Genomic DNA, 72,089 nt, shown 5'->3' on the forward strand with positions numbered 1-72,089 from the left:
GTGGACACATGGGCTACTTTCCCAATTGTATTTGGAGTAGCAGAAATGAAATATAGATTTAAAAAGATGTTAACTAGGGCATACTGGAGGGCAGGGCATGTTAGCAGCAGCAAGGATTAGAAAGACCAAAGCATTAAGCTAGTCAAGGCATATTAAAATTACCTGGTGTGTGTGTGTGTGTGTGTGTGTGTGTGTGTGTGTGTGTGTGTGTGTGTGTGTGTGTTGGGTGGGGCTTCTTCATTCACAATCCAGAGAGCTCCAGGGCTGGTGAAGGAAGAACAGAGGCAGCAGGAACGTGCACAGCATGCTGGGAGCAAATCAGTTTAACAAGCTACTGCTACATATTGGCTGTAGGTCTGAAGCCCTGCTCACCAAGTATTTTTCAGCCGTCTCTAACGTTAATCTTTCCTGTTGTTCCAGGCTTGACTTCCCCTTTATTTTCCTCCATGACAGGTAAAGTTCGTCTTACACTTGAATCTCTCCCACCACCATGGCAGGCCACAGTCAAGTCCTCTTTATTTTTAAGAACTGACTTGATAATATTGTGCCCAAGAAATCAGGAAAGCTTCTATATTTCAATCTCATTACCTTTGATTCCCTCTGAAGTGCTTTAGCGTAGGCCACTTGAGTAAGAGTATCAACCACAAGGATATCTGAGAAATCCCTGCGAGGATCCAGTGGTAAGTGTAGCATAAGCCAGAGCCCTCCAACCACACAAATTACTCATTGCAATAAACATAGTAAAGCTAATTGGTCAAAGGAGTATTCTGGGTGATACACTGTTACACAACTAGCTTCCATAGAAAATTTTTGTGTTTGCTTTTTGTTTTGTTTATTTATTTATTTATTTATTTATTTATTTATTTATTTATTTATGTGTGTGTGTGTGTGTACAGAGCTTATAAGGTGGAAGGGTAGATAAAGAGAAAGGAATAGATATTTGAGGTTGGGGTGCATAATAAGAAATTCACAAAGTAACACTAAAATGGTAAAAAAGAGAACCAACATCTTTAGTGGACTTGTTTGTTTGAGATGTGCTATCATACTGTCAGAAATGTCACCCAACTGTCTAAAAGTTTCATCTTAAACGATTGATTACGCATTGTGATCAGGCAGAGACAGAGAATGAAAACTTGAGGTCAGTGGGCATCAAAACTAAATAAAGAAGTTGTGAATCACATCCTGAAAGGACCTTATATCTGACCTCTAATATCTATTTTTTGTATCCCCTAGAGTCTTACAGCATAAGCCCTGTGCATATGTGCATTTCTTTTTCATCATTCTTCCCCCTCACTTGCCTATTCCCAGCCACCTTTCCTAAGAAGTCTCTACTGTTCCTATTGTTGAGGATATCATTTAATATACAAATACTTAATGTAAATATATTCAAATTACACAGAAAAACTATTCATACCCATTTTTATATAATAATTATACCACATCTGTAACATGGCAACTTGTACAAAAGTTATTTTAAAATTGAATTTCTGAGGTTAAGTGACTAAGAAAAATAATTTCATAAGTAATCCATTAGAATATCAGGTAAGACCTGGAGGTTGATGTCATTATGCAGGCGAAGGCAGATACAGGATAGAACGAGGCCTGTCATTGGGCGAGAAGGAAGGATGGGCTGGTAAAAAGTTTTAAAGACCTGAGCAATGATGAGGTAGCTGAGAAAACAGGGCAGTAGATGTTAAGATTTCTCTTTGTACATTTTACAAGTTGTTATGACTATTCTTAACATTTTGTGTTATATCTTACCAATTGGATCAGAGGATATTATGTGATGTGTTCTTTCATGTGGTGACTTAAATGATTTCAAGAGAGTGTATGGTGGCCAAATGTGGAATTGGGATGTGTATGCCTGGCATGATGGAAGCCAGTGAAGAAAGCTGTAAGTGATGGCTGGGTGGTCTGGCATTCTGCTGCATTAGAATGGCTCTTTGACATTGGGTCAAAAAGTAGATGGGGCAGCACTGAGCCACTGAGATAAACTAACACTAGTTCCAATGGCCCACAGGAGCTAGAACTAGTGAGAGTGCATAGACTACCAGGGTACACGCTGGTACTGGTCTACTGCTTTTTTATTTTTACCACAGCAAAGACCTACTGATAACGAATCATGGGCTCTCTCCCTCAAGGAAACATATGCTGGTTTAGATATTGTATATTTTCCTAATTATACTAATTATGCACATAAGCATATATTTACAGAAGCACATATCATTTGGTTAATATTTTTATGGCAAGCAATAATTATAATAAAGTATAGAAATCATATTTTACAATATATGATTTCTATAGTTAATATTTCATGACAATGGTCTTAAGCCAGCAGAGATTAATTTATTGAATATCTTGGTTATCATCCACAGGACATTGAAGATAATCCATTTGAAAATTAATACTTCTTTGGAAAATAAATTAATATATAATATTACTTGTATATGTATGTGTTTTAAGAGATGAGCATTTGGTATGTGAGAACTAACTAGTTTGTTCTTCTCTAGGAAAGACTAGTTCTCCATCTATAGCTCTTTGCCTAGGGATGAGGTCTCATAAGGTTTAGCCTCATCTCATTAGGATATCTATTGATACAATCCTTGTACAAGTCATGTTTAAGCAAGCATGACTCTTCATGGGTGTACCTTGGATATATCTACAAGACACAAATCTTGAAATCTTTCCTGTGCCTCTGCCAATGATCACTGAGCCTTAAATGCAGGAGATTTTTTTTATTGTAAAGAGAAGATTCCTTGATGAGTGGTCCTTATTAAACTATCTATGGATATCTGGATTAATATTTAGAGTGTAGTCTGGGATTATGCTGGCTTAGTAAAGTTGAAGTTGTAGGTTCTACTTCGAGATCAATGAATCTACTAGCCCCGGGTTGTCCACTAAGTTTAAATTTCCAGGCATAATTTCCCTTTTGTTGATAAGGCCTTAACACAAAGTAAAGAGCTGTTCATTGTTTCCCAGGTATGCGGTCCACACTGCACCCTTAGGTCTATTGTGACATACTGGCTAATGTTGTGGTTCATAAACTTCATAGCTGGGTAAGATTACTGGTTGCTTTCCTTCTTTGGAAGCTTACATGGCATCTTCTGGTACTATGAAAACTGATTTTTGTTAAAAAGGCTTTCATGTAAGTACATGTTGTCTTCAGTAGCAGGAATTTATCTTCTAATTCTATGGAACCAGGACAATTCTATTAACAATTGCCTATACCATCTTAAACTCCCTTGAGAAAGCCTTATCAACATCTCAAGAGAGTGCTTGTAATGTTTGTGTAAGCTTTTTGAAAGATGGAGATTTTAATTGCATAATTTGTCCATTCCTTTCCATAGTCCAAACAGTCTCATATACCTACTTCTCTTGTGCTCAATCCCATGACCTCGTTTGTATAATTGTGTGTGTGTGTGTTTGTGTGTGTGTGTGCATGTGTGTGTGTGTGTGTGTGTGTAAATACAATCCTACAACCTTTTCAATTTGTTTACTCTTACTTGAATTAAGTGATAACAAGGCTCACCACTTGGTATTAGATAACCAATTGGTATGCTCTTCCTTAGGAAAGGCTGTATTCCTACTCTCAGAATTCCTTATTTGACCTTTAAATTTGTGATCATGATTATTTTCACATTACTTTTATGGTGTTTAGTGTATCACTGGGACTACCAGTGATAGCCATATTACTTCATCCTCAAGGCCATCACTGCCCCTTAGTATAGACTACTCATAGCAGTTGTATCTAGAAAAGCTCAGTCTTGCCATTTTAATTGCTAATGTTTCAGTCACCAATCAATATAGACACCACATACATAGGCCATAATATCATATTACCTAAAAATAGTAGGCAATTATAAATAATTATCAAATTATTTGTGAATTGATTTCTAAACACAGAAAATAAATAATTTTGCACAATAAATATTATATTTTTTATATAATATTATTTTATAATAATTATATTTAAGTATTAATAAATGTAAATATTTATAAAGAATAAACTGTGTTTAATTTCTTTGTAGTCATTATTACTCCCTAAATGACAAAATATTTATCTCAATTTCTTACTCTCCATTTAGTATAATTATACTATTGGGACATATAATACTTTTATATTCTAAATACATTGTATGAGTAGATATGTATAATATAGATAGAAAAATAGATATAATGAAAGTAAAACAAAATTTAGCATGCTAATATTTATAATGGATATTTTGAATAATTGCATACTCTGAAATTTTTAAAAAGAAGTGTGAAGGAGGAAGTAGCATTCAAAAGAGAAGAGAAAGAAGCATAGGAGATACAGAAATGAAAACAAAGCAATTGAGAATAATAAGGGTCTATATTTTAAAAAATAAGAATTTGCAAGCCCCAAATTTTCAGCTCTAAGAAATAAAAAACAGCCATTGATTTAAAGACACCATTAATCAGTATAGCTTAATCAATTTCAACACAAATTTCTTCTAAAATTGTGATGTGAAGATCAATTCAAACTATTAAAAAGACAAATGTGGAATTCACAGCAAACAAAGAGGTTCTTGTTTTATAGAAATGAAGTGACTGGAATTAATTGAAATAGCAATCACTTAGGTTTATTGGTGCTAAGTTTGGACTACAGAAGTTTGACTTCTAACTAGTTAACAGCACAACATTTTGGACTTGCAGCTTGAATTTGGATGTGTATAGGTTATAACTATTTTGCCCTTGGTGTATGGAATCTGCTTATGTTCTACTTTCAATATTAATGACATTCATTTGCACATCGATGCACTTCATTGTGCAGTGTAAGTTATTTTCTACAATTAATTTTCTGAACCTCTTTTGAAATATTTTTTTTACTTTGTTCCATTTTATAAATCATTTTAGATATTTTAAAATCTGCATTTTTCTGAAAGATATAAAAAGTAAATAAAAACAATCTTCTAATCTTCAATGGCAGAAATAGGCTACAGAATAAATTTGATTCTCCATATCCAAATTATTTATGATCTAGAGCAGTATATTTCCTCATGTTTTGGTAATCCCTCAACAATAAAACTATTTCTTCCCTACTTCATAAATATAGTTTTGCTACTGTTATGAGTCATAACGTAAGCATGCAATATGTAGGTTTTTCTGATATGTGACCCCGGTGAAAAGGTCATTTGACCCAAAAGAGGTTGCAACCCACAAGTTGGGAACCACCGTTCAACAGCTTTATAGGCTTGTGGTTAACCATTGAAAAATATTAAATATGGTTGTATTCAAAATCAAACTAGATATTGGTATATTGAAGCTGTACATGTGGAAATTAAAGGCTACAATCTTTGTAAATGACTATTAAAAGAAATGGACAATATTTACACTTGATTTTCCACTTCAAAAAACTATACTTGTATCTGTTCCTGCTTTCCTTCAGGTGAAGTTGTAGAACCCAGCCACTCCTGAACCAGCCTGCTTGGATGCTATCATACTCCCTCCTCGATGATAATGGACTGAACATCTAAAACTTTTTATTTCAGTTTGGGACCTAGGATCAGACAGAGACAGGACCCATTCGGTTTCTGCCTGCACCGAGAGCTGAAAGCCAGTCATCAGGAGCACCTACATACCTGAGAGCAGAGGGTAAAACCAACTTTTCTGCTCCAAGCAACTCTCCTGATGGCCTCAAAACACACAAATGTAGAAGACTTCTGGGACAGGACACTTCCGGTTTCTGACTGTGCTGGAGTGGAACCAATCCCACAGCACCCTGCACCCAATTCCCATGGGTGAGATAGCTGGACTCTTTGAAGTGCAGAGAATTCTGAGAGCTCAGGGGAGACATTCACTACTTCTCACATTTCTGGCCCAAAAGTAACCTGCCTAGTGAACTCTGGATTCAAGAATATAAGAGCAGTCAGCAGGAGGAACAAGCTGGTTTTTGCCTATGCCCAGAACTGAATTGAACCTAACCCACAGCTCCTTGCACCCACATTCCATCAGGAAGAGAGTTAGACTCTTAGAAGTGTGGACAATCCTGAGAGCTCAGAGGAGACAACTACTTCTGCCCACATTACTGACACAAGAGGAACACAGGCTAAGGCCCTCTGTCCCTCTGGGCACAGGGACTCAGGAACAGTCAGGAGCAGGACTTTTTGGGTTTCTGCCTAGGCCAGACCTGAAAGCCAGTGACCAGGAGTGCCTACACACCTGAGAGGAGAGTTAAGACCAACTCTTCTGTGCCAAGCAACCTGCCTGGAGGCTTCAGGTCACAAAAACCCAGGAGCAGCTCTCTATTTCAAGGTCTGACTGAAAGAAAACAGGTCTATAGGAGTGCTGATAAACAGGGTTACAGGAAGGTCAAACCTCTGTCAGAGACAGCAAAATAAGCTAACACCAGGGAAAACCTGATGGCAAAAGCCAAGTGCAGAAATGCAAGCAACAGAAACCAAGACTGCTTAGCACCATCAGAGCCCAGTTCTCCCACCAAAGCAAATACTGGATATCCAACACACCAGAAAAGCAAGATTTGAATTTAAAATCACATCTCCTGATGATGATAGAGAACTTTTAAAAGGGCATAAATAATTCCCTTAAAGAAATGCAGGACACTAGAGCAACAAGTAGAAGGCCTTAAAGAAGAAACACAAAAATCTTTTAAAGAATGACAGGAAAACACAACCAAACAGGTGAAGGAATTGAAAAAAAATCCAGGATTTAAATATGGAAATAGAAACAATAAGGAAAGCACAAAAGGAGACATCCCTGGAATTAGAAAACCTGGGAAAGACATCAGGAGTCATAGATGCAAGCATCACCAAGAGAATACAAGAGATAGAAGAAAGAATCTCAGGGGAAGAAGATACCACAGAAAACATCAAAACAACCTTCAAAGAAAATGTAAAATGTAGAAAGTTCCTAACCCAAAAGATGCAAGAAATCCAGGACACAAGAGAAGATCAAACCTAAGGATAATAGGTATAGCAGAAAATGAAGACTCCCAAATAAAGGTCCAGTAAATATATTCAACAAAATTATGGAATAAAACTTCCTTAACCTAAAGAAAGAGATGCCCATAAACATACAAGAAGCCTTCAGAACTCCAAGTAGATTGGACCAGAAAAGAAACTCCTCCCAGCACATAATAGTCAAAACACCAAATGCACAAAACAAAGAAAGAATATTAAAAGCAGTAAGGGAAAAAGGTCAAGTGACATATAAAGGGAGACCTATAAGAATTACACGAGACTTCTCACCAGAGACTCTGAAAACCAAAAGATCCTGGATAGATGTCATACAGACCCTACGAGAACACAAATGCCAGTCCAGGCTGCGATATTCAGCAAAACTCTCAATAAACATAGATTGAGAAACCATGATATTCCATGACAAAACCGAATTTATATATTTTCTTTCTACAAATCCAGCCCTACAAAAGATAATAGAATACTCCAACACAAAGTGGGTAACTACACCCTAGAAAAAGCAAGGAAGTAAGCTCCTTGCAATGAAACCAAAAGAAGACATATACACAAAATAATTCCACTTCTAACAACAAAAATAACAGGAAACAACAATCACTATTCCTTAATATCTTTTATCTCAAAGGACTCAATTCCCCAATAAAAAGATATAGACTAACTGACTGGATACTTAAAGAGGACCCAGCATTTTGCTGTATACAGGAAACACTCTAGTGATAAATACAGACACTACCTCAGAATAAAAGGCTGGAAAACCAGTTTCCAAGCATATTGTCTGAAGAAACAAGCTGGAGTAAACTTTCTAAGATCGAATAAAATCAACTTTTAACCAAAAGTTATCAAAAAAGATAAGGAAGGACACTTTATATTCATGAAAGGAAAATTCTACAAAGATGAACTCTCAATCCTAAATATCTATGTTCCAAATGTTTAGGAACCTACATTCATAAAAGAAACCTTACTAAATCTCAAAGCACACATTTCACCTCACACAATAATAGTAGGAGATTTCAATACCCCACTCTCATCAGTGCACACACAGATCACGGACACAAAAACTAAACAGAGACATAGAAAAACTAACAGAAGCTATGAACCAAATAGACTTAACAGATATCTGTAGAATATTTCATCCTAAAACAAAAGAATTTACTTTCTTCTCAGAACTTCATGGTACCATCTTTGATATTGACCATGCAATAGGTCACAAAACAGGCCTCATCAGTTACAAGAAGATTTAAACAATCCTATACATCCTATTAGATTACCACAGACTAAGCCTGGTCTTCAAAAACAACAATAATGATAGGAAGCCCATATATGCCTGGAAGTTGAACAACGCTCTCTACTCAATGATAACTTGGTCAAGGAAGAAATAAAAAGAAAAGTTAAAGACCTTTTAGAATTTAATGAAAATGAAGGCATAACATACCAAAACTTATGGGACACAATGAGAGAAGTGCCAAGAGGAAAACTCATAGCTCTGAGTGACTCCAATAGGAAACAGGAGAGTATACATTAGCAGTTTGACAACATACCTAAAAGCTCTAGAACAAAAAGAAGCAAATACAACTAAGAGGAGTAGAAGTCAGGAAATAATAATACACAGGGCTGAAATCAACCAAATCAACACAAAGGACTATGCAAAGAATTAACAAAACCAAGAAATGGTTCATTGAGAAAATCAACAAGATAGATGAAACCTTAGATAGATTATTCAGAGGGCAGAGACAGTGTGTCCAAATTAACAAAATCAAAATTGAAAAGGGAGATATAACAACAGAATCTGAAGAAATTCAAAAAAATCATCAGATCCTACTACAAAAACCTGTATTCAACAGGACTGAAAAATATGGATAAATGGGAAATTTTCTAGACAGATACCAGGTAACAAAGTTAAATCAAGATCAGATAAACCATCTAAACAATCGTATATTTCCTAAAGAAATAGAAGCAGTTATTAAAAGTCTCCCAATCAGAAAGACCCCAGGACCAGATGGGTTTAGTACAGAATTCTATCAGACTTTCATAGAAGACCTCATATCAATACTGTCCAAACTATTCCACAAAATAGAAACAGAAGGAGCATTACCCAACTCCCTCTATAAAGTCACAATTATGTTTATGCTTAAACCATACAAACAGCCAGTAAAGAAAGAGAACTTCAGACCATTTTCCGTTATGAATATCAATGCAATAATACTCAATAAAATTTTCACAAACCAAATCCAAGAGCACATCAAAAATGATCCTCCATTATGATCAAGTAGGCCTCATCCCAGGGATGCTGGGATGGTTCGATATATGGAAATACATCAACGTAATCCACTATATACACAAACTCAAAAACAAAAACCACATGATCATTTCATTAAATGCTAAGAAAGCATGTTAAAAAATTCAACACCCCTTCATTATAAAAGTTCTAGAAAGATCAGGAATTCAAGGCCCATACCCAAACATAGTAAAAGCAATATATAGGAAACCAGTAGCCAACATTAAACTAAATGGAGAGATAGTTATAGCATCCCTCCTAAAATCAGAGACTATACAAGGCTGCCCACTCTCTCCTTACTTATTCAATATAGTACTCAAAGTTGTAGCCAAAGCAATCAGACAACAAAAATATGCCAAAGGCATACAAATTGGAAAGTAAGAAGTCAAAATATCACTATTTGCAGATGATATTATAGTATACTTAAATGACCCCAAAAGTTCCACCAGAGAACTACACAGCCTGATAAACAACTTCAGCAAAGTGGCTCGGTATAAATTTAACTCAAACAAATCAGTACCCTTCCTCTACTCAAAGGATAAAAATATTGAAAAAGAAATTAGGGAAATAACATCCTTCACAATAGTCACAAATAACATATGATACCTTGGTGTGGCTCTAACCAAGCAAGTGAAATAACTGTTTGACAAGAACTCCAAGTCTCTGAAGAAAGAAATTGAGGAATATCTCAGAAGATGAAAAGACCCCCAAGCTCATGAATTGGCAAGGTTAATATAGTAGAAATGGCCATTTTACCAAAAGCAAGCTACAGATTTAATGCAATCCCCATCAAAATACCAATCCAATTCTTCAAAGAGTTAGACAGATCAATTTACAAATTCATCTGGAATAACAAAAAACCCAGGGTAGCTAAAACTATCCTCAACAATAAAAGGACTTCAGGGGGAATCACTATCCCTGAACTCAAGCAATATTACAGAGCAATAGTGATAAAAACTGCATGGTATTGGTACAGATGGCAGGTAGATCAGTAGAATAGAACTGAAGACTCAGAAATGAAGCCACACACCTATGGTCACTTGATCTTTGACAAAGGAGCTAAAACCACACAGTGAAAAAGAGATAACATTTTCAACAAATGGTCCTGGTTCAACTAGAAGTCAGCATGTAGAAGACTACAAATTTACCCATTTTTATTGCCCTGTACAAAGCTTAAGTCGAAGTAAATCAAGGACCTCTACATAAAACCAGATACACTCAAGCTAATAGAAGAAAAATCGGGAAAAGTCTCAATCACATGGGCACTGGGGAAATTTTCCTGAACAAAACACCAATGGTGCAAGCTCTAAGATCAACAATTGACAACTGGGACCTCATAAAACTGCAAAGCTTCTGTAAGGAAAAGGACATTGTCATTAGGACAAAAAGTCAACCAACAAATTGAGAAACAATCTTTACCAATCCTACATGTGATAGATCTAGTATCCAAAATATACAAAGAACTCAAGATGTTAGACTCCAGAGAGCCAAATAATCCTATTAAAAATGGGGCATAGAGCTAAACAAAGAATTCTCAGCTGAGGAATATCAAATGGCTGAGAAGTACCTAATGAAATGTACATCCTTAGTCATCAGGGAAATGCAAATCAAAACAACCCTGAGATTCTATCTCACACCCGTCAGAATGGCTAAGTTAGAAAACTCAGGTGTCAACAGATGCTGGCTAGGATGTGGAGAAAGAGGAACATTCCTCCATTGTTGGTGGGATTGCTAGGTGGTACAACCACTCTGAAAATCAGTCTGGAGGTTCCTCAGAAAATTGTACATTCTATTACCTGAGGACACATCTATACCTCTCCTGGACAAATACCCAAAAGATACTCCAATATACAATAAAGACACTGGCTGCACTATGTTCATAGCAGCCTTATTTATAATAGCCACAAGCTGGAAAGAACCCAGATGCCCTTCAACAGAGGAATGGATACAGAAAATTTGGTACCTCTATGCAATGTAGTTCTACTCAGCTATCAAAAACAATGATTTTGTGAAATTTGTAGGCAAATTGATGGGACTAGAGAAAATTAGCCTGACTTAGGTAACTCAATCACAGAAAAGCATACATGGTATGCACTCACTGATAAGTGGATATTACCCCCAAAACTCAAATTACTCAAGATACAATCCACAGACCACATGAAGCTCAAGAAGTAGGATGACCAAAGTGCTAATGCTTCAGTCCGTCTTAATAGGGAGAACAAAAATACTGATAGGAGAGGATATGGAGACAATGTTGGAGAAGAGACTGAAGGAATGGCCATTTAGAACCAGTCCCACATGTGTATACAGTCCATACATGTACAGCCACCAAAACTAAATAATATTGATGAAGCTAAATAGTGCCTGCTGACAGGAGTTTAATATAGCTTACTCTTGAGAAGTACATCCAGAGCATGTCAAATACAGAGTTGAATGCTAGCATCAAACCATTGGACTAAGAATGGGACCCCCATTGGAGGACTTAGAGAAAGGACTGAAGGAACTGAAGGAGCTTGCAACCACATAAGAACAACAATACCAACCAATCAGAGCTCCCAGGGATTAAACCACTACCCAAAGTCTATACATGGACAGACCCATTGTTTCAGCTGCATATGTAGCAGAGGATGGCCTTGTTGGGTACCAATGAATGGAGAAGCCCTTGGTCCTGCCAAGATTGGACTCCCCAGTGTAGGAGAATGTCAGGGGGGATGAGGTAAGGGGTGGTGGAGGAGGGGAACCACCCTTATAGAAGAAGGTTGGGGGTGGGTAGGATAGAGGGCTTATAGCCAGGAAACCAGGAAAAGGAATAATATTTGAAATATATATATATATAATAAAAAACAAAACAAAAACTATTCTTAGATAAAGCAATATTACATAGTGTGGTGGTTTGACTAGAAATAGGCTCTGTAAGCTTATATATTTGAAATTTTGCTTATTATGGAGTAGCACTACTAGACACAGATTAGGACGTATGGTGTCGTTGGAGTACTGTTGCCTTGTTGGGGTTAGTGTGCCACTAAAGGATGATTTGGTCATTTATATAGTCAGGCCAAGGCCAGAGCCTCCTGCCACCCTTCTTGCTGTGTAGGCATTTGCATGTAGAATTATCCTGCCTTGTGCCACCTTGCTTTCTGTTAAAAAAAATAATAAAGGACTAAACCTAAGAAGCTGCTGTAAGTCAGTTCAAATAAATGTTTTACTTTATAATTGTGATTATAGTCAGCTGTGAATTCTTTGATTAGCTCTGAATCCAATAACTTTTTTGCACCAAAAGTTATCACATGTGATGAGGAAGGACACGTCATATTCATCAAAGGGAAAATCCACCAAGAGAAAGTCTCAATTCTGAACATCTATGCCCAAAATTCAAGGGCACTCACATTCATAAAAGAAACTTTAGTAAAGCTCAAAACACACATTAAACCCCATACAATAATAGTGGGAGACTTCAACACGCCACTCTCACCGACGGACAGGTCATTGAAACAGAAACTAAACAGAGACAAAGTTTATCTAAAAGGGCTTCTGAAGCAAATGGATTCACAAGATATCTACACAATATTTCACCATAAAACATAAGAATATACCTTCTTTTGAACATCACATGGTCCTTTCTTTAAAAGAAGATTGATATAATCCCATGCATCCTATTAGACCATCATGGCCTAAAGCTGGTCTTCAATAACAGCAAAAGCAACAGAAAATGCACACAGAAACTGAACAACTCTCTACTCAATGATAATTTGGTCAGGGATAAAATAAAGATAGAAATTAAAGACTGTCTATAATTTAATGAAAATGTTGACACATCATACCAAACTTATGAGACACAATGAAAGCAGTGCTAAGAAGAAAATTCAGAGCACTAAGTACACTGGTTAAAAAAAAAAGAAACAAACTAGAGAAATCTTACAATAGCAGCTTAACATCACACCTGAGTGTTCTAGAATCAAAAGAAATAAACTCACCAAAGAGGAGTAGACAGCAGGAAATAGTCAAACTCAGGGCTGAAATCAACCAAATAGAAACAAAAAGAACAATACAAAGAATCAGCAAAACCAAAGTTGGTTCTTTGAAAGAATAAGATAGGGGTTGGGGATTTAGCTCAGTGGTAGAGCGCTTGCCTAGCAACTGCAAGGCCCTGGGTTCGGTCCCCAGCTCCGAAAAAAAAAAAAAAAGAAAAAAGAAAAGAAAGAATAAGATAGATAAACCCCTAGCCAAACTAGTTAAATGTCCCAGAGGCAGTATCCAAATTAACAAAATCAGAAAAGAAAAGGGAGACATAATAACAGAAATGGAGGGAATTAGAAAAAAAAAACATCAGATAATACTACAAAAGCCTATAATCATCAAAACTGGAAAATCTAAATGAAATGGATGGTTTTCTTGGCAGATACTACGTACCAAAGCTAAATCAAGAGCATGTAAACTTTCTAAACAGGTTCATATCCCATAAGAAAATAGAAGAAGTTAATAAAAACCTCCCAAGCCAAAAAAAAAAAAAAAAAACAAAAAAAAAAAAAAAAAAAAAAAAAAAACAATCCCAGGGCCAGATGGGTTTAGTTCAGAATTTAGTTTCTACCAGACTTTCAAAGAAGACTTAATACTAATATTACTCCAACTATCCCATAAAATAAAAGCAGAAGTAACAACATCTAATTCATTCTATGAAACCACAATTACACTGATACCTAAACCTTACAAGGACCCTACTAAAAAAGAGAACTTCAGGGGCTGGGGATTTAGCTCAGTGGTAGAGCGCTTACCTAGGAAGCACAAGGCCCTGGGTTCGGTCCCCAGCTCCAAAAAAAAAGAACCCCCCCCAAAAAAAGAGAGAACTTCAGACCAATCTCACTTATGAATATCGATTCAAAAATATTCAATAAAATTCTTGCAAACTTAATCTAAGAACATAGCAAAACCATCCTTCACCATGATCAAGTAAGCTTTATCCCAGGTATACAAGGTTGGTTCAATATATGTCAATCCACCATAAAAACAAACTCAAAGAAAATAATTCACATGATCATGTCCTTAGATGCACAAAAATTATTTGGAAAAATATAAAAACCAACCGCTTCATGTTGAAAGTATTGGAAAGATCAGCAGGTCAAGGCCTATACCTAAACATAATAAAAGCAATTTACTGAAAATCAACAGCCAATATCAAATTAAATGGAGAGATACTTGAAGCAATCCCACTAAAATCAGGGACAAGACAAGGATTCTCACTCTGCTCATATATATTCAGTATAATACTCAAAGTGCTACTTAAAACAATAAGGCCACAAAAAGAGATCAAGGGGATAGAAATTGGCAAAAAAGAAATAAAGGTATCACTATTTGCAGATGACCTAATAGTGTATGTAAGCAATCCCAAAAATTCTCCTAGGGACCTCTCCAGCTGATGATCAACTTCAGCAAAGGGCATGGATATAAAATTAACTCAAATAAATCAGTAGCCTTTCATTATGCAAATGAAAAAGAGGCTGAGAAAGAAATTAGGGAAACAACTCCACTCACAATAACCACAGGTAATATAAAATATCTTGGGGTAACTCTTACCAAACAAGTGAAAGATCTTTATGATAAGAACTTCAAGTCTCTCAAGAAAGAAATCAAAGATCTCAGAAAATGGAGAGATCTCCCAAACTCATGGATTGGCAGAATTAAAATAATAGACATGGCCATCCTACCAATGACAATCTACAAATTCAATGCAATCCTCATCAAAATCCAACACAATTCCCCAAAGACATGGAAAGAGCAATTGTCAAATTCATCTGGAAAGGCAAAAAACCCAGAACAGCAAAAACAATACAATTAACAATATAAGACCTGGGGGAATCACCATCCTTGACCTCATGCTCTACTAATAGTGATAAACACTTCATGATATTGGTACATAGACAGAAGGATTGATCAATGGAAAAGAATTGAAGACCCAGAAGTAAAGCCATATACTTATGAAAACTTCATTTTGACAAAAAAGCCAAAAGTATACAATGGAAAAAAGAAATCATCTTCAATAATTGGTGCTGGTCTAACTGGCTGTCTGTATATAGAAAAATGAAAATAGCCCCATATTTGTCATCATGCACAAAAGTCAATTCAAGTGGATCAATGACCTCAACATAAAATGAGATACACTAAATGTAATAAAAAAGAAAGTGGGAAAGAGCTTTGAACTCATTGGCATAGAGGGAAGTTTCTTAAACAGAACTCCAATGACTCATTCTCTAAGATCAAGAATTGATAAATGGGACCTCATGAAACTTAAAAGCTTTTGTAAGGCAAAGGACAGAGTTAATAAGACAAATCAGCATCCTACAGATTAGGAAAAAAATCTTCACTAACCCCACCTACAATAGAGGGCCAATATCCAAAATAAATAAAGAACTTAAGAAGCTAAACACCAAAAACCCAAACAACCTAATCAAAAAATGGAGTATAGAGCTAAACTGAGAATTCACAACAGAGGAATCTTGAATGGCTGACAATCACCTTAAGAAATGTTCAAAGTCCATAGTGATCAGAGAAATGCAAATCAAAACGACCCTGAGATTCCACTTTACAACAGTCAGAATGGCTTAGATTTAAACCTCAGGTGATAAGACATGTTGGCAAGGATGTGGAGAAAGAGGAACACTGCTCCATTTCTGGTGAGATTGCTAACTGGTACATCCACTCTGGAAATCAATTTGGAGGTTCCTCAGAAAATTGGAAATAGACCCACCTAAAGACCCAGTAATACAATTCTTAGGAATATTCTCACTAATAAGTTGATATTAGCCAGAAAGAAAAACAAATGTACAGAATACCCATGATACTGTCCACAGAAATGAAAAAGGTCAACAGCTGAAAGGCCCAAATAAGGACACTTCAATCCCACTCTGGATAGAGAAGAAAGCAACTACAAGGTGGGGAGGGAGGGACAGGGGAGGGAAAGGAAATGGGGCTGGGGCAAGAGGGGAATGTTATCTGGTATTCAGTGAGGGAAAAGACTGAAGCCCTGAGGGCCAGTAGAAAGAAGGGGAGCAGGTGACCCAGAGAAGAAGGAGGTTGGGAGATCCTTTAGAATGTACCAGACACATAAGAACTGAGAAGCTTTCCAGACTCAAAAGGAGTATTGGGGACCCTAGATGAAATGCCCTACAGTGGGGAGAGGGAACTTGTAGAGCCTACCTCCAGCAGAAAGACAGGACATGAAGTGAAGAGTAGTGTTGCTATCCCACAGTCAAAGCTATGACCCATAATTCTTCCTGTCTCAAAGAAATGTAGGGGTGGAAATGGAAAAGATCCTGAGGAAACGAAGGTCCAGAGACAGGTCCAAAATGGCATCCAGCTCAAGGGGAGGCCCAAAGACCTGACACTGTTACTGAGGCTATGGGGCATTCCTAAAGGGAGCAATCATGACTGCTCTTCAAAGACCCAACAAGCAGCTGAAAGAGTCAGATGAAGACATGTGCACCCAACCAATGAACATAAGCTGCTGTCCCATCTGGTTGAGTTAGGGAAAAGCTGAAGTAAGCTAAGAAGGAGGGCAACCCTGTAGGAGGACCAGCAGTCTCAATTAACCTGTACCCCTGAGATCTCTCACACACTGGATCACCAACCAGGCAACATACATCAGCTGAGATGAGGTTTCCAACATACATACAGCAGAGGACTCTTGGGTCTAGGTTCAGTCAGTGAAGATCCACCTAACCCTCAAGATATTGTAGGCCCCAGGAAATTTAGAGGTCTGGTGGTTGTGTGGATGGGGTAGGGACATCCTTGTGGAGACAGTGGGGTGGAAGGTAAAAGTTATAGGATATAGAACTTTCAGCTGTTTACTGGGGGCAGGGATAAAATCTAGAGTGTAAAAATAAACAAATTAAAAACTTAAAAAGAAGGCAATTTTTTTTTAAAAGATTTCTTTTCTGAGGTAAACCAAATCCAGCATGGTATGTGCTCACCATAAGGTATAGAATACCCATGATGCACCTCCACAGATTCAAACAAGTTAAACAAGAAGGAATGCCCAAGTGAGCATGCTTCAATCCCACTTAGAAGAAGAGACATAATAACCATGGGAGGAAATGTGAAGGATTTGGGTGGGGAGTGGGTAGGAGAAGGCAAATAGGGGGGCAGGATCAGAGGTGGAATAAAACAGGAGAGAGACCCAGAGGGCCAGGAGAATGGACAGAAATATGCAGCTACCAGAGGTAGGGTTTAGGGAAAATCTCTAGGAAGTCCCAGAGGCCTGAGATTGGGGAGGCTCACAGGAATCAATGCAGGTAACCTCAGCTGAAATGCTCAACAATGGTGATATAAAACCTAAAGTTATCACTTCTAGCAGCAAGACAAGATTTTCTATGGAGAGACAGGTACACCAAAGCACCTGCAAAATATTCTAACCAAAATTGCTCCTGCCTAAAAGAAATATCGCAACAAAAATGGTGGAACAGAAACGGAAGGAATGGCTGACCAGTGACCAAATTGGAATCTATCCCATGGGTACACAACAATCCCTGACACTATTACTGTTGCCATGTTGGGATTTCAGACAAGACCCTAGCATACCTGTTCTCTGTGAGGCTCTACCAGCAACTGACTGAAACAGAGAGGGACACCTAAAGCTATGTATGGGACAGATGTCAGGGACTCCCTTGGAAAAATTAGGAGAAGGAGTGAAGGAACTGATAGTGATCACAACCCCTTAGGAAGAAGAACAATATTAGCTAAGATGAACCCCTAGGAACTCCCAGAGACTGAGACATTCACAAAAGAACATACACAGATTGATCAGAGGCACTTAGCACATATACAGTGGAGGGATGACTTGCCTGACATCTCTCAGTGGGAGAGGATGTACCTAATCCTATAGAGACTTGATGCCTCAGAGAGTGAGGATATCTGAGACACCCTCCCAGGTAAGGAAGGTAAGCGAAATGGGGTGGAAGAACTCTGAGGGACTAGTACCTCAAGTAGAGAGGCAGCATTTTGGGATGTAAATAAACACAAACAAACAAACAAACAAACAAACAAACAAACAAATAAATAAATAAATAAATAAATAAAAGTGGTCTTTCTAATTGAACTTTGTTCTAATGAACATAATGAAGGTCCTTATAAAGCAGCTTCACATAGCCCTTGCTCTTCCTCATATCTGCCTGTTAATACATATGGACACAGCTTTCTTCCCCTCTGAATGATGTAACATCAAACATGCAAAGTATTATGTTCTTGGTGTCTTTGGAAGTTAAAAATCTGCCCTAAGAAAACAGGTGAGGGTTCCACTGGGAGTTCTGTGTGCTTCAGGGTGGTCCTTGTGGGAATTCAACATTGTCCCACTTCCCTGTGGAAATCTTCAGAAGCCCAAACACTAACCAGATTGGAGCCCTTTCCAACCAGTCTCATTCTTGTGGAACCACACTTCATCCCGGTCACAGGAACACAGCTGACAATAGACACTCAGAACACAGTCCATAGACTGGGGTATGCCTGAGGCACAACCAGCAGTGTCAGTTAAACTGACCCTCATTGCTTGACACATGACTATCCCCACCTTCCTGAGAAGTCCTGCTGCCATCAGGATCATTCATTCAATATCAAGGAAAATAGATGCCTAAAAGACAGAATAAGAACACAATTAGACCCAGGGCAATATGGCACTATCCCAACCTAGCTGTCCTGCTACAATAAACCCTGAATATACTAGAGAAACAAATTCAGAAGAGGATTTTAAATCCAGTCAAATAAAGATAAGGCGTGCCTTTTAAGAGAACATGAATGAATGCTTTAAGGAAGTACAGAAAAATTTATTCCAACAGGTAGAGGCATTAAAATAAGTAGCAAATAAATACAGGAAAGTTCAGACTGGAGAAGAATAAAAAAACTGTCCAAGACCTGAAAAAGGAAATAGAAGCAATAAAGAAAACACAAACTGATATAATCCTGGAGATGAAAAACCTAGGGAAGAGAACAGGAGTTAAAGAGGTAAGCACCTGCAACAGAATTCAGGAAATGGAAAGGAGACTCTCAGGTATAGAAGATATGATAGAAGAAATCAATGTATTAGTAATTGAAAATCCAAAATCTAAAAGACATAAACCGTCCAGAAAATTTGGGACATTATTAAAAGTTCAAATATAAGAATAATAAGAACAGAAGAAGATTCCCATCTCAAACACCCATAAACCGTCTTTGAAAAAACTGATAAAAGATTTCTGTAACCTAAAGAAAAAGATGCCTATAATGGTGCATGAAGCTTACAGAACACCAAACAGATTGGACCAGAAAATAAACTCCCACCACATACTGAACAGAAAACCAAGTATACAGAACAAGAAAATATTTTTAACGCAGCAAGGGGAAACGCAGAATGACATATAAATTCAGATTTACCAGAATTACACAAAGTTTCTCATCTGCAACTCTAAAAGCTAGAAGGGCCTGGGTAGAGGTCTTGCAGACCCTGAGACCACATGTTAGCCCAGACAATACATAGCAAAACTTCCAATCACCATAGATGAAGAAATCAAAATATTCTATGACAAAAATAAATTTAAACAATACATTTCCACTAATCCATTTCTGTAGAGGATAATAGAAGGAAAACTTCAACCCAACGAGGCTAACTATTCTCAAGAAAACAAGAAATCAATAATGTTACACCATTTAAACCAATAGAAACACACACACACACACACACACACACACACACACACGCACATATACACGTACACACATACGTAATCACCACCAGTCTCAAAATAACAAGAAGTAAAAGATTTTATCATTAATATCTCTTGATGGACTCAGTTGCCCAGTAAAAAGACACAAGAATACAGAATACATGCATAAACAGTATCCATGATTCTGCTGTATACATTAAATATATCTCAGCAATCAAGATAGTCGTTATCTCAGTATAAAGGACTGGAAAACGTTTTCCAAGGAAAGAGACTCAAGAACCAAGCTTGGTTTAGAGTAGCCAATCTAATATCCTATAAGATAGACGTTCAACCTAAAGCAATCAAAAGAAACAGGGAAGGGCACTTCATGCTCATCAAAGAAAAAATTCACCAAGAGAACATCTGAATTCTGATCATCTATGTCCCAGTGCAATAGCACTCACAATCATTAAAAAAATGATTAAAGCTTAAATCTCACATCGAATCCCACACATTAATAGTGGTAGTACTTACCAACCTGCTCTTCCCAATGGACAGGTCATCAAGAGAGAAACTAAACAGAAAAGTAATGAAAGAAAAAGATATTATAATTCAAATGGTCCTAACAGATATCCATGGAACATTTTGCCCAAAACACAAAATAATTTACCTTCTTATCAGCTTCTTATAGAACATAACCTTCTCCAAAACTTACCATATGACTAGTCACAAGACAAATCTCAACAGATACAAGAATACTGAAATAACCACATGCATCTTATCAGATAAAAGCTGGATTTCAACAAGAGAAATGCCAGAAAGCCCACACACTAACTGAAACTAAACAAATCTCTACTCAGTAACCACTGGGTCAGGAAAAAGATAAAGAAAGAAATTAAAAACTTTTTACAATTCATGAAATTGAGGGCACAGCATATGCAAACTTATGTGACACTATGAAAGTCATGCTAAGAGGAAAGTTCATAGAACTAACTGCCGTCATAAAGAAATTGGAGAGATCTTATAGCAATGAATTAAAATTAAATCCAAAGATGGAAGAGGAAGAGGAAGGAGGAGGAGGAGGAGGAGGAGGAGGGGGAGGAAGAGGAGGAGGAGGAAGAGGAGGAGGAAGAGGAAGAGGAAGGAGGAGGAGGAGGAGGAGGAGGAGGGGGAGGAAGAGGAGGAGGAGGAGGAAGAGGAGGAGGAAGAGGAGGAGGAGGAAGAGGAGGAAGAGGAGGAGGAAGAAGAGGAGGAAGAGGAGGAGGAAGAGGAAGAGGAAGGAGGAGGAAGAGGAGGAGGAAGAGGAGGAGGAAGAAGAGGAGGAAGAGGAGGAGGAAGAGGAAGAGGAAGGAGGAGGAAGAGGAGGAGAAGGAGGAGGAGGAAGAGGAGGAGAAGGAGGAGGAGAAAGAGGAGGAGGAAGAGGAGGAGGAGGAGGAAGAGGAGGAGGAAGAGGAGGAGGAAGAGGAGGAGGAAGAGGAGGAGGAAGAGGAGGAGGAAGAGGAGGAGGAAGAGGAGGAGGAAGAGGAGGAGGAAGAAGAGGAAGAGGAGAAGGAAGAGGAGGAGGAGGAAGAGGAGGAGGAGGAAGAGGAGGAGGAGGAGGAAGAAGAAGAAGAAGAAGAAGAAGAAGAAGAAGAAGAAGAAGAAGAAGAAGAAGAAGAAGAAGAAGAAGAAGAAGAAGAAGAAGAAGAAGAAGAAGAAGAAGAAGAAAGCATACCCAGGAGTAGTAGACTATTGATATAATGAAACTCAGTGCTGAAATCCATCAATAAGAATCACAGAGAATAATGCAAACAATCAAGGGACCAAAAGCTAGTTCTTTGGTAAAATCAACAAGACAAACAGCCAAATTAACTAAAAAGCAGAGATACAGTACCCAAATTAACAAAATCGGATGTGAAAAGGAAGTAAATTCAAAAAATTACTAGGTATTACTTCAAAAGATTGTACACCACAAATTTGGATAATCTAAAAGAAATGGATGATTTTCTAGACAGATACCAATTACCAAAGCTAAATCAAGATCAAGAAAATATCTGAATATTTCTATAAACCAGAAGGAAAAAGAATAATTCATTGAAAGTCTCCCAAACAAAAAGCCCCAGGACAAGATGGTTTTAGTGCAGAATTCTATGAGACTTTTGAAGAAGAGCTATTATCAATAGCCCTCAACTATTTCACAAAATAGAAAGAAAAAGAATATTGCAAAGCTCAGTTTATAAAGCTGTGTACACGCTGATAGCTAAACCACACAAAGACTCAATAAAGAAATAATTTGAGACCTATTTCCCTTATGTAGATAGATGCAAAAATACTCAAAATAGTACTTGCTAATCAAATACAAAAACACATCAAAGACATCATCCACCATAATCAAGTAGGCTTCATTCCAAGCATCCTAGTGATGGTTCAATATATAAAAATCCATCAATGTAATTCACCATTTAAACAAACTGAAAAACAAAAATCAGATAATCATCTCACTAGATGGAGAAAAATCATTTGACAAAATCAAACCACCCTTCATGTTAAAAGTCGTGAAGTGATCAGGGAGACAAGGTGCATACCTAAACACAATAAAGGCACTATATGGCCAGCAGATATCCAACATCAAATTAAATGAAAAACAACATAAAGCATTTCCATTGAAACCAGAGATAAAACAAAGCTGTCCATTCCCCCACTATCACTTCAGTACAGTACTTGAATTTCTAACTAGAGCAATAAGACAACAGTTGGATACAAACTGAAAAGGAAGAAATCAAGATATCACTATTTGAAGAAGATATGATAGAATACAAATGTGAACCCAAAAATTCTATCAGAGAACTCTAACATCTGAGACATACCTTCAGCAATGTGGCTGGATAAAACATTAACTCAAAAAAATCAGTAACCCTTCTCTACAGATAAACCATCTGAAAAAGAAATAATGGAGACCGTATTCTTCACAACATCTAAAAATACTATAAAAATATAAATATAAAAAATATTATAAAAAATATTATAAAATACTAATAAAATACTCTAACAAAGCATATGAAAGACCCGTATGATGATATAATTCCAACCTTCTGAAGAAAGAATATGAGTAAGATATCAGAAGGTGGAAAGATCTCCCATGCTCATAGATCAGTAAGATAAACATAGTAAAAATGGCCATCTTACCAAGAGCAATCTACAAATTCAATGCATTAGGTGTCAATTCTTTACATTTCTTCAAAGAATAATTCTCCACTTCATAAGGAAAAACAAACAAATAGACGGACAAAAAAACTGTAAAGCTAAAGCAAAACTGAGCAATACAAGAACTGTAGGTATCACTCTCCCTGACTTCAGGCTACACTACAGAGCAATAACAATATAAGCTGCATCGTACTGGTATATACAAAGACAGGTGGATCAGTGGAATTGAATTCAAGACCCAGACATAAACCCACAGCCTATGAACATTGGAGTTTTGACAGAGTAGCCTTAACCATCCAATGGAAAAAGGAAAGCACCTTTAACAAATGTCGTTGGTCTGACTGGATGTCTTCATATAAAAGAATGCATATTGATTCACATTTATTACCCTACACAAAACTCAGGTCCAAACAGATCAAAGTGTAAAATTAGATACCCTAAAATTAGATTCCCTAAATCTAATAGAACTCAAAGTGGGGGATAGCCTGGATCTTATTGGTACAGGAGACAATTTCCTGAACAGAACACCAATGACTCAGACACCAAGATCAATTGTTAATAAATGAGACATCATCAACTGAAAAGCTTCTGTAAGTCAAAGAACACCATCCTTGGGACAAAACACATGCCTACAGATTGAAAAAAGATCTTGAACTTACTGTGATTCTCCTAAATCAGCCTCTCCAGTGCTAGGAGGACAGGAATACATGCCTAAGTCAGATCCTAATCTACCTTTTAAAAAATAAATTTTAATTTCTCTATAAAAAGTGAGATGCTAAAAAAAGTGAGATGTTTCCAGGAAAAGACTATGTCATAGAATATTTTACAATATGACCAAAACATATCAGAGCAAAATGACCAGAAACAATGTCAATAGTGCCTAAATTCTAAAACCTAACTGTGATCAGGCTAGAGAAATTATGGTACCTTTAATACTGTGTTAGTTCACATTTGAACTAGTATTAAAACCTAATCCCCTGTGTGAACAACCCAATAATATCTGTATCACTTTCTGTGAGTGCCATAGCAAAGAGGCAAAAGATACCATGAGTGTCTCCACACACTTCTTCAGGCTAAACCTTTTAAATCAAGATAATAGTTGATTTTCCTCTTCCTGAAGATTCTTAGGAAGACTCTGTCACAAGTGCGTGACAGTATTGCCAAAGCTTGTCAGAGTATAGCTTCAAGAACACACTGTATTGTTAAGTACTAATAATAAATTGTATCTTATTGATGAAGAAAAGAAAGTTATGGGTTCAAATAAATAAGGAGAGTATAAGCATTGCACTTAAGGCTCATGTTTCTGGCCTGGGATCTCAATCTGCACTGCACTACTATACAACCCACGCCCCTTTGCTTTGATGAAGCATGTCAGCTGCTTATGGTTCTTCATAAGGTGAGTTGACCTGTATCATATGTCTTTGCTTCTGAAAGAACTGGGGTATTAGCGTCCCTGTCTTAGTAGGATTGTAGTATTTTCCCATTGGTTTTAGAAGCAGAATATATCAGTAATAATATATCACATATCCTAAAGAATCTCATATATTAAAAATAATTTATATGTATGTTAACAATCATATATATATATACATACATATACATGCATACATACATACATATTCCAGTACAGTTTCCCATTGGTAATTAAATCAATATAAGTAAGAATATAAATAACTCTAGTCCTACTTATCTGGAGAAATGTCACACATGATTTTTAGGAACAAACATTGACATGCTTCAGGGTGGTGTTTACACCAGTTCTAGTTTTTATATGCTTTAGTCATTCTAGAGAAATGGGCACCTGAGACAAATTTTGTATGAATGCATTACTTACCATTTCTCTGTATTAAGTACCAAGTATAAATCCTTCAAATTTTAATAATGGATACACCATGCAATAGCTTAAAACATAAGGGCAGTTTGTACTGTCCTTTGCCTTAATTTTAATAGCATGGTGCCTCTAAGCTTCAATTTTATACTATTGCAATGTTGTCTCTTTTATTAAATTCTAGGCAATTGTTTAAATGCATTTTAAACTGTCCTCTACACGAGCCATAAGCCTGGCATGAGCTAAAATTTCTGCATGTCTTGGAATATTCTCAGGGCACCCAACCCCGAAGAAAATTGACTCCCCAACAGAAGTTATCAATTTTCAATAGATCATCAGGTAAGGCAGAGACTTCAAAAGCCCCTTGCAATCAATGCAGGGTTTATTACTGGCTTGATTTGTGCATGCAGTCACAGCTGGTGTAAATCATGTGTGTAACCATGTTGTGATGTCTGAAACTACTGTTTCTCTGCAGGTGTGTACTCCCTCTGACTCTTAGAATTTTTCCATACATCCTGTTCCACAATAATCTTTGAGCTCCAGTAAGGGTGGAATGAGTTTTAGGTGTCCAATAGCTGAACATTCCCAGTCTCTTATCCTATCAAATTGCTAAATGAGACTCTATAACAATCTTTGATCTACTGGAAAAATAAAAGCTATTCTGATAAGGAATAAGAGATATCCTAATGTATGGATATAATGATAGCAATTTAGGGGACAGTTTATTGCTGTGTTCATTAGCAGTGTACTCATCAGACATTAAAGTTTTAAAAGTATATAAAGTTGAGAGAGAAAAAAGTAATGAATTAGAGAATAGTTTGAAGGGAATTGAATTTTTATCAAAATAAAAATATGTACTGGAAACAGTGAAGTCAGAAACATAATAAAAATTCCAGAAACAATGACAAAATATATCAATTATAAAATAGGTTACAAACAGACAACAGGAATCATTTCTTTGGTTTATACAAATACTTGTAGCTTTCAAAATGTTATCCAGTATTATGTAAAGAAGGCAAGTTCATCACTCTTTTGTTACAATTTTCCATGAAAAACATATGTTACAAACTATCAGTGTACTTCACTCTTTGACAGAAGGAAACTAACATGTTTAATAAAACCTATCTAAATAAAAGCAAACAATATGATGAAAATTTAAGGTCATCATGAAACAGTTATAAAATTAATGATACAAAATAAGTATAATGATTTTAGTTAAATTATTTTCATGCTTATGGTGGATACAGATTCTTTTAATCTACTACACATTATATATTGGCATTCTCTTGAACCATGTTTGAGGAAACTCAGATTATATGTTCCTGATTTGTTACCAAATCAGGACTTGAAAGAATGCCCTATTGTACAATCTTTCCTCATAATCCCCATAGGGTGTAGCACCAGGTGCAGATAGGTGGAGCATTGGGGCTCATTAATTAGGAATGTTGGCAGAGATCAAAATTATTCTTGTACTAAAGGTGAAGGAAATGGTTTCCATTACAGCATTAATTTTAAACAGCTAAGATAAAATACTTCTTCCTTCCATAATGCAAAGTGACAGTGGTGAGAGCTGTGTGTGGGGACTTCAACAACAGAAAATCATGCAGATAAAAGTAACAGAAATGAAACCCATTTCTAATTCCATCCAGGTTTATGCATGTGACATTTTTGCTTATTTTCCATCTTTAAACTTCAATGGTTGGGATAAAGACTATGTGATTGATGTTTATAATGTCTGTCAGAAGTTCTGTTGACATTGTGATATGAGCATAGGAATCAGAGTTCCTGGCTTGAGTTTTAGTTCTTTTGGTTTTATTTTTTTAATTTCTCTTTTTTATTGGATAATTTTTATCTACATTTCCCCTTCCCAGTTTCCCAGACATAAGCCCCGTATCCCATCTCCCTCCCCTTCTTCTATACGGGTTTTAGTTTTAACAATGATTTGTTAGTATCATTCTGAGCAATGAAAAAAAAAATTCTCACAAACCGTACATGTTCCCATATCCTTAACATCAGTATGACTTGCTTCAATGTTCTCAGTAAATTTTAGGCAGCCATTTTCATTTATAAGGCATTAATCTTTGCTTTTTAGTGGTGTCCATTCTCCCAGTTTTTGAATCTTGAATTCATTTCTGATGGTGAGAGGCTTGTGGCTATAGCTCTGTGTGGTTTCTTTCTTAGTTCACTTTCCCCAGTGCCTCCCTCCTGTTCTCTTTTCCTTCAATTTCTCTTTCCTTCTTGCTTCTTTTGGTGTCATCTTTCACCCTCTCTTGCCATTCTTTCTTCCTTTTTATTCTTCCTTTTCTGCTTCTTTCCATCTATCTTCCCCCAGTCCATTCCTTGTTCCTTATTCATTTATTTCTCTTCTTTCCTTCTTGCCTCCTTCGTGCTTCCATTCTTCTTCCAATTCATCTGTCTTTCCTTCAGAGTCTTCCTCTGCTCTTCCCTGCTGTCTTTTCCCAGTGTCCAAAGTCTTTTAATTTTTTATCAGTATTTCACTGTTTTAATTTTAGCACCTAGAAAACATGTCTATAATCTGTCCTTTAGTAGATATTTGTTATATGGGGTTGCTATCTCACAGACTGAATAATCGCTTTACACTGTGATGATGCTCCATTTTATTTTTTAACAGAAATTAATACAATCAGAGTGAAAGCTTAACATAAAAAGTAATAAGTAGCTGACATTTACTCTGTTGTAATTCTAAATGCTGTGGAGCCTTCTGCCACAGCTTGCATATCTTGTCTTACAGATGTGATCACATCTCATGCTAAAATAACAAAGTAAAAGACCCTTTGTTAGAGATTTTGGTTTATTTATTCCTGGCTAATGTTTATGTGCATTCTTTTGGGATGGATTTATTTACTGTAAATAAAACAAATGAGTTGGATATGCAGTGATATTCAGGTTTCATCATAAAACTATTCAGTTATCTCTATAAACTAATTTTAGAAAGTACATATTTGTCACATTGACCCACTTTGAAAAGCAATAGTTTTTCAAATTGGTTTTGAACAGATTGTTAAATGAAGGTTTACTTTTTCTTTTTTGTTTAAGATTTTATTATTGTTCTATTATTTATTATTCAATGTGTAAGTTAAATTGTTAGCATATCAACATTTATGATAATAAAATAATACTGTTTTAATGTTATCATATGCATATAATAATATTATTCTGATTTAAGACTGTCAAAAGTAATAAAATATTTTTATCGTGAAATAAAATTTTTAGGGGCTCACAATTCTATGCATGGCATTTAGATGTACAGCAAATGAAACCAAAGAGCTGTAGAAAACACCACTCTGTGTTCGCCTGTGTCCAAAAATTGAGTTTGAATTTCTCATTTCAGAAACACTACTAAAATTAACATAAATGATTGTACAGAATATATTTCAACTTAACTATCCTATCTTTATAAAACATATCAGGGAGGCTCAGTGAGTATGAATATAGCCACACCAATGTTTATTATTTATTTCAAATTGAATAAATAAAGCTAGAACATGCAAATAAGTAATGTGAATAAAAGAAGCACATTTTGGCATTTTAGGATAACCTTTACTTTGTCCTTTATTGAAACTAAGCTATAATAGTTTAAATAACGACATGCCAGCTAACTATTAAGTAAAAGGAAACACGTTTTCTGACAGTTATAGAAGTTAGGAAAAAAGAAACTTTAGGCACATTTTCTTTTAATATGAATTACTCAGTGTGTTTTGCCAAATGCAAATTGAACAATCTCTTGGCATGCATATGAAATAATAATTGTTTTCCATAGTAAATACATTAATATTATATAAATCCTAACCATCATTTGATGGAAAGCATTTGCCAGCAGCTTGGTCTGCTTTGTGGCAGAGAATAATATTTTCATTAATATTACATATGATTATATAAACTTCTAAGAAGTCATCTGACTTGGAAAAGCTTTCACAGCAAGTGGGACAATTTTGAATGATGTTTTTGTTCTGGGGCATACTATTGCCTTTAGCAACAAAACTAATCACATTTGTATGGTTGAGCATTATTTTTTTTGTTTTGTTCTGTAAAATATACAATTTCCTGGAGAATTCTACTTTTATATATATAAGGACTTATTTATATTTAACTTGTCATGATGCTATCTCAAACACCCTTTAAAAAGACACAGACACAAGGTGGTACAATAACAAAAGTCTAGTAATTTTATATTTCAGATATTCATCTCACCTCTAATACTCATATTTTAAATTTTGTTGTGATTGCTCATTTAACAATCATTGCTCGAAGTTCTTGTTGTACAGATCTTTCACTTGCTTGGTTACAGTCACAACGAGGTATTTTATATTATTTGTGACTACTATGAACAATGTCATTTTCCTAATTTCTTTCTCAGCTTGTTTATCCTTTGAGTAGAGGAAGGCTACGGTTTTGTTTGAGTTGATTTTATATCCAGTCACTTTGCTGAAGTTGTTTATCAGGTTTAGTAGTTCTCTGGTGGATCTTTGGAGACATATAAGTATACTATCATATCATCAATGATATTATGACATTTTGACTTCTTCCTTTCCAATTTGTATCCCTTTGACTTCTTTTTGTTGTCTGATTAATCTGACTAAGACTTTGAGTGCTATATTGAATAAGGGGGAAGAGAGTAGGCACCCTTGTCTATTCCCTGATTTTAGTCGGATTGGTTCTTATTTCTTTCTATTTATTTTGATGATGGCTACTGGTTTGCTGTATATTGCTTTTACTGTTTAGGTATGGGCCTTGAATTCCTGGTCTCTCCAAAACTTTTAACATGAAAGGGAATTGAATTTTGTCAAATGCTTTCTCAGCATCTAATGATCTAAAGATCATGTGTCTTTTTTTTTCTATGACTTTGTTTATATAGTGATTTACGTTGATGGAGTTCCATATATTGAACCATCCCTGCATCCCTGGGATGATGCTTACTTGACCATGATTGATGATCATTTTGACGTGTTCTTGGATTTGGTTTGCGAGAATTTTATTGAGTATTTTGGCATTGATATTCATAAGGGAAATTGATCTGAAGTTCTATTCTTTGTTGGGTCATAGTTTGCTTTAGGTATAAGCATAACTGTGACTTCATAGAAGGAATTGGGTAGTGCTCCTTCTGCTTCTATTTTGTGGAATAGTTTGGATAGTATTAGTCTTCTATTAAGGTCTGATAGAATTCTCCTCTAAACCCATCTGGTCCTGGGCTTTTTTTGGTTGGGAGACTTTTAATAACTGCTTCTATATCTTTAGGAGTTATAACACTGTTTATGTAGTTTATCTGATCCTGATTTAAATTGGTTCCTGGTATCTGTCTAGAAAATTGTCCATTTTATCCAGATTTTCCTGCTTTGTTGAGCATAGACTTTTGTAGTAGGGTCTGATGATTTTTTGAATTTCCTCAGATTATGTTGTTATGCCCCCCTCATCATTTCTGATTTTGTTACTTTGGATATTATCTCTATGCTCTCTGGCTAGTCTGGCTAAGAGTTTATCTATCTTTTGATTTTCTCGAATTCCAAGCTTCTGGCTTTGTAAATTCTTTGTATATTTTTCTTTCGACTTTGTTGCTTTCATTTCTGAGTTTGATTATTTTCTGCTCTCTATTGTACTTGAGTGAATTTGCTTCTTTTTGTTCTACATCTTATTTAATATGTATGCTCTCTAAAGGATTTTTGGTTTTGGTTTTGGTTTTTTTTTTGGTTTTTTTGTTTGTTTGTTTGTTTGTTTGTTTGGTTTGGTTTGGTTTGGTTTTTTTTTTTTTTTTTTTGCTTTTTTGGGTTTTTTTTTTTTTTTTTGCTTTTGTTTTTCTGAGGCACTCAAAGCTTCAAGTTATCCTCTTTGTACAGCTATCACTGTGTCCCTTAAGTGTGGGTATGTTATGCCTTCATTGTCATTAAATTCTAAAAAGTATTTAATTTCTTTATTTCTTTCTTGACCAAGTTATCATTGAGTAGCGCGTTGTTCAACTTCTATGTGTATGTTGCCTTTCTGTCATTTTTTTTTTCTTTTTTCTAATTGAAGATCATCCTCAGTCCTGGTTATCAAATAGGATGCATGGAATTATTTCAATCTTCTTATATCTGTTGAGGCCCATTTTGTGGCCAATTATATGGTAATTTTTAGGAGGTACCATGAGATTCTGAGAAGAAGGCATATTCTTTTGTTTTAGGATGAAATGTTCTTTAGATATCCGTGAAATCCATTTGGTTCATAACTTCTGTTAGTTTCTCTGTGTCTCTGTTTAGTATCTGTTTTCATGATCTGTCCATTGCTGAGAGTAGGGTGTTGAAGTCTCCAATTAGTATTGTGTGAGGTGCAATGTGTCCTTGAAGCTTTAGTAAGGTTTCTTTTATGAACCTAGGTGCGCTTGTATTTGGAGCATAGATATTCAGGATTGAGAGTTCGTCTTGGTTCATTTTAACTTTGATGGATATGAAATGTCCTTGCTTACCTTTTTTGATATCTTTTGGTTGAAAGACGATTTTATTCGATATTAGAATAGCTACCTCAGCTTGTTTCTTTGGACCATTTTCTTGGAAAGATTTTTTCCTGCCTTTTACTCTGAGGTAGTGTCTGTCTTTGTCACTGATGTGTGTTTCCTGTATGCAGCAAAATGTTGGGTCCTTTTTATGTATCAAATCTGTTAGTCTATGTTTTTTTATTTGGAAATTTTTTGATTCATTTTAAGAGATATTAAGGAATAGTGCTTATTGTTTTCTTCTGTTTTTGTTACTAGAGGTGGGATTATGTTTGTGTAGCTTTCTGCTTTAGTGTTTGTGGCAAGAAGATTACTCTCTGGGTTTTTCCAGGTGTATTTTCCCTCTTTGTGTTGGAGTTTTCCATCCATTATACTTTGTAAGACTGGATTTGTTGAAAGGTATTGTTTAAATTTGGTTTTCTCATGGAATATCTTAGTTTCTCCATCTATATAAATTGAGAATTTTGCTGGACATATTATCATGGGCTCGCATTTGTGTTCTCTTAGGGTCCATTTGTCATATGCCCAGGATCTTCTGGTTTTCATAGACTCTGGTGAGAAGTCTGGTATAATTATGACAGATCTACTTTTTTATTATTATTATTAACTTGAGTATTTCTTATATACATTTTGAGTGTTATTCCCTTTCCCGGTTTCCGGGCAAACGCCCCCCTCCCACCTCCCCTTCCTTATGGGTTTCACCTCCCAACCCTCCCCCCATTGCCACCCTCCCCCCAACAGTCTAGTTCACTGGGGGTTCAGTCTTAGCAGGACCCAGGGCTTCCCCTTCCACTGGTGCTCTTACTAGGATATTCATTGCTACCTATGAGGTCAGAGTTCAGGGTCAGTCCATGTATAGTCTTTAGGTAGTGGCTTAGTCCCTGGAAGATCTGGTTGCTTGTCATTGTTGTATATATGGGGTCTCGAGCCCCTTCAAGCTCTTCCAGTTCTTTCTCTGATTCCTTCAACGGGGGTCCTATTCTCAGTTCACTGGTTTGCTGCTGGCATTCGCCTCTGTATTTGCTGTATTCTGGCTGTGTCTCTCAGGAGCGATCTACATCCGGCTCCTGTCGGTCTGCACTTCTTTGCTTCATCCATCTTGTCTAATTGGGTGGCTGTATATGTATGGGCCACATGTGGGGCAGGCTCTGAATGGGTGTTCCTTCAGTCTCTGTTTTAATCTTTGCCTCTCTCTTCCCTGCCAAGGGTATTCTTGTTCCCATTTTAAAGAAGGAGTGAAGCATTCACATTTTGATCATCCGTCTTGAGTTTCATTTGTTCTAGGTGTCTAGGGTAATTCAAGCATTTGGGCTAATAGCCACTTATCAATGAGTGCATAGCATGTATGTCTTTCTGTGATTGGGTTAGCTAACTCAGGATGATATTTTCCAGTTCAAAAAATTTGCCTACGAATTTCATAAAGTCATTGTTTTTGATAGCTGAGTAATATTCCATTGTGTAGATGTACAACATTTTCTGTGTCCACTCTTCTGTTGAAGGGCATCTGGATTCTTTCCAGTTTCTGGCTATTATAAATAAGGCTGCGATGAACATAGTGGAGCACGTGTCCTTTTTATATGTTGGGGCATCTTTTGGGTATATGCACAAGAGAGGTATAGCTGGATCCTCAGGCAGTTCGAGGTCCAATTTTCTGAGGAACCTCCAGACTGATTTCCAGAATGGTTGTACCAGTCTGCAATGCCACCAACAATGGAGGAGTGTTCCTCTTTCTCCGCATCCTCACCAGCATTTGCTGTCACCTGAGTTTTTGATCTTAGCCATTCTCACTGGTGTGAGGTGAAATCTCAGGGTTGTTTTGATTTGCATTTCCCTTATGACTAAAGATGTTGAACATTTCTTTAGGTGTTTCTCAGCCATTCGGCATTCCTCAGCTGTGAATTCTTTGTTTAGCTCTGAACCCCATTTTTTTTATTAACTTGAGTATTTCTTATATACATTTCAAGTGTTATTCCCTTTCCAGGTTTCCGGGCAAACATCCCCCTCCCACTCCCCTTTCTTATGGGTGTTCCCCTCCCAACCCTCCCCCCATTGCCGCCCTCCCCCCATAGTCTAGTTCACTGGGGGTTCAGTCTTAGCAGGACCCAGGGCTTCCCCCTCCACTGGTGCTCCCACTAGGATATTCATTGCTACCTATGGGGTCAAAGTCCAGGGTCAGTCCATGTATAGTCTTTAGGTAGTGGCTTAGTCCCTGGAAGCTCTGGTTGCTTGACATTGTTATACTTTTGGGGTCTCGAGCCCCTTCAAGCTCTTCCAGTTCTTTCTCTGATTCCTTCAACGGGGGTCCTATTCTCAGTTCACTGGTTTGCTGCTGGCATTCGCCTCTGTATTTGCTGTATTCTGGCTGTGTCTCTCAGGAGCGATCTACATCCGGCTCCTGTCGGTCTGCACTTCTTTGCTTCATCCATCTTGTCTTATTGGGTGGCTGTATATGTATGGGCCACATGTGGGGCAGGCTCTGAATGGGTGTTCCTTCAGTCTCTGTTTTAATCTTTGCCTCTCCCTTCCCTGCCAAGGGTATTCTTTTTCCTCATTTAAAGAAGGAGTGAAGCATTCACATTTTGATCATCCGTCTTGAGTTTCGTTTGTTCTAGGGATCTAGGGTAATTCAAGAATTTGGGCTAATAGCCACTTATCAATGAGTGCATACCATGTATGTCTTTCTGTGATTGGGTTAGCTCACTCAGGATGATATTTTCCAGTTCCAACCATTTGCCTACGAATTTCATAAACTCGTTGTTTTTGATAGCTGAGTAATATTCCATTGTGTAGATGTACCACAATTTCTGTATCCATTCCTCTGTTGAAGGGCATCTGGCTTCTTTCCAGTTTCTGGCTATTATAAATAAGGCTGCGATGAATATAGTGGAGCACGTGTCTCTTTTATATGTTGAGGCATCGTTTGGGTATATGCCCAAGAGAGGTATAGCTGGATCCTCAGGCAGTTCAATGTCCAATTTTCTGAGGAACCTCCAGACTGATTTCCAGAATGGTTTTACCAGTCTGCAATGCCACCAACAATGGAGGAGTGTTCCTCTTTCTCCACATCCTCGCCAGCATCTGCTGTCACCTGAGTTTTTGATCTTAGCCATTCTCACTGGTGTGAGGTGAAATCTCAGGGTTGTTTTGATTTGCATTTCCCTTATGAATAAAGATTTTGAACATTTCTTTAGGTGTTTCTCAGCCATTCGGCATTCCTCAGCTGTGAATTCTTTGTTTAGCTCTGAACCCCATTTTTTAATAGGGTTATTTGTTTCCCTGCGGTCTAACTTCTTGAGTTCTTTGTATATTTTGGATATAAGGCCTCTGTCTGTTGTAGGATTGGTAAAGATCTTTTCCCAATCAGTTGGTTGCCGTTTTGTCCTAACCACAGTGTCCTTTGCCTTACAGAAGCTTTGCAGTTTTATGAGATCCCATTTGTCGATTCTTGATCTTAGAGCATAAGCCATTGGTGTTTTGTTCAGGAAATTTTTTCCAGTGCCCATGTGTCCCAGATGCTTCCCTAGTTTTTCTTCTATTAGTTTGAGTGTATCTGGTTTGATGTGGAGGTCCTTGATCCACTTGGACTTAAGCTTTGTACAGGGTGATAAGGATGGATCGATCTGCATTCTTCTACATGTTGCCCTCCAGTTGAACCAGCACCATTTGCTGAAAATGCTATCTTTTTTCCATTGGATGGTTTTGGCTCCTTTGTCAAAAATCAAGTGACCATAGGTGTGTGGGTTCATTTCTGGGTCTTCAATTCTATTCCATTGGTCTATCTGTCTCTGTACCAATACCATGCAGTTTTTATCACTTTTGCTCTGTAATACTGCTTGAGTTCAGGGATAGTGATTCCCCCTGAAGTCCTTTTATTGTTGAGGATAGTTTTAGCTATCCTGGGTTTTTTGTTATTCCAGATGAATTTGCAAATTGTTCTGTCTAACTCTTTGAAGACTTGGATTGGTATTTTGATGGGGATTGCATTGAATCTGTAGATCGCTTTTGGTAAAATGGCCATTTTTACTATATTAATCCTGCCAATCCATGAGGATGGGAGATCTTTCCATCTTCTGAGGTCTTCTTCAATTTCTTTCTTCAGTGTCTTGAAGTTCTTATTGTACAAATCTTTTACTTGCTTGGTTAAAGTCACACCGAGGTACTTTATATTATTTGGGTCTATTATGAAGGGTGTTGTTTCCTTAATTTCTTTCTCGGCTTGTTTCTCTTTTGTGTAGAGGAAGGCTACTGATTTATTTGAGTTAATTTTATACCCAGCCACTTTGCTGATGTGGTTTATCAGCTTTAGTAGTTCTCTGGTGGAACTTTTGGGATCACTTAAATATACTATCATATCATCTGCAAATAGTGATATTTTGATTTCTTCTTTTCCGATCTGTATCCCCTTGACCTCTTTTTGTTGTCTGATTGCTCTGGCTAGAACTTCAAGAACTATATTGAATAAGTAGGGAGAGAGTGGGCAGCCTTGTCTAGTCCCTGATTTTAGTGGGATTGCTTCAAGTTTCTCTCCATTTAGTTTAATGTTAGCAACTGGTTTGCTGTATATGGCTTTTACTATGTTTAGGTGTGGGCCTTGAGTTCCTATTCTTTCCAGGACTTTTATCATGAAGGGGTGTTGAATTTTGTCAAATGCTTTCTCTCCATCTAATGAAATGATCATGTGGTTTTGTTCTTTCAGTTTGTTTATATAATGGATCACGTTGATGGTTTTCCCTATACTAAACCATCCCTGCATCCCTGGGATGAAGCCTACTTGACCATGGTGGATGATTCTTTTGATGTGCTCTTGGATTTGGTTTGCCAGAATTTTTTTGAGTATTTTTGCGTCGATATTCATAAGGGAAATTGGTCTGAAGTTCTCTTTCTTTGTTGTGTCTTTGTGTGGTTTAGGTATTAGAGTAATTGTGGCTTCATAGAAGGAATTCGGGAGTGCTCCATCTGTTTCAATTTTGTGGAATAGTTTGGATAATATTGGTATGAGGTCTTCTATGAAGGTCTGATAGAATTTTCCACTAAACCCGTCTGGACCTGGACTCTTTTTGGTTGGGAGAAATTTAATGACTGCTGCTATTTCCTTAGGAGTTATGGGGTTGTTTAACTGGTTTATCTGTTCCTGATTTAACTTCGGTACCTGATATCTGTGTAGGAAATTGTCTATTTCCTGCAGATTTTCAAGTTTTGTTGAATATAGGCTTTTAAAGTAAGATCTAATGATTTTTTGAATTTCCTCTGAATCTGTAGTTATGTCTCCCTTTTCATTTCTGATTTTGTTAATTTGGACACACTCTCTGTGTCCTCTCGTTAGTCTGGCTAAGGGTTTATCTATCTTGTTGATTTTCTCAAAGAACCAACTTTTGGTTCTGTTGATTCTTTCTATGGCCCTTTTTGTTTCTACTTGGTTGATTTCAGCTCTGAGTTTGATTATTTCCTGCCTTCTACTCCTTGTGGGTGTATTTGCTTCTTTTTGTTCTAGAGCTTGTAGGTGTGCTGTCAAGCTGCTGACATATGCTCTTTCCTGATTCTTTCTGCAGGCACTCAGTGCTATGAGTTTTCCTCTTAGCACAGCTTGCATTGTGTCCCATAAGTTTGGGTATGTTGTACCTTCATTTTCATTAAATTCTAAAAAGTTTTTAATTTCTTTTTTATTTCTTCCTTGACTAGGTTATCATTGAGTAGAGCATTGTTCAATCTCCACGTATATGTGGGCATTCTTCCCTTATTGTTATTGAAGACCAGTTTTAGGCTGTGGTGGTCCGATAGCACGCAGGGGATTATTTCTATCTTTCTGTACCTGTTGAGGCCCGTTTTTTGACCAATTATATGGTCAGTTTTGGAGAAAGTACCATAAGGAGCTGAGAAGAAGGTATATCCTTTTGCTTTAGGATAGAATGTTCTATAAATATCTGTTAAGTCCATTTGGCTCATGACTTCTCTTAGTCTGTCTACATCTCTGTTTAATTTCTGTTTCCATGATCTGTCCATTGATGAGAGTGGGGTGTTGAAATCTCCTACTATTATTGTGTGAAGTGCAATGTGCGTTTTGAGCTTTAGTAAGGTTTCTTTTACGTATGTAGGTGCCCTTGTATTTGGGGCATAGATATTTAGGATTGAGAGTTCATCTTGGTGGACTTTTCCTTTGATGAATATGAAGTGTCCTTCCTTATCTTTTTTGATGACTTTTAATTGAAAATTGATTTTATTTGATATTAGAATTGCTACTCCAGCTTGCTTCTTCCAACCATTTGCTTGGAAAGTTGTTTTCCAACCTTTCACTCTGAGGTAGTGTCTGTCTTTGTCTCTGAGGTGTGTTTCCTGTAGGCAGCAGAATGCAGGGTCCTCGTTGCGTATCCAGTTTGTCAATCTATGTATTTTTATTGGGGAGTTGAGGCCATTGATGTTGAGAGATATTAAGGAATAGTGATTATTGCTTCCTGTTATATTCATATTTGGATGTGAGGTTATGTTTGTGTGCTTTTCTTCTCTTTGTTTTGTTGCCAAGTCGATTAGTTTCTTGCTTCTTCTAGGGTATAGCTTGCCTCCTTATGTTGGGCTTTACCATTTATTATCCTTTGTAGTGCTGGATTTGTAGAAAGATATTGTGTAAATTTGGTTTTGTCATGGAATCTCTTGGTTTCTCCATCTATGTTAATTGAGAGTTTTGCAGGATACAGTAACCTGGGTTGGCATTTGTGTTCTCTTAGGGTCTGTATGACATCAGTCCAGGATCTTCTGGCCTTCATAGTTTCTGGCGAAAAGTCTGGTGTGATTCTGATAGGTCTGCCTTTATATGTTACTTGACCTTTTTCCCTTACTGCTTTTAATACTCTTTCTTTATTTTGTGTGTTTGGTGTTTTGACTATTATGTGACGGGAGGTGTTTCTTTTCTGGTCCAATCTATTTGGAGTTCTGTAGGCTTCTTGTATGCCTATGGGTATCTCTTTTTTCAGGTTAGGGAAGTTTTCTTCTATGATTTTGTTGAAGATATTTACTGGTCCTTTGAGCTGGGAGTCTTCACTCTCTTATATACCTATTATCCTTAGGTTTGATCTTCTCATTGAGTCCTGGATTTCCTGTATGTTTTGGACCAGTAGCTTTTTCAGCTTTACATTATCTTTGACAGTTGAGTCAATGATTTCTATGGAATCTTCTGCTCCTTAGATTCTCTCTTCCATCTCTTGTATTCTGTTGGTGAAGCTTGTATCTACAGCTCCTTGTCTCTTCTTTTGGTTTTCTATATCCAGGGTTGTTTCCATGTGTTCTTTCTTGATTGCTTCTATTTCCATTTTTAATTCCTTCAACTGTTTGATTGTGTTTTCCTGGAATTCTTTCAGGGATTTTTGTGATTCCTCTCTGTAGGCTTCTACTTGTTTATTAATGTTTTCCTGTATTTCTCTAAGGGAGTTCTTCACGTCTTTCTTGAAGTCTTCCAGCATCATGATCAAATATGTTTTTGAAACTAGATCTTGCTTTTCTGGTGTGTTTGGATATTCCATGTTTGTTTTGATGGGAGAATTGGGCTCAGATGGTGCCATGTAGTCTTGGTTTCTGTTGCTTGGGTTCCTGCGCTTGCCTCTCGCCATCAGATTATCTCTAGTGTTACTTTGTTCTGCTATTTCTGACAGTGGCTAGACTGTCCTATAAGCCTGTGTGTCAGGAGTGCTGTAGACCTGCTTTCCTGTTTTCTTTCAGCCTGTTATGGGGACAGAGTGTTCTGCTTTTGGGCGTGTAGTTTTTCCTCTCTACAGGTCTTCAGCTGTTCCTGTGGGCCTGTGTCTTGAGTTCACCAGGCAGGTCAGTTGCAGCAGAAAAGTTGGTCTTACCTGTGGTCCCGAGGCTTCAGTTTGCTCGCAGGGTGCTGCCCACGAGCTCTCTTCTGCCGCAGCAACCAGGAAAATATGCGTTGCCGTTTCCGGGAGCTTCAGTGCACCATGGTTCCAGATGGCGTTTGGTGTTTTCCACTAAATCAGTAATGTGTGCAGAGTGCAGTCTCTCCATGTTTCCCAGGTGTGTCTGCCTCTCTGAAGGTTTAGCTCTCCCTCCCACGGGATTTGGGTGCAGAGAACTGTTTATCAGGTCTGTTCCTTCAGGTTTCGGAGTTGTCTCAGGTGCAGGGGTCCTGCTGCTCCTGGGCCCTCCCCCACGGGAACCGACTGATCTACTTTTATATCTTACTTGACCTTTTTCTCTCATTGGTTTTTATATACTTTGTTTTGTGCATTTGGTGTTTTGACCATTATGTCATGGGAGGAATTTTTTTTTTCTGTGCCAATCTATTTGGAGTTTTGTGGCTTCATGTATATTTATGGGCATCTCTTTCTTTAGGCCAGGGAAGTTTTCTTCTATAATTTTGTTGAAGTTCTTTACTGCTCCTTCATTTAATTTGGGAATCTTTGCTCTCTTCTATATGTACTATTCTTAGGTTTGATCTTCTCATTGTCGTCTGGATTTCTGGGATGTTTTGGGTTAGGAGCTTTTTGCATTTTATATTTTCTTTGTTGTATCAATGTTTTCTGTGGTATCTTGTACCCACAATATTCTCTTTCTTAGCTTTTGTATTCTGTTAGTGATCCTTGTGTATATAACTCCTGATCTCTTTTCTGTTATTCTATCTCCAAGGTTGTCTCCCTCTGTGATTTATTTATTATTTCTATTTCATTTTTAGATCCTGGATGGATTTGTTCAATGCCTTCACCTTTTTGTTTGTGTTTTCCTGTAAGTCTTTAAAGGATTTTTGTGTTTCCCCTTTAAGAACTTCTACTTTTTACCTGTGTTGCCTTGTATTTCTTTAAGGGAGTTATTTATATTCTTTTTATAGCCCTCTATCATCATCATGGGATATGATTTTAAATCCAAATCTTGCTTTTCCAGTGTGTTGGAATATCCAGTATTTGCTTTAGTTGGATAACTGGGCTCTGATGATTTCAAGCAGTCTTCTTTTTTGTCATTAATGTTCCTATACTTGCTTCACCTCATCTTCTTTATCTTTTCTTTTTTTATCGGAGCTGGGGACCAAACCCAGGGCCTTGCGCTTGCTAGGCATGTGCTCTACCACTGAGCTAAATTCCCAACCCCCCATCTTCTTGTCTCTGATGTTAGCTGGTCTTGCTGTCCCTGACAGTTGCTTGACTCTCCTGTAAGCCTGTGTTTTAGCACTCCTACAGACCAGATTTCACCCGGAGGAATCTGGGTACAGAGAAATTTGTTCCAGGATCAGCTCTGGGCACAGACAGAAATCAGAAGGATCATCTCCCAGATTGCTCACAGATTTCTTTGTCCTGAAGGCTCCAGGTGGGCCCCTCAGAGCAGAAGTGTTAGCCTTCCCTCTGCTCTCAATTGTGTCAGTGCTCCTGGAGACTGGCTTTCAGCTCTGGGTGCAGTCAGAAACAGGAAGGATCCTGTCCCGGACTGCCCCTAGGTTCCTGTGTCCAGAGGGCTTCCAGGTAGATTCCTCTTGGGCCAGAAATATGAGCAGAAGTGGTATTCCTTCGTGAGCTCTCAAAATTGTCTACACTTCTGAGAGTCCAGCTCTTTCCCCAACAGGACTGCTGACAGAAAGCTGTGGGTCTGGGCCAGCTCCAGGCACAGGAGGAAACTGTACTTAAAACTTTTATGCAATGTATTTTGATTATTTTAATATGTTTAATGATCAAATATTTTCCATCTTAAGAATACCTATTCACTCCATGTGTCATCACATATTGATTGAACTATTTGATCTTTCGATTAGTGTTGGATTATTTATATATTTTTTATAAGAATCTTTGCTTGGTCCAGCATAGCCTTTGTAGGGACAGAATGACATGGTTCCTGACCTTACGATAGGACTGGGGTCGAAGGACCTTACTTTGTCAAGTGGATGTAAGGTGTTTTGTATAATAATGTTCATATTTTACATTCCTTCTTAAGGGATGTCCTCTTTCTTAATATTAATGACTCCATGATAATGAAGTGAGCTCAAGTCCATTCTGGGAAGTAAAGGTTTCTCTAATGTCTCGTCAAAATAGTAAATGCCAGGGCCTTCAGGACAATCTTTAAGGCTGTGGAAACAGACTCTAAAAACATGGGTTCAAATATACAGAATTTCTCTAGAACTCCTCTCTGAGTCTAGACTGGTCCTGGGAAAATTTTATTTTGGATAAGTAGCTGGCAATAATTTTCTCCCATTCTGCAAGAACTTTCCTCTCTCCTTACATTGTTTGTTCTTATTGTGTCAAAGAGTTGTAATTCAGGGTGAGGCTGTTTGTTGATTCTTGCTGTTATTTCTTGAGATAATAGAATGGAACATATGCTTTATCACCTACCTCTTGAATGCCTTTTATTATTTAACTAGTAATTTCAATATTGTTATCCTATGTGAAATAGAATGCAAAAAGATAAAATTGTCTTCAATCCATAATAAAACAAACAAACAACAAACAAACAAAGCACCTGAGGGAATATGATAGCATTAGTTAGACTTTGCATGCTAAGAAAATGATGGAATGGAAGGCGACATACAAAATAGAATCTTCTACAATGTTTATTGGCTATTAGCAGTAGAGAATGTTACTGAAAAAGACATAATTGTGCACATGCCCATCATACTAGCACTTAGGGGACAGGGTGGTCATGAGTTTGAACAGATCTAGTGCTATACAATGTGACCAGAGTATATATCACCTAATGACTTAAGACTATACCTAGAACTATCTAAATTTAAAAGTTATTATAATATGAACTAAAATTTTCAACAACTATGCATGGAAATAAAATTTATTAAAGACCTTTAATCATTGTAGTCTGCAACATGAGTTGTATCTCACACAGATTATGGAAACTAGACATGTAAGTGTTTGGAAATAGCATAGCCCTCTGTACATTTTATTAAATTACAACATGTAAGATTTCGTTTACAAAACAACTGTGTTACAAAATTTTGCTTTTATAGAAATCCATTACTATGGAAATATTAATTCATAGCAATATTTAATTACACAAAACATATATCTATGCCTAGAGATTTTCACAATAACTGAACTGAAATGACCACTTATTGTATGTTTTGAATTATAAAAAAATGTATTAACAAGAATTACTTTCAAAAGATCTTCATGCAGAATGTGAAGTTGAATAGTTAAATACAATTGGGCAATGAATGTAAGTAGATGAAATCTCTTCTCATAAATATTAGTATAGACATACTGAGGCTAGATCTGTAATCTGCCAAAATGTAACAAGTTTGAGGAGACATTAATTTCAGTGACATTACCTAGGGTATTTAAACACTAAACGCTCTAATAAAATGCTTTCTTAGTATATAAACAAGACATATTGACATGCTAAAGACACATGAGGAAAAAAGCTGATACAGCACATGCAGTGGTCAGAAATATCTTGAAAGTGTAACTCACGAATATCCTCAAAAACAAATGCTAATGAAATTTGCCCTGGGCTGAGTCCTCTACATTTTACTTATTCAACTGTAAATGCATTGTGGGAAAGGTGGCTTCTATGTTTAGAATCCTGTTTAGAGTGTAGCAACAGAAGAAAAGGATAGAGGACTACTAGAAAGGAAAGAGAAGATTTAAAGTTTCAAGGCTCAGATAGTAGAATTTTGAGTTATTTTTCCTATGCTTACATTGTTCCTCATAGCCTTCTTTTCCTTTCATACTTCTTCTCCTCTTTGCTCCATTATCTGATTTCATTTCTTTTTGTCTCATCGTCTTCTTCTTTCCTCGTTTTCTTGAACTGCTAATGAGTGAGGCTCATTTTATTGATGAACATGAAACTATATAGCTGTATTACATTCATAAAGCTTGAAGACTGTAATATCACTTTGCCTATTAAGCAAAGACTCATTGTGTAAATAATGGAAGAAAATAACAGATATGGGAATGAAAACAACTACAGGTAAGAATTCAATGCTGAAAGTATGTGATGTTGAAATAACATTGAACAGTAAAGTATAAATAAACTTAGGGAAGATGAGTGTACAAAATAGTTATAGTTTACAGTCATAACACAAGGGAGATAAGGAGTAGGATCCATTGAGAGTTAAAAAATAAGAGATGTCTTAGCAGGTATTCAGAGGTGGGCAAGTTGTCAAGAAAAATGCTTTAAGCATCATGACAACATCTCTAACTAACATTATTTGATCCTCTCATAATAATAGCATGATTTGTTTCTGGATATTATTTTTGGCATAATTTCTGAAATAAGAAATGCAGGTTTAGGCCACTAAAGAAATTGCTTTAATATAGAATGATTTTGATATCATGCTACAGTACTCAAGTTTCAGAAATAGTAAGCACAAGAGATTGTTAAATGATAGGAATTGAAAGAGATTTCTGTTACTTACATAATTCATATATATATATACATATATACATAATCTTTCTTCAGGAGAATGTACAAACAAATAAGCAAGCTCACAAGTATAACATTCATTGATAACAGTAACAATACCATAAAAACTTAATCTTCTAAGTTTATTGCTTCACATTCATAAAAGCTGAGTCATGGAACCTTCCTCAGTATATCTCAGCCAAGAATGACTAAACACAATGTGGCATTTGCACAAGGGAACATCAGTCAGTGAAACAGAAGAATGGAATTATTGTTTTTGTTTTGCATATTTTGGTAAATTTGGTAATTGGTAATTATAATGTCAAGCAAAATATATCTTTTTCATTTTCAGTTAAATTCTCCCTAAAAAAAAAAAGACCCATAACCTTAACAGGGAATTTTTAAAAGAAGCTAACGAACAAACAAAAATGACTAAGAAATACCTCGATGTTTCTCTTCACTTGCTATTGGAAAGTGCAAATCAAAACAATTTTGAAATTTCATTATACCATGGCCAGGATGGCAAATATGGATACAAAAACTTACAACAAAATCTTGAATAAATATTCAGTGAAGACAGCCCTTATATTGGAGATGGAGGACACTGATTAATGTAGTTGATGTCAAAATGCGAATGCTTCACTCCTTCTTTAAATGGGGAACAAGAATACCCTTGGCAGGGAATAGGGAGGCAAAGATTAAAACAGAGACTGAAGGAACACTCATTCAGAGCCTGCCCCACATGTGGCCCATACATATACAGCCACCCAATTAGACAAGATGGATGAAGCAAAGAAGTGCAGGCCGACAGGAACTGGATGTAGATCTCTCCTGAGAGACAGCCAGAATACAGCAAATACTTAGGCGTATGCCAGCAGCAAACCACTGAACTGAGAAAAGGACCCCCGTTGAAGGAATCAGAGAAAGGACTGGAAGAGCTTGAAAGGGCTCGAGACCCCATATGAACAACAATGCCAAGCAACCAGAGCTTCCAGGGACTAAGCCACTACCTAAAGACTATACATGGACTGACCCTGGACTCTGACCTCATAGGTAGCAATGAATATCCTAGTAAGAGCACCAGTGGAAGGGGAAGCCTTCTGCCAAGGCTGAACCCCCAGTGAACGTGATTGTTGTGAGGAGGTGGTAATGGGGGGAGGATGGGGAGAGGAACACCCATATAGAAGGGGAGGAAGAGGGGTTACGGGGATGTTGGCCCGGAAACCGGGAAAGGGAATAATAATTGAAATGTAAATAAGAAATACACAAGTTAATAAAGATGGAGGAAAAAAATAAAAAGTAAAAAATTTAAAAAGAGAAAAAAATGTAGTTGATGTCTATATGCAGGTGAGGGCAGGCACAAAATAAGAAGGCAAGGCCTGTGATTGGGTAGGAAAATATAAAGGTGGGCACAGAGTTTTGAAGAGAGGAGGGAGAGAGAAGAAAACAAAAGGAACGACCAAAATGGACGAGGAGAAGGACTATGCAGATCCGTGTGGCCTTATATGGCCACAGCTAGTTATGAATAGTTCATAAGGGATGGATTTTTATAGGACATTTTGTCTTATCCAGGTGGGCAGCTTATATTCTTATCAATTGGTCATAAGTTGATTGTGCAGGTATTTTTGTGGAGTTTGAATTTACTGATATAAATCTGATTGTTAAATTACAAGCTTACTGACTTTTGATTTTAATGGGTCACTGGGAGTTGTGACTATAACTACAGAGAGTAGGTGCTAGAAATGTGAGCAGAGTCTACAGCAAGGGAGCTTAGAGATTGAGGTGCTTTGAAGACTGAAGTGAAAATACTCCGCAGATGCCATGTGGCCTACTGGAGCTAGCACTAATGTGGGTAGGTACATTTGTTCATTAATATTTACTGCTACAGATAAAGGCCTACACAACAGAACTTCAACCAATCAAAAGCTACAGTTGGGAAGCATGCTCCAAAGGGCTACAGCTACAATAAAACTCCTAAAACTAAGGCTCAGGGAATGATAGGAAAGAGGAGAAAGACTGTAACAGCAACATTAGAAAGTTTGCTTTAAGAATATGTGTCAGAAGCTACCCATATAATGTCTTACCGTCATTATTTCCTACCTGTGAGCTGATCAAGGATGATGGTGATAGACATTTTAAAGTAGACAGAGAAATCCTACAGGACTTCTCTCTACACATAAAACTATATGAAAGTCAACTAAGGAATAATTATATCTAAAAACAGAAGAAACAGTATTTCCACAGCATACTCAATAGTTGTCCAATACCCAGAGAAAGATATTTTCTGAAAAGAGTCATTTGGGTTATTTGAGTTTATGAGAATATTTATTTATTTATTTATTTATTTATTTATTTATTGTTATTTTTGCATTCTGGATATTATTCTCTGTTAGATATATAGCCAGAAAAGCTTCTCTCCATTCTATAACTGTCCTTTTTACCTGGTTGATTTTTTTTCTGTGCAGAATAATTTTAGTTTTATTAAGTACAACTTGTTCTGTCCATTTTGACCTGTGGTGGTTTCCTATACTGGATATTATACACAGTATTGGTCTGTTTATATAATCTTCTGAATACTGATGGTAATTATCTCTGAACTAGAACCCTAAGAGTATGGAGCTTATAAAGATAGTAAAAAATTTGAACATATATATATATATATATATATATATATATATATATATATGGACTTACAGGGGTTTTCATTGATTTTCATTGATCATATGCATTATGCTACTTTGCAAACTGCAAAGCTCAACATATGTTTTTATTAAATGTCATTACATCATCATTATGTCACTTAGCTGAAATGAAACATTTTATATGAATTATTTTGCATTTCAGTCACTGTCTACTCTGACAACTGTATTTTCTTTGCAGATACAAACTTAGTGATGAAGAAGAAATTAAACTTAGTCCAATAGTAAGACTAAAGCACCTGTTTTGGATCAGTTATATTATAACAACTTGAATGTCTGATGTACAAGCAACATTTTACTCTAGCATTGGTATCAAATTTTAATATGTCACACGCAAACACATATTCATAATTGTTTTAGTATATGGATCAGAGAGAAAGAAATAGATAGAAAGAGGCCAAAATATTTTGATGCCAATATTTTTTTCATGAATATGAGTTAAGATGATTCTTGTTAAATTTTTATTATATTGTAAAATTATTTATCCTCACATAGTCTTACATGAATGGTAATATTACTTCAAAGAAAGATGATACAATTTTTTGTTTTATTGATTATTTATTTTTTGTAGGACAAGTAGTTTAAGATTTTTATAGTAATAGAATTTTTCTTTAATATAGCACAGAAATATATTTAATGACCCCATTTGATTTAATGAAATTTAGATAATAACACTTAAACTTAAGATTAATTATACTATCAAAAGGATAGATTACTCTTTATGCTGTTTAACTACTTAATCTATAAAGCACATTTTTCTAAGAAGATTAAAGTTATAAATACTACTGAACAAATAACCCTTTTAAAGACCTTTATTTTCTTTCTTCAAATATGTTCCTAATTGGAAGAAAATTACATTATTTTCCTTCCTCTGTTTTCTTCCTACCTCCTATCAACCCCTCTCCATTGAACACCTTGCATGTCCCAAATTTGTGAGGATAATACCTCCTTTTCATTTAATTTTTATAATATGTAAAATCTCTCTCTCTCTCTCTCTCTCTCTCTGTCTCTCTCTCTCTCTCTCTCTTTCACACACACACACACACACACACACACACACACACACACACACACTATTTTTGTTTTTCTATATATGGTTTCAGGGCTAACCATTCCTTTTTGGTCTCATTCAACAACCCAGAAATGTCCTTATCTATGGGATCTATGGGAGAAGAGAATTCTTTGCTTGTAGTTCTTCATCTCAGGGTGAGAACCCATGATATTTTTTTCTTACATAATAACATGTCTTTTGATATTGCCATTGTTCCCATGTAGTTTATGTAACCATTTCTAAAATAGACTAGTTCACATCAGAATTTTTTATATTCTGGCTCTTAAAATCTTTCTACCCCTCTTTGATGATGTTTGGTTTGATGAACCAAATAGAACATGTTTATTTTCTTTCTTCATTACTTATATAAAATTAAATACAATAACTTGTATTTTAAAATATGATCTAATGTTGGTTGGATGATTATGCTTTTATCTTATTTAATACTTCCCCAAATGGATTATGATTATCTCCCATCAACTAGTTGGCCAATTGCACAAAGAACTGTACTATTATTATTATTATTATTATTATTATTATTATTATTATTATTATTATTCACCCTTCAATTCTATTCTTGTTTCATGTAAGAAATGACACACATTTTGAATTACTCTATGTTACCTCAATTGAATGATAAGATTTTGTAAGACTGAAGTGGATGCATGCTTAGAAAGATTCCAAAATGTACATATTGTACTTTGGTCTTGATGTTTGATGTTGTTTTGTAAAACTGCTGTTCTTCTGTAAACAAGAAGATTTGACTTCAATGTGAGGTAAAGCTAGTTTTTTAATCTTAGTTTTCTTTTATTGAGAAGAATGAATCAGTAATAATAAAAAATTACCACCTGTTTATTTTTATTCCTTTGGAACAAAGGTATGTGTTAATTGTTGATCTTAATGCCTGTGCTTCCTTGGTCCTAATCAGAAAATCCTTCCCTATGATTATGTGTTCAGCCATATTCTCTACATTTCCTCTCTCAGATTGAGGATATAAAGACTTATGCTGTGGCTCCTAATGAATTTGGCATTTAGATTTGATCAGTATAGGAGATAAAAATCAAGTTTCACCATTTTACAGGTAGTTACCCATTTTTCCAGAACCATTTGTTGAAAATGTTTTTTCTCCAACACATATTGTTGCTTTTTTTTTTTATTAACTTGAGTATTTCTTATATACATTTCAAGTGTTATTCCCTTTCACGTTTCCGGACAAACATCCCTCTCCCCCCTCCCCTTCCTTATGGGTGTTCCCCTCCCAACCCTCCCCCCATTGCCGCCCTCCCCCCATAGTCTAGTTCACTGGGGGTTCAGTCTTAGCAGGACCCAGGGCTTCCCCTTCCACTGGTGCTCTTACTAGGATATTCATTGCTACCTATGGGGTCAGAGTCCAGGGTCAGTCCATGTATAGTCTTTAGGTAGTGGCTTAGTCCCTGGAAGCTCTGGTTGCTTGACATTGTTGTACTTTTGGGGTCTCGAGCACCTTCAAGCTTTTTTTTTGTCAGCAATTAGGTGGGTATGTAGGATGGTTATAAATTGTATTGCACTGATCAATTAGCTACATGTTTCTAGGGTTTTTTCTCTTTCCACTTAATTTAAATCAGGTTTCTCTTTGCAAAATACCTATTTCTAATGTCTGGAAACTGTAAAAATGTCAAGGTTTCCCCTCCTCAATTCAACTGTACTTGGTTGCCTCAAGGCAGCTTCTTCACTGGTCCACTTAATACCCACCATTAACTCAATCCAAACTACAAGATCATGGCCACTCCCTCCAGAAACTTGTTTAGTTCATCAGCCCAACAAAAATCAATAGTTGGTATTGTTTTCTCTTATTTCACTCATGCAGACAAGATAGAGCTAATTTTCTTTTCCATTCCCAACAAAATTAATGCAGAACAAATGTAGCTGATGTAAATGTTCCTTAAGCCTAAAAAGGACAAAACAAAACCATTTGAAATGTTCATTGAAGAAAATGTTAGGAACACCTGTTTACACTTTTTTTCATTTTCTTTGGGTAAATACATGTAATTTATCTTTAAAATAATGAAATCATATTAAATTTACTTCCATTTCTTTTACAGGAATGCTTTTAATGTACCTTATCAAGATTTTTTGGAGAAAATTATATGAAGCCTTACTGGATATGAGAGAAGGAGAATGAGGTAACTGTTGTTGCTTAGAAAGGATGATTCAAAGCTGGTCTTCTCTTTCTCATTTAGTTCTCCTTTGATGCAAAGTTTTAGTGCAAATTGAAAAGTAAAGTTTCTCAGTATAAGTAAACTCTAAAACTAGACCGCACAGTTCTATGGTGTTTAGACTTTTAAGATTGTTGAGGATTTGTTCACATAACTTAGGAAAAAGTTTAAATACCTTGACAAATTTCATACAGCTACTCATAGTATGATCTTTGTTTACCTCTCCAGTTTCTAGTCAAATATTTTCACAACCATGCATTCACAAATTTGACCATTATAGTCTAGCACTTATAATGATGTCAAGTGCAAGATGCTTTCTAATATAGGCATTTCCTATTTAGTAAACATTCATGTAAGTGCTTTCTCAGATTTTGTACAATTTTATTTTGTTTAAATTTGCAAATATTCAGAAAAAATATACAGCCAAAAAATTACTCATTTAGATTTATTATGCTTGAGGTGACTCATTTAAATTACTATATCTAGAATTTTGTAATCAATATTTATTTTTAATTTCTTAGACATTGAGATGAATGCAATAAGTGCTGTTTTTGTAGACTATCCAAGCAATGTACATGTCCCAATGGAACTATAGCCATAAATAAGAATATATAATCAAATCATAAGCATATGAAATATGACATCAAATTAAATTTACTGCCTGGCCAATAGGAATTTAAACAAAACTCATATAAAACAAATTTTAACTTCTGAGAAAGGAAAATATAATAGAAAATGCAAATGTCTAAAGGATTCTATCTTATGATCTAATTTTTGTTCATTTTTTGTTTACTTCTATATTATCTTTCACATACAATCTAATCACTATAAGATATTGTCTCTTCTCATCGCTAGGGGTGCATTAAGATGTTTGGACCATAGCAGAAAACTCATGAGTATATTTAAATCAATTTATATAAGCAGTTTTTTATTTCCCTAAATTATGTTTCACTTCTTATAATAAGTCTTGGAAAGGATTCATGCAAATACTTTATCCTATAATCATGAAGAAATTAATCTGCAGACCTGTGGCATTTAAGGTAACTATTTGAGCAATAATAGAAAACAATAAAAGTAGATGCAACTAACTTCTTGAAATAATTGATTATTAATTCTAAACTGTATATTGTTTGCTTTATTAAAGAAGAGACACACCATGCTAGCAACACACTTGGTGTGCTAGTATCTGTGATAATACTTACTGTTTAACTTACCTTTGGCTCCCTATAATAGAAGCTGTAATTTGTACTAACATGAGTTTTACTTTGGTTGCAGTCAGTACAGGAGAAAGAAATTACAGGATATTGTAGAGTATATGAAAATGTAATTCTGAGAAGGTCTAAAATGTGAGCCCTCTACCTGAGTGCTGATGAGTGAGAAGGACTGTCTAGAGTGTGTTATGGACTGGGAATGGTAAAGCTATTGACACTGTCTCTCAAATCCTGAGTGTCAGAAGTAACCAAGCAGCTCAGTCTGTACATAAAGTGAAAAGAGAAACATGATACCAGGTAGCCTGAATTAGTCTGAACTAATTATTAAACTGAATATAAATATTTGATAACAAGTCAAAGTGCCCCAAAATCATGAGCTTGTAGCATATACCATTAGACTGTTAGATAAATTTTGGGAATTTAAGAGCATCATGGAGTATAGTATGAATTACATGACAGTTGAAACAAAATTTACCTTAAATAATTTGACATAAATATTCTCTATTATTCTTAAATTATAATACAAAATTTAAATGAATCTTTAAAAATAAATATTGCTTCTCCTTTTGATCTGTTGCTATGCCCAATAAACTGTGTTGAGATATGGGTTATATTGACATATGGAAATAGTTTATGAAAAACAGATTTTGTTCTCATAGAGTGAAACGAGTTTATAACTTGAATGGATGGAAAAGCAAGGCACCAGATACAGTGCAGGAAAACTATTTCTTATCAGACAACATTTTATCTGACAGTCTGTTTAGAAACTCTGAGTTCACTTTAAAGGTCACAGGTGAATACATGATCCTTGGGGGGGGTTTCCAATATATTTTCTCACAAAATAAACTACTCAGAAAATAGTGTATTTCTATTTATTTGTAAATTGTGTACATATGGTTATAGGGTGTGTGTGTGTGTGTGTGTGTGTGTGTGAGAGAGAGAGAGAGAGAGAGAGAGAGAGAGAGAGAGAGAGAGAAGGAGAATATAAATTTGCTTAACTGATGACAATTTCCTGTTTTTTACTGAAGTAGATGTAATTTGAAATTAAAGATGTTCACAGGTGAGTGTTTGATTTCTTACAGGCTGTACTTTCTTTTTTCCACTGCTTGCTTTTTCTGTCTTTTATTTGGCTTTTATAATCTTCTTTGTCCTAGCAACTATACTGTTGAGCCTCTGGATATTATGAGTAGGTTTAATTCCTTTGCGGTGAGAACATGCAGAAGTCTGGCCTGCAAAGTAAACACAGAAACCGATAGCAACATTACTCTCATCCAATAACCATTGCTTTCAACCTGGGATGATTTGTACTGTTCTGCATTGTGCTATTTGGTTTATCATAGCTTTTGTTATTCAATATGCTCTTTCCCATCACACATGATTTCAGCACTTATGTATACAGAGTTGTTTGGTTATGCTGAAATCTGCTGCCATTTAAATGCCTCATTTCTGCAGTATTTCCATTGCTAAACTTCATGAGGTGGTATGAATTTGAGAAAATGAATTGACCACACTGTCTGTTGTTTTACCATTTCTAAATTCAGAGGTTTTATAAATCCTTGATTTTGAATGGATACTCTGAAATCTTGAATTTTGAAAGACTTACTTTCATTTTGTTAACCATTGTATCTTATATTTCATCTCTCTGTACTGACACTGCAATAATACATTTTATTTTATTCAGCATTTAAAAGCAGAAAACCCTGCTAGTAACTTGTCCATAATATTCACACATTGAAATACTACATCAAAAATAATAACATTAAATAGTATATATGTATTTTTCAAAAGCCACAGGGAAAAATGCCAAAGGCAAGAGCAATATACACTTTGAGGAATGATTTTTGAAACTCTGTCCTTTTGGCTATAGTGTGAAGTTAACACCTATTAGATGAGTTGCTTTTCCATCGCTATGACCAAAAGGGCATAGCAAACTTAAAGGAGGGAAAGATAGTTGGACTCAGGACTTCAGAGATTTTAAACAGCCATGGGAGGAAATAGTATCAGGACAGTTCAGTTCACAACATGACTGAGCAAAAAAAAAAAAAATAAATAAATAAAAATAAAAGAGAATGAAGAGTTTCTGACTATATTTTTTCTTCTCTATTTTGTTCAAGTCATCTAATAAGATAGTTCCATCTATATTAGTCATTTTGATTTGCATTTCTCTGGTCACTAAGGACTCTGAAAATTTCTTTAAGTACTTGTCAGCCATTCGAGATTCCTCTTTCGCGAATTCTCAATTTAGTTCTATACCCTGTTTTTTGATTTTTTTTTTTGTGGTTAGCTCTTGAGTTCTTTATATATTTTGTATATTTTGGATATTAGGCCTCTATGGGAGGTGGGGTTAATCTGTAGGATACCAATTTGTCTTATTGACTCTGTCCTTTGACTTACAGAAGCTTTCTAGTTTCATGAGGTCCCATTTACCAACTCTTGATCTTAGAACCTGAGTCATTGGAGTTCTGATTAGGTAATCCCTGTTCCCCTTTGCCAATGAGATCAAGGATCTTTCCCACTTTCTCTTCTATTAGATTTAGTGTATCTTGTTTTGTGTTGAGGTCCTTGATCCACTTGGACTTGAGTTTTGTGCATGGTGACAAATATGGGTCTATTCTCAGTGTCTACATACATACAGACGGTTAGACCAGCACCATTTATATTTTTTCCATTGTATATTTTTGGCTTCTTTGTCAAAATGGAATTTTCCTAAGTGTGTGGTTTTACTTCTGGGTCTTCAGTTCTATTTCATTGATCAACCCATCTGTCTCTGTACCAATACCATGCAGTTTTTATCAGTATTGCCATGTAGTAGAGCTTGAGGTCAGAGATGGTGATTCCCCCAGCCATTCTTTTATTGTTAAGAATTATTTTTGTTATTCTGGGTTTTTGCCTTTCCAGATGAATTTGAAAATTTCTCTTTTCATTCTTGGAAGAATCATGTTGGGTTTTTGATGGGGATTGCATTGAATCTATAGATTGCCTTTGGTAGGATGGTCATTTTTAATATGTTCATTCTGCCAATCCATAAGCATGGAAGTTCTCTCCATTTTTTGATATCTTTGATTTCTTTCTTGAGAGACTTAAGTTCTTATCATATAGCTCTTTCACTTGTTTGGTTAGAGTTAGCCTAAGATATTTATATTTTCTGTGGATATTGTGAAGGGTATTGTTTCCCTAATTCTTTCTCTTCCTGTTTATCGTTTGTATAAAGGAAACTACTGATTTTTTGAGTTAATTTTATATCTGAACACTTTGCTGAAGTTATTTATCAGCTGAAGAAGTTATCTGGTAGAATTTTTGGGATTATGTATAGTATCATGTCATCTGCAAACAGTGATACCTTTATCTCTTCTTTGCCAGTTTGTATCACCTTGATCTCTTTTTGTGGTCTTAGTTGTTTAGCTAGAACTTCGAGTACTGTATTGAATAGATATGGGGAGAGTGGGCATCGTTGTCTTGTCCAAGATTTTAATTTCATATTGGCTGTCTTTTCAGTAAATTGCTTTTATTATGTTTAGGTGTGGACCTTGAATTCCTGATCTCTCTAAGCCTGCTGTTTCACTAGGCTACAGAAATTTGAACGCAACATCTGTATGTCAGATTCCAAATCCCCTTATTATAATGCTCCTCTTGGTTCATATTAGTCAATTCTAAACTTCCATTTCTGCCTTACTATTTTTTTTTGTATTTAAAACACTGAGATTTTAATGTAATTGCACCTTTTCTTTCTTTTCTATATATATTACCTATATACAATATAATATGTATTAAACACACAAACACACATATATATATATACACATATATATACACACACATATATATACACACACACACACACATGTATATATATATATACATGTGTGTGTATTAACCCGTATGTATATTTTAGGGTCCATTCAGTATTGGATATCTGAATGTTATACTCATTGTCCATATTTCTTTTTCACTATGGTTGAGGCTTTAACTCTGTCTCTTTTTACCCTGTCTCCTGTTTTCTTCCACATTCTATTCTTTTTAGGAATTTTGGTGATATTTAAAGGTATAGCCTCTAACATCCCCCTGGGGCCCAATCTCACAGCAGAATTTCTGTTCCTCTGACTTCTCCAATTCTTACACCTCTCGTTTGCAATGATCCCTGAGCCTTAGGTACAGGATCTGTGACAAAAAATACATCTCGTGGGACTCAACTCAAATTCTACATTTTGATTTGTTTTGATTCTCTGTAATGGTCTCCTTCCATTGCATAGAGACATTTAGTGAAGACTGAAAACTTCACTTGTGTATGGGAGTAAGGATAAATAATTAGAATGGGTTTTTATCAGTAAACTCTAGGTTGCAGGCTCTTTCTAATATAAGAAAATTATCTGAGGAAGGATGGCTGGAGGTCCAGAAACCTCAAGTAACAAATGGGGTAAACAAAAGATCAAAAATCTGGAAAAACAGAAGTTTGGGAGGTTTTTTGGGGGGTTCTTTGTTTTGTTTTTTAAATTAAGGTATTCTTCTCTCACATATTATACTCTGACTACAGTTTACCTACTATCTTCCCCTTCCAACTCTCCCTTTCCCATCTATTTCTCTTTATTTTTTTCCCTTCAGAAAAAGGGTAGGCTTTCCAAGAGTATCAACCAAATATGGCATATCAAATTGAAATAAGACTAGGCACCTCTTCTCATATTAAACCTGGACTAAGCAACTCAGTAGGAGGAAAAGGGTTCCAATGGGAGAGCCCCCATTCCCACTGTTAAGTAGTCCTACAAGAAGACAAAGCTATATAAATGCAACATATAAGCAGAGGGCATAAGTCCAAAACATGCACTTTCAGTTCAGTCTCTGTGATCCCCTATGAGCCCTGGCTAGTTAATTCTGTGGGTTTTCTTGTGGTTTTCTTGATTCCTCTTGCTCCCTGGACCTCCTCTGCAGGGTTCACTAAGCTCTATCTATTGTTTGGCTCTGAGTCTCTGCATATGTTTTTACTATTTGTTGGATGAAGCCTTTCTGATGACAATTTTGCTAGGTTCCTCTCTACAAGTATAGTGAGTATAGTGTAGTATCATTAGGCCTTCTTTCTGCGACCTTTTTTTTTTTTTGTTTTTGCTAGTCATGTTTGGTTCTGTCTTGGTCTCGGGACTATCCAGTCTACTTCTTTGACTGAATATACAACAATTGCTTTTAGATACCTACATGAAGCATGACTATATCAGGAGCAAGGTTGAAGCTTTGCTCTAACGTGACTGCTGGTTATATTAGATGAAGCATTCCATTCAAGATCCTGCCCATGTTCTGTTGGGTTCATATAACTCCTGTCACTTGATTTTGTCAGGGTTTAAGTCTCTGTGTTCTACAGTGGTGTTGTTTTACAATGCAGTATTATTGACATTTCTCTTGCGATCCTGATACTGAGTTCTCTTTATTGTGTTTCTTGACAACTCAATTATTTTCCAGGCTTTGAGCCAGTTGCCTTTCACACCACTTAGTTACAGGACTGTCTGGACGTTCTGGATAAACGATTTGGACAAATATATTAAGATTTCTCTCTGTATTTGCCTTGCCTTTATCTTTATTCCACCTTTGGATGAACTTAGCTTTCTAATTTAATAAAGATATCACGTTTTTTTCTTTTTCATATCTGTATTTATGGTACGTTTTGTCTTCTCAAAAAGAGAAATACTCCATGAGGCTGTTATAAAAAAGAAATATATTATACCTGACTTCTCAGTTTTAATCACTATTTTATTCTATGACTTAGTCAAAAATTATTTTGAAGATCACATTTTCCTCTTCTGGATACTTCATTCTATCGTCAAATTATAGGAGTGATAATTTTAATACTGAAATTCTATAACTCATTTGTTAGAAGATATGTGAGACTATATGTACACATATTTGTGGCTCTCACATAAATGTCCTGCAGTTGTGTACTTAGATCATGCCATAACATCTTGACTGGTATAAAATGTTAGAATCATATGGATAGATCTTCAGATTTGCAGTTTTTAAGGCAATCACAGGTTTCCTTTTGGATCATTTCCTCCCATTTTTGAAGGAACCAGTCATTTAAAAATTTCTCACTGAGTGGAACTGGCATTGCATTTATATCACTAACAGTGTGGGAAAAGTTATGCTAATAATTTTGACACTTGAAAACTACAGATGTGATTTACGTTGCCATTTATTTGGATATTTGAAGTGTCTTATTTCATATTTAGGGCTGCTAAAGAAATCCTGTCCACCTTTTTGCTGTATGAGCTCATTCTTTAGAGTTGTCAAGTATCAGCTTCTTCATTCAATCTGCACTCATGCTACCTCACCCGTGCTGTTCCCTGGTGACTCCATATCAAACACACATATTCCACTAAATTGCAAACTTTAAAAATGCCCAATCATGCTATGAACAAAGCACACACATATGAAGGTCTCCCACGGATTTTATACATCTATAAGACCAAGTGTCCCAGCAGGGTAAAGAAAAATTTAAGTGATTCTTATCCATGTCTTAAACTATGTTCTGAGTTGTAAATTTTAGAATACCTAGAAAATGTTTAATAAATTTGGTGAATTTTAATATCAAAGTTATGAATAAACTACAAACCCATTATTTATAGTCTTCAGTTTGCTTTCTGCTGTTTTTAATCAAATGACTCAATGGAAGCAACTTAAGGGGGATATCTGAGCTCCCAGTTCCAGGTTTCATCATGGCAGGCAAAAGTATTAGGAGCATGAGGGAGCCTGTTGCATCATGGTGTCTGAAATTAGAAGAGAAAACAAGCTTGCCCTTGCTTACTTTCTTCTCTCCTTGTAATCCAATCCAACTCTGGTGGAGGAAAGGCTGGGTGCTGCTAACCGTCAGGGCTGGGGGTGATTCCACGTCTAGGCACAGTTTAGAAAGCTCTCCTCAGCATTGGAGGCTCTCCTGGAAGAAGCTCAGCTTCTGTTATGCTGACTACTAACACTAACCACTCAATTATGATGCAAGACAGACACTGGTGTTTAAATTTGCTAGCAAATAGAATCATTAGAGGTCCTGTCCTATAACAGTAACAGTAACTGTTACTGATTTTATACAGAGATAGGTGCTTAGTAGTTGGAATTTAATTAGAAGGCAGACACAACTGTTGTGTCTCCATCACCCGCAAACTGGCCATGTATTAGTATATAGTATGACAAGTGCACAACTCTAATATTTATCACTTATAACTAATAACGAAACCACACATTCATAACCCTCTTGACTACAGTATACCAACTGGATATCCAATACTAAACGGCCAGCCCTAAAATTACACAAATAATATTACGGAGATTAAGCAACGTAAGCAGCGAGTTCTTTCTATACATAATACATATAAAACAACAGTTTAAAAACTTCTGTGAATTTAAGAAATATAAAGCGGAAGGATTCACTGGAGGAAGGAGGAAAGAAAATGTAGAAAATAATGCAGCTCATTACAATTCCAAAATCTTTGTTAAACTATCAGAAGAAAAAATGAGAGAAGAAGCGTGTTTTCTTAGCATGATAGTAGCTAGTATTACTATAAATTTTTCATATTTGAGGTAGTTCAAAAAAGAACATAGAATAATTTTTTTGTTTATAGCAATATCATCATATTTTAATGCTTAATGACTTTTGAGTATTTATTTTAGCCAATATGGATTCTTGGCAATTACAACACGATTGCCACCTAGTGGCCACCATAGGAGATTGCAGGTACACAAACCCTGTAAACCTGTAAAGGATCATTTTAGAAAGAAAAGTCCCAGTCTCCCCTCCATGAGGATTTGATTTTCTATAAAGTTTAAAAGAATAACAAAAAGATGTATTTAAAGTAGACTAGCAAGGTTAAAACTTCTAATTTAGTGTGCTGTTTTGTCCCCATACAAAACATTTATATTAATGTTTAAAAGAAGAATTCTTGAAACATAGATAACCGTAACATATTTAACGCTATAAATCAGAAGGTGCCCTCTATAACGGTCATCCAGGATGTCAGGATGCATTTGTAAACGATGATGCACTGTAGAGCAAAGGAGTGAGCACATGGCCTGCATTTAATTAAATCTTCATAAATTCCATCTATGAGGCCCTTATTGCAAGAATTTAATTTAGAAATTTTAGTTATATAAAATCACAGTAAACTATAAATTTCAAAATAATAATTTTCTTAGGATACTACCCTGAAATAATTACTCGATTATTGTAATAACTTTATTTTAAACCTTCACTACTCCTGCAGTGATTGTATTCTGATACTTGTGTGTGTGTGTGTGTGTGTGTGTGTGTGTGTGTGTGTGTGTGTGTGTGTTTGAGGAATACAGTGTTATAACAATGCTGTATTGGATTGAGTACCTGATAAATGGTTTAAAGGAGACAGTTTAGAGTTTTTCTACTTTTTATTTTTATTTATTCTTCTCTCATGTAATACATCACAATCTCAGCCTCTCGTCTCTCCTCTCCTCTCCCTACCCCTGTTCTCTTAAGATGTAGTGTTTCTCTATTTCCCTTCAGAAAAAAGCAGGCTTCCTAGTGATATCAACAGAAATCAGCATAAAAAGATACAGCAGAAAGAGAGGCCCAAACACTAATATTGAGACTTGACAGAACTATTTAGTAGGAAAAAAAAGTGTCTTACAGGTTCAGAGGTTCAGTCCATCATCAACAAGCAACAAGGAACATGGCAGCATCTAGGCAGGCATGGTCCAGGCAGAGTTCTACATTTTCATCTGAAGGCTGCTAGTGGAAGACTGATTTCCAGGCAGTTAGGGTGAGGGTCTTAAGCCTACTTCAACAAGGCCACAGCTAATAATAGGGTCTGCCTAGATGCTGCCATGTTTTCATCTTGATAATGATGGACTGAACCTCTGAACCTGTAAATCAGCCCTAATTAAACGTTCTCCTTTAAAAAAAAGAAAGGAAGGAAGGAAAGAAGAAAGGAAGAAAGGAAGAAAGGAAGAAAGGAAGAAAGAAAGAAAGAAAGAAAGAAAGAAAGAAAGAAAGAAAGAAAGAAGGAAAGAAAGAAAGAAAGAAAGAAAGAAAGAAAGAAAGAAAGAAAGAAAGAAAGAAAGAAAGGAAGGAAGAAAGAAAGGAAGAAAGAGAGAAAGAAAGAAAGAGTGAGAATTTAACAGCTGGTAGCATTGGATTGCTTCAATGCTTTCCCCACATTACCAGTCATTTTCTTCATGTGTCTCCACTCTGACTTGTTTTAGATTTCATCCTGTAAACATTCCAAGAACTTTAATGGTGAAGTACCTTTGTGCATAATGTTCTTATCTGTGGTATGGACTGCTGAGTTATTTTTCTGTTTCCTTGGCATCTACTGCTGGGTATGCAGGCTACCCTTAAGTGTGAGACTGCCTTGAAGGAAACTAAATTTATGTTTACAAGGGGTTATAATAGAAGAGACCTTATGTGTTAGGGATAGAAGCATATGTCCACTTCTCCTTTCAACTCTAGGAGCACAGCTGATGTCCTGCATAGGCTGCCTCAGTTTCTGTGAGTGTGCATGTTGCATCAGTTCTATGGATTTAGAGGGTCTTGTTTCCTTGGTGTCCTTCATTCCCTTTGAAGACTACACTCTTTCTACCTATTCCTTCTGAGGGATCCCTGGTCCTTGAGTGAAGGGACTCGGCGGAGACATCCCTTTAGGGGTTAGTGAACCAACATTTCTCAGTTTATGATATTACCTGGATATGGCTCTCTGTATTTGTGCCCATTTGCTATAGTACGAAGTTTCTCTGACGATGGATGAGCAAGTAAATGATCTATGAGGCTAGCAGAGTATCTTTAGAGTAATTTTGCTGCTACATTCTGCAACACTGATTTCCAACGTGGTTTTAGAAGTTTGCATCCTTTTTGCCTTTCTAAAGTTTTTATTACCACTTTTCCTCCACTTTAGATTTTCTTATCAATTTTATTTCTATCTTCAAGTCTTGAAGTATTTCATTTATTTTCTCTGTGTTTTGTAGGTTCTTTAGGGATTGCCTTTTCATTTCTCTTTTACGGAACGACATCATATTTATAAAGGCTATTTTAAGGTCGTTGTCCTGTACTTTAGCTATGATGCAATTCTTAGTGCGCACTGTGGTTATGGGGTCTAAAGGAGACCTTACTGATGGTGTCTAGATATCTGGGTTTGAGGTGATTTTAATTCTGGGCGCTGATATCTAGAACTCTTTTTGTGGAGTGGGTGCTTCGTCCCATGTTCTCTGGTTCTTAGGAGGATACGGTAGCTGTACCCTTCCTGGCAAGAGTCCTTTTGGGATTCTGTTAAGTATGGGCACAGGGATTCTGGAGAATGTGATTTCATGGTTTGGGAGCTGATGCTTAGGAATAAGGGTGAGCTAATGGGAGTACAGAGTCCACAGAATGGAATAAAGCAGGGTGTTCCACAAAAGTCTTCTTAGTCCCGTGGGAATTAGTGTAGATCTGAGGAGAGGCCAGATCAAGTATTCTGCTAGAGCTGGGAATGAGACTAGGGTATTGGTTTGGAGGAGAGAGAAGAAAGTGAAGGTCTGAAGCTTGCTTACCTATTATGCTGTCCTATTTGGTTCCTGGGTAGGTGTGGCTAGTGGATTCCCAGTAAGTGCCTACTAGAGTTGAGACTGGTATAACAGGATGAGTGGGCAAGGGATATTGGAAGACAAGTTCTGCATGATCAGCTAGAGAAGGGGTGGGAAGTTAGTTGAAGCAGCATCAGTGCTCTGCTGCAAAGCTATATTGGATCAAGAGCAGAGGTGAAGATGTGCAGTTGTTCCACATGCCTCTCTGCGCTGACTGGTGAACTCAAGGAGTGCCTGCTGAAGTTGGGAGCTGGGATAAAGGGATGAGTGTGGGGTGGGAGGAAGGTGGAAAGGAAAACTGTGATATAATGGAGAAGGGGCAAGGAAAGAGGGAAAACCATGAGTGGTCTGCTACTGAGCTGGAGATGAGGATCAGACTTGAATCAGAGGAGGGAGAGATAAATACATACAGTTACTCCATGTGATTCTCTGACAGGCATGATCAATAGTTTACCAGGGAATGCCTGTTCCTGTTGAGGGCAGGGCTAATACAATGAGTGAGACAAGGAGTTTTGGAGAAGGTCTAAGTGGTTAGTTAGAGACAGGGTCAGGCAAGAAGTGAAGGCCACATAAGATTTTTGTTTTGTTTTGCTTTGTTTTGTATTTTTTTTGGTTGTTTTGGGATTTTTGGGTTTGGTTTATTTGTTTGTTTGTTTGCTTGCTTGCTTGTTTTTTGTTTGTTTGGGTTTTTTTTTGTTTTTTGTTTTTTTGCTATAGAGCTAGGGTTAAGACTGGGGGATTTGATTGGAAAGGGAGAGGGAGAGTTGAAGATCTGCAGTTAGCCTATCGACTTCCCTGGCAGATACATGAGCATGAGTATCTTATTACTGGGTATGCCAAAGAAGATGTCTATCCTGACATCATGCATATTTCCTGTTTTTCTTTTCTTTCATCATAACTTTCAAATTAAGATATAAAATTTTCAATATATTATTGTTAAAATCAGATATTTTCCTACAAAATGTTTAAATCAGAATTGATTTTTTTAAAGCAATTTTGGTCATTGAGGAGAGATTGCATTCTTCAGGTATTGTTAGAATTGGGTTAAAAAATCATACCATTTTTACCATTTGCTATACAGGCACACATCAACAAGACACCGTCTTTGAGTCAGAGAGTTGGCATAAGGAAGTCATGTATCAGTGTCTTGACCTCAAACATCCTAGTCCTTGAAGTTTCTGAGAAACAAATATCTGCTGCTGATAAATATCTGAGCCAAAAGAATTTTATTAAAATAGCAAAAATGTCACTTTAATGTACTTAATTGGTATCTTTTCTTCAGGTTTAATTAATTTGTGAGATGATTTTAGGTGAAAGACTCAGATAACTCATCTATTCTAAGAGTTGATGTTATATATTTGAGGTAGTTTCCTGTTTATTTTGAGAAACATTTTTTAAATTGGGGCATTCTTGCTAGGATCAATGACATTTAATCTCAAAAATGACATTAAAACACTTAAGTTACTCATGGTTAGAGTGACAAGCAAGACTATTCTCATTCTAACTTCTGCTTAACGTTCATCTCTTCTGTATTACCCCTAGCCCAGCAATGCTCAAAGGAGGCTTGATAAGACATTCAGCAAATTGAGCTTATGATAAGTACATGAATGAAAATTGGGAACAAGCACAAAACATTATTTATTAGACTGATAAATTCTTACTGAGTGTGAAGCAGCAGTGTAGGGAGATCTTTACAGTTTCAGACAGGATGATTTATTATGCTTCCTATTACTCGGAATGACTTGCAAATTTCATACAAAGAAAGTATCTTTTGGAAACCGTTGCAAGTCTGAATGTAACTGAAGACAGTGATAGATATTGATTCTCAGATTAAAATTTTAATACACTAAACCTATATTGTGGAAAATGTTCTAAACCAAAAGTAATAATACTGTATTTAGATATTAAAAGATATTAGATATTTTGGTAAATGTCAAGATGGTTTGTGCTAGAGCCTATACTGCTTGAAGATTATTGCTGAAGGCCAGAAGAAATGCCTTATACATATTTGTAAATACATTTGTGCATTAAGTTAAAGCTTAAGTATTACATGGAAAGCTTCTACAGCAGTTTCCTAAAAATGGTACAGATATGCCCTAGGTCTCCTTCTTCCCACACATATACCTTCAATGTATACAGTGCAAAAAGTCTGAATGTCTAAATCATACTTACATAGTTTTCTGCTTTTCTTTGCATAAAAAAGCCAAAAGCAAAGAAGATAAAAATAAAAACACATATAAAACTACGTGCTGTTATCCAAGAGAAAGACCTGAGATGTTATAATTTATTTTATTTTTGAATCTCAAAAACTCTCAGTTAATACAAGTGGAAGAAAGAAACAGAACCCAGCATTGGATTATTGTCTGAATAACCAGATTGTGGTGTCACTATAGGGGACTATTGCATCTAGGCAATGCTGATTCTATGCCTTTAGTAACCTGCTGCATTTAGTCCCAGGCCTAGGTCGAGAATAATTATATCAAAGTTGTTTACCCTCAAAATTTTGCTCAAGTATTGAATTTTTTCATGTATAAACAGTTCTTGTGCCAAAATAATTGTTTTCAAATTCTAAGTAGATGAGTTGTAGCAAGAGTGAGGTTTTCAATCACTTCCATAATGCCTGAGATATCCAGTCTTAAAAACTTTAAAAGTAATGTAAAAATAATATAATACATTTTCTGTTCATTTTCAAGTAAGTGCAGAAGGTTGCAGGGCAGTGTTTTACTAAACATTTTATATAGAGATATGTCACATTATTCATAATTAAGCAATATTAATACATATTCACTAAAATATACTAATATTTTTAATCATGTAATTTTTGAGTAAGAAAAACAATTGTTAAAATAAATTCCCTTGGCCATATTTGAAAGAACAAGCGGTTAGGGCTGCAAAACCAACGTGCTGAAAAGGAACAAAATAAAAACAGTTCCATTGACTTTTGAGTCTTACTTGAAGCAGGACAAAAGAAATCAGCCTCAGAGGCCAGGCTCAATCTCCCTTCTGCCTGATGAAGTGCTAACCCAGGTCATAGTGTGCCGGGTTCCCGGCAGCATGCTGATTCGTGATCACCACAGAGTTCAGGACAACATGGGTGTGTGTCTCCACACTGATTCTGATTTAAAGCTACCAGATGTCGTTGGCACCTTTTACGAAGAGATTTGCTTCATTTAGTCAGAACGATTAGTGGGAAAGCACATGCTAAAATGAATCTACTCTCCTGTAAGCAAAGCTGAGGCAATGATGGAGGGAAATAGCTTATCCACAGTAAGTCAGCAGGAAGTTTTATTCTGACACCTCTCTTCATTAATCTGCACACATGACTGCTTGGAGAGACAGTGAGTTGATTAGGTCTGCAGTCCCATCCGCATGCAGACCCTCATCATTGCTTCTCATTTTCATATGACCCAGATGGTGTAGCTGCTTGATGGCAATTTCCCTTTATATTTCTTTTTAATAGCTTCTTTTTTTAGATATCGATGTTGGACCCTCTTACAGATATTTAAACCAAACTGATTTCACTTTTCTTGAGCAGCAACTAGTACAAACTACAAATTGAAAAAAAAAGTGACATAATGCCAAAATGATGGGTTTCTAATTATTCTGTGACTAAAGGAAACTCATGAGCCAAAAATTATCAGTCAACTGGCTCCTGAAATGTTTAAGGAAGACTAGCTCTCCAACGTTCCCAGAATACAGATAGAGCTTCAAGGAAATGATAAGTAAATGTAACTTAATTGTGGAGACTATATTAAGATTAATCAAAAGAAATCAGAAGATTTTTTTTCTAAAACAAAGGGTGAAAAAACGTGATAATTTCAACTTAAAAAAGTTTCACACATATAATAAAGAAGATTCTAGAGTTAGGCAAATATGAAATATGGTTTATATGACTAATTTGTATTAATGATTCTGTATCATAGGTGTAAACTTGGCCATACAATTCTGAAAAACACAGAAAACCAACATGTTGGAACTCCATTGACTTCTCCAAACATTTTCTACAAACACCATTCCTAAATTCTGTGCTGCAGCAGAAAAAAAGGAGGTGTTTTTATTTTTTACTAGGACTCCTCTTTATACAAACCATTCCATTATACTTATTTCATAAAGATATAGGTTAGGAGTACATCTTCAAACTAATGGCTTAGAATCAAAGACAGAACCTACTGAGTAGAAGAATGTACAGTGCTAATTATTTAATAAACGGCGCTAGTGAGAAAACAGCATACTCTTTAGCACCACTTCTTTCTGTTCATGCACAACACACATCTCTTCAGTTAAACCACTGTAAAGTGAAGTTGACTTCCAATGCCTCTCTTAAGATTGTTACAATAACAAGAATTACCTTAAATGCTAAGATAATTCTGTCACTTAAAGTAGTGTTAGGATCACCCTCAAGGGACTTGAAGCCCCAGTGATTGGGAAGCATAGAGGGGGTCAGGGGTGGGATTGGATTAAGGACATCATCCTGAAGACAAAGGAGAGGAGAAATGGAAAGAGGAACTAGGAAGGGGGGCACATGGAGGGGGATAATGACTGGACTGGGAAAGAAGAAGTGATTTAAAAATAAATAAAAATAAAAGATTAAAATAAAAAAATTAGCATTAGTATACTCATAGTACAAATTTGGAGAGGCACATCTTCCAACCATGAATTCACTTGAAATCTTATTTTTAAAAGACTTGTTTTATGTATATACCTGTGTTGCCTGCATTTATGCACTTGCAATTTGTTCACGAGAGAGCCTGAGAGGCCAGACATGGCATTAGAACTTACGGACTTGGAGTTATAGCAAGGTGCGAGCTACCTGCTGTAAAACCTGGTAGTCTGCAAAAAACAGCGAGCATTCTTTTTTTTTTTTTTTTTGGTTCTTTTTTTCGGAGCTGGGGACTGAACCCAGGGCCTTGCGCTTCCTAGGTAAGCGCTCTACCACTGAGCTAAATCCCCAGCCCCCAACAGCAAGCATTCTTAACCATGGAACAATATTTTTAGTCCCTAATTTCAAATCATCAGCCATGAATATGATTTCAAAAATCCAGCTCTTCATATTGTTAATACATTAGCCTTGTGCGCAAAGGGACAAGACATTTAATGGAAGGGTAGAAAGTCTGTCTGTCTCTCTCACGTCTGTCATGTGAGAACACCAGCCTGTGAGCGTGCATCTGCATATCAATTAGACAACATTTGCTGGAAGGATTCCTTAGACAGATGTGCGGTGTGTCACAGAGTAGGGTGGTGATTTTTAGTATTCTGCAATGATGAGTGTTCAACAATTTTGATTATGATAGTCAGTGCGCCTCAGACAGTGGACCATATGCTTACACAGCAATACATATCATCTCATATGCCTCACATGTTTGGGTTCTATAAGGAGATCTCTCTACAGCCTTGCGTCTTCACACATCAAATGTACTTCTTCTTGGACATAATCTCCCACTGTATATTCTTCATGCTTCCCAAAACACCCCAGCTCATTTGAGGCTTTTGTACTCCTGAATTTCAGTGTTTTTTAAGTGAGAAACTTTCAGCTACCACATAAACATATCATTTTAATATTATGAATACATATGAATACCATTTCTCAGCATGTAATTATCAGATTAATGCTTGTTCGTATTGTATTCAAATTGCAGTTAGCAATATTTCATGTTAAAACCCAGCGTTTGAGATGTTGATGACTTTTACATAAAAGTTTCAAATTAGGGGGAAAAGTAAATTTATTTTGAGATGAGGACAGAATTTCAAACTACTTCTGAAGTGACTTAAACAGTCTTTCTTATTTTGTAAAGTATATTCATGTAGATGGCTTTCACATAATGATGGTTTTAAAAAAATCAAGCTTGAAAATCTTGGAAGATGCTGTGTATACTGTAATATCAAATGTTCTGTTAAGATCTATTTATTTATATAGAAGTAATTAAATGCATTAATGTCATTAGTAAGCATTTTTCTATTGTGTATAATGTATTGTAAATGTATAATAAGAAATCCTTTATAATAAATTTCATTTAATTTACCAGCAAACATTTTATTGAATTCCTATTTGATAGAATGATATGTCTGAAATCACATTGAAATTTCTCAGTAAAAAATAATTTCAAGTGAAAAAAATTTTATGCTGCCCTTCTATAGTCTGAACCTGATGCTATTGCCATAGACCAGCAAGCAAGAACGTGGGCATGGGGTTCAAACCTGTGCTCAGTGTTGGTCTAGATATAATTTATAATAGTGGCATTTTTCTGGGTCTATCATTAGTAAAGTAAGCAAAACCAGTATATAAGGGCCAATTTAGCCTCACTTAGTGCAAAAACATGAAAGGAATTCAACTCTGGGCTGTAGGATATATCTGCTGACCAGAAAATACCTAGAGCTGAGTCCCCATTCTTGAAAATCATAACTGGTTGTCAGAAAACTTCAGAACTTAGCATGCATGGACAGTGACATAGCAAAGCACTCTGGCCTAACTAGGGGCATAGAGTTATTTATCAATGTTCAAGTACACTATAGCTCAGGTTCTTACACCTGTATATGCTATTCTATATTGTACCTAAAATATAGAAGAATATATCATATTCTTAATTGGTCTCTAAGTTGTACTTTTGTTATTTTTAAAATTCTAATTTTCTTGTTGACCTAAATATAGGATATTACTAAATACACCAAATAAACACTTATTAGATACTATTTATTTAATGAATAGTATTTATCTATTTTATTTATTTTTATTACTTTTATTTTTTTTACAGTCTAGCCATCCCCTCCCCCACACACACCCCATTCCCCTCCACAGTTCCTCATTCCATTCTTCCTTCTTCCTGTCTCTAAGAGGGTGCACCTGCCCCCACCAGACTTCCTCACTACCTGGGGCCTCAGGTCTCTCAAGGATTAGGTGCTTTTTATCCCATTGAACCCAGACCAGGCAGTCTTCTGCTATATATGTATCAGGGACCTCAGACCAGTTCCTGCATGCTGCCTGGTTAGTGGCTCAGTGTCAGAGAGATCTCAGAGGTCTGGGTTAGTTCAAACTTTTGTTCTCCTCAGCTTCTTCAATGCTTTCCCTAATTCAATCACGGGGGCAATGTACAACAAACCAACTTATCGACCAACCAAAACTCCAGATCTCCCAGGGACTAAACCACCAACTAAAGAGTACACATGGAGCAAACCATGGCTGCAGCCACATATGTAGCAGATGTTGGGCATTAATGGGAGGAGAGGCCCTTGCTCCTGTGAAGGATCAATGCCCCAGTGTAGGGAAATGCCAAGGAGGGGAGGCTTGGGAGGGAGTAGGTGTGTAGTACTCTCATAGAGCCAGGGGGTGGGGAGATGGGATGGGGAGTTCCTGAAGGGGAAACTGGGAAAGGAGACAATATTTAAAATGTAAATAAGGAAAATATCCAATAAAAACAAACAAATAAACAAAAAGCAACTGATGATATCAAATTAAATGAAGAGATACTTGAAGCAGTCCTGCTAAAATCAGGGACAAGAAAGACAAAGATTCTCAATCTTTCCATATCTATTCAATATAGTACTTGAAGTTCTAGCTAGAGCAATAAGACAACAAAAAGAGAAAGGGAACACAAATTTTCAAGGTCAAAGTATCACTATTTGCAGATAATAAGATATGTAATAAGTAACCCCCAAAATTCTACCAGAGAACTTCTACAGCTGATACACAACTTCAGCAAAGTAGATGGATATAAAATTAACTCAAACAAATCAGTAGCCTTACCTTGTACAAATGATAGACTGAGAAAGAAATTAGGGAAAAAATTCCCTTCACAATAGCCACAGATAATATAAAATATCTTGGGTTAACTCTAACCAAACAAGTGAAAAAGATCTGTGTGACAAGAACTTCAAGTCTCTCAAGAAAGAAAGTGAAGAAGAACTCAGAAAATGGAGAGATCTTTCATGCTCATGGATTGGTAGGATTAACATAGTAAAAGTGGCCATCTTACCAAAAACAATCTACAGATTCAATGCAATCCCTGTCAAAATTCTAGGACAATTCTTCACAGACATGGAAATAGAAATTCTCAATTTCATATGAAAAAACAAACAAAAGCCAGTATAGCTAAAACAATTCTTAACAATAAAAAGAACTTCTTGGATAATCAGCATCTTGACCTCATGCTCTTGTAAGCAGCAATAGTGATAAAAACTGCATGGTATCAGTACAGAGAGACAGGTTGATCAATGAAATAGAATTGAAGACCCAGAAATAAACCCATACCCTCATGGACACTTGATCTTTGAAAAAGAAGTAAAAAATATACAATGGAAAAAAGAAAACATCTTCAATAAATGGTGCTAATCTAACTGGCAGTCCATATGCAGAAAAAATAAAATAGATCCATATTTGTCACTGTGCACAAAGCTCAAGTCCAAGTGGATCAAGGACCTCAATATAAAACAAGATAAACTAAGTCTAATAGAACATAAATTAGGAGTCCTGATACTATGTATTTATTAATAATTACATCATACCTTAGGACAGGTTTCCCAACACTTGTTTCATGACACCTCTAGGGTCTAATGACCCCTTTACAAGGATCACTAAAGTCCATCAGAAGACACAAATATTTACATTACAGTTCATAACCCTAGAAAAATCAAAATTATGAAGTAGCGACAAAAATTTTCTTTTTGGTTAAGAGGTTGCTGCATCATTAGAGACTATATTAAATGATGACATTAGGACTTTTGAGAAGATTGCCCTGGGGCAGTGGGGCATATCAAAACAAATCATAATCATTTACTCAGCAAAATTTGTTTTATGAACTACATAATGGGTTAAAATAAAAGTATCCTTAAAATACAATTGATATGAGAAAATTTAGATATGCTTATGGTGTATGAAGTTTAGACATAAGAATGATGTATTTAAAAAAAAAACATGATGATGGGGTCTTATTGAGAAGGTGGCATGATAGATTGATTCCTGACTCTCAACTCCTTACTACTCAGGGTAGAAACAAAAACAAAAACAAAACAACAAAAAGAAGCAAACTATCTGGAAAAGAGTACAAAAGAAGAAGATGAGAAATGGTTATATAGATATACATCCTATCTAGTTACTCATTATCCTATGCTTAAAGTCTCCATGTTGCATTAATTATCTGTCTTTGACATACCAACTATTTGCACCACAGTTATATGACATGTAATTACATGTGATGTTCCTTTTATCTATCTATATATATATATATATATATATATATATATATATATATATATATATGAGTGTTCCTACATACTTGTCTCGTGTGAGTGAAGATAGTTGGAGAAACAGTTAAGCCTGTGAAAGAGCAGAGATGTAAATGATACACAAATGCTCCCTCAGTTATTGGCACCATAGTCACATGTGGAGCATCTTCCATAGGCAGCACCACATTCTGTCATACCTTTCTGATTTATAACAATATTTATATTCATATATTGGAGTGATGTACAAGATTGCAGGTATTTGATAAAATTCCATTCTGGATGTGTCTAACTGAATGTGTTTAGATGACACAGTATTTTAATTGGTGTGCAGAGATAGCTTCTTTCTTTTATTGTAAGTGTATCTCATCTACTCAAATGACAGAGAACCAAGCTAAGAATTAGATAATTTGCTGTCTTTGCTTAATGAATTTAGATACCAGAAAAAGTTAATCCCATCTTCAGTATCATACAGGGTTCAGATATACAACACCTCTATCCTACTTCTCCAAATTCTTCACATTAGTTTCTGGGAAAACAGGAATTCTTCATTGATTTGTAAGAGACAATCACACACACACACACACACAGACACACACACACACACACACACAAAGAAAGAGGGGAGAGAGAGATAGATAGATAGAGAGAGAGAGAGAGAGAGAGAAAGAGAGAGAGACTTTTTCTGTGTTCTTTTTTCTCTGACAATTCACACCAACTCATAGTCATTTCATTGTTTTCTTTTAATCAACTACTTGCTTAAGAGTATTACCAAAGAAAGGAGAGAGAGTAGTCTTAAGAAGGTCTTTTCTTTCAGATTTTCTCTCAGTATGTAACATGAAGGCAATTTGCTAGGAATAGATGCAGATAGGAAAGACCTGTGTTTCCTATTTTAAGGTGTGTGTGTGTGTGTGTGTGTGTGTGTGTGTGTGTGTGTGTGTGTGTGTGTGTGTATTTTCACTCTGGCAAATTGTAAATATGTATCAAGATCAACTCTATAAAATATCATTTGTGTTATACTAGTATTTCTGCACATAACTTACTACTTTTATATTTGAAACAAAACTGGCATTTTAAAACATGAAAGTGGGCAAAATATATACAATAATTAAAATTTAAATTACTACTTTGAATGACATTAATTAACAGGCAAACTATGTCAGTGCATAATTTTTAATGTTTCTGCACATGATTTAATATATTTCTATTTGAATTATAACTGGCATTGTGCATAATAAATTTGAACAACAAAACATATGCAATAATTTAAATTTTTAATTATTAGTTAGAATGATGCTCATTATCAAAACATGGGCAAATTGTTAGTCTGATTCAGAAATCATGCTTTTAATTGAATAGTTTCCTTGTGATTTTTCCAGATTTTGAAAAAAGTAGTCTCAAATTTTCATGGTGTACCACAATACCTGAGTTTTT

This window comes from Rattus norvegicus, chromosome 7 (genome assembly GCF_021556685.1).
Source record: "Rattus norvegicus strain SHRSP/BbbUtx chromosome 7, alternate assembly SHRSP_T2T, whole genome shotgun sequence".
Taxonomy (NCBI): domain Eukaryota; kingdom Metazoa; phylum Chordata; class Mammalia; order Rodentia; family Muridae; genus Rattus; species Rattus norvegicus.